This window comes from Phodopus roborovskii, unplaced genomic scaffold (genome assembly GCF_943737965.1).
Source record: "Phodopus roborovskii unplaced genomic scaffold, PHOROB, whole genome shotgun sequence".
In the NCBI taxonomy this organism is placed as follows: domain Eukaryota; kingdom Metazoa; phylum Chordata; class Mammalia; order Rodentia; family Cricetidae; genus Phodopus; species Phodopus roborovskii.
Window position 1 is genome coordinate 205,670 of NW_026126682.1, and position 72,089 is coordinate 277,758.

The following is a 72,089-nucleotide window of genomic DNA, read 5'->3' on the forward strand; positions in this document are numbered from 1 at the left end:
TATGCCTCTAATACAAAGCCACCCACATTCGTAAAAGAAACACTACTAAAACTCAAAGCTCATATAAAACCTCACACACTTATAGTGGGAGACTTCAATACACCACTCTCAACACTAGACAGGACCACAAATCAGAAACTCAACAAAGAAACAAAAGAATTAACAGAAGTTATGTCTCAACTGGGGCTAACAGACATCTATAGAACATTCCATCCAAAGACAAAAGAATATACCTTCTTCTCTGCTCCACATGGAACCTTCTCTAAAATCGACCACATACTAGGAGACATAACAAACCTCAACAGATACAAGAGAATAGAAATAGTCCCCTGTATCTTATCGGACCACCATGCTTTAAAATTGGAATTCAACAACAATACAAATAGCAGAAAACCTGCAAACTCATGGAAACTTAACAATGTGCAATTGCACCACTCCTGGGTCAAAGAAGAAATAAAGAAAGAAATTAAAGACTTTCTAATATTCAACGAGAATGAGGATACAACATACCCGAACTTATGGGACACCTTGAAAGCAGTGCTACGAGGGAAGTTCATTGCACTAAGTGCCCATATGAAGAAAACAGAGGATAGTCACATAAATGAATTAACAGCGCAACTGAAAACCTTAGAACAGAGAGAAGCGAATTCACCCGCAGGAGCAGACGCCAGGAAATAATCAACTTGAGGGCTGAAATCAACAAAATAGAAACCAGGAAAACAATACAAAAAATCAATGCAACAAAGAGTTGGTTTTTTGAGAAAATCAACAAGATTGATAAACCTTTATCCAAATTAACGAAAAAGCAGAGACAGAACATGCAAATTAACAAAATCAGAAACGAAATGGGGAACATAACAACAGACACAGAGGAAATCCAGACAATTTTCAGGTCATACTTCGAAAATCTGTATTCCACAAAAATTGAAAATTCAAAGGAAATGGACAAGTTTCTGGATAACTATCACTTACCAAAATTAAATCAAGAACAGACAAACAACTTAAATAGACCTATAACCCGAAATGAAATAGAAGCAGTCATCGAAAGCCTTCCAACGAAAAAAAAGTCCAGGGCCAGATGGATTCAGTGCAGAATTCTACCAGACATTCAAGGAAGAACTAATACCACTACTCCTCAAACTGTTCCACAAGATAGAAACAGAAGGTTTATTGCCAATCTCTTTTTATGAGGCCACAATAACTTTGGTACCCAAACCTCACAAAGACACAACTAAGAAAGAAAACTACAGACCAATATCCCTGATGAACATCGATGCAAAAATACTCAATAAAATAATGGCAAACCGAATTCAAAAATACATCAGAGAAATCATCCACCATGATCAAGTAGGCTTCATACCTGGATTGCAGGGATGGTTTAACATACGAAAATCTATCAACGTGATCCACCATATAAACAAACGGAAAAAGAAAAACCATATGATTATTTCCCTAGATGCAGAAAAAGCCTTCGATAAAATTCAACACCCTTTCATGATAAAGGTATTAGAGAGGTCAGGGATAACAGGAACATACCTAAACATAATAAGAGCAATATACAGCAAACCAACTGCCAACATCAAACTGAATGGAGAGAAACTTAAGCCAATTCCTCTAAAATCAGGAACAAGACAAGGCTGTCCTCTCTCTCCATATCTCTTCAATATCGTACTAGAAGTTCTAGCTAATGCTATAAGACAACAAAAGGAGATCAAGGGCATCCAAATTGGAAAGGAAGAAGTCAAACTGTCTCTATTTGCAGATGATATGATAGTTTACATAAGCGACCCAATAAACTCTACCAGGGAACTCCTACAGCTGATAAACACCTTCAGCAAACTAGCAGGATACAAGATAAACTCAAAAAAATCTGTAGCCCTATTTTTTTCAGACGACAAAGAGGCAGAGAAAGAAATCAGAGAAACATCACCCTTTACAATAGCCACAAGCAACATAAAGTATCTTGGTGTAACGCTTACCAAACAAGTAAAAGATCTATATAATAAGAACTTTGTGACTCTAAAGAAAGAAATTAAAGAAGATACCAGAAAATGGAAAGACCTCCCATGCTCTTGGATAGGTAGGATAAACATAGTAAAAATGGCAATCTTACCAAAAGCAATCTACAGATTCAATGCAATCCCCATTAAAATCCCACCACAATTCTTCACCGACCTTGAAAGGATAATAATCAACTTTATATGGAAAAACAAAAGACCCAGGATAGCCAAAACAACCCTATACTATGAAAGAACATCAGGAGGCATCACCATTCCTGACTTTAAGCTCTACTACAGAGCTATAGTTCTGAAAACAGCCTGGTATTGGCATAAAAATAGACAGGTAGACCAATGGAATCGAATTGAAAATCCTGATATTAATCCACGCACCTATGAACACCTGATTTTCGACAAAACAGCTAAAATTATACAATGGGGCAAAGACAGCATCTTCAACAAATGGTGCTGGCACAATTGGATGAGGGTGTGTAGAAGACTGCAGATAGACCCATGTCTGTCGCCATGCACAAAACTCAAGTCCAAATGGATCAAAGACCTCAACATCAATCCAGCCACATTGAACCTCTTAGAAGAGAAAGTAGGAGGTACCCTTGAACAAATTGGTATAGGAGACCGCTTCTTGAACATAACTCCAGGGGCACAGACACTGAAAGAAACAATTAATAAATGGGACCTCTTCAAACTTAGAAGCTTCTGTAAGGCAAAGGACACAGTTGACAAGACCAAACGGCAGCCCACTGACTGGGAAAAGATTTTCACTAATCCTATATCCGACAAAGGGCTGATCTCCAAAATATACAAAGAACTCAAGAAACTAGTCAACAAAACACCAAATAACCCTATTAAAAAATGGGGTACAGAACTGAAGAAAGAATTCTCAATGGAGGAAATCAAAAAGGCTGAAAGACACTTAAGAAAATGCTCCACATCCTTAGCTATCAGGGAAATGCAAATCAAAACAACTTTGAGATACCATCTTACCCCTGCCAGAATGGCTAAAATTAGAAACACCAGTGATGACTTATGTTGGAGAGGATGTGGAGAAAGTGGAACACTCCTCCACTGCTGGTGGGAGTGCAAACTCATACAGCCACTTTGGAGATCAGTATGGCGGTTCCTCAGGAAAATGGGAATTAGTTTACCACAGGACCCGGCAATCCCCCTCTTAGGCATATACCCAAAGGATTCACATCAATGCAACAAAGCCATCTGTTCAACTATGTTCATAGCAGCACTATTTGTAATAGCAAGAACCTGGAAGCAACCTAGATGCCCTTCAATTGAAGAATGGTTAATGAAGATGTGGCACATCTACACAATGGAATACTACTCTGCAGAAAAAAATAATGGTATCTTGAAATTCGCAGGCAAGTGGACGGCACTTGAAGAAACCATCCTGAATGAGGTAACCCAGTCACAAAAAGAGGAACACAGTATGTACTCACTCATATATGGATTTTAGACCTAGATCAAATGATCACCAGCCTATAATTCACATCACCAGAGGAACTAGGATACGAGTTGTATTCTAAGAGATTCATATAAAGTCCCTCACAGAACTGGGAAGGGACAAGTCCCCAAGACCTCAGGTATAGTGGGGGAGGACAGCTAATGGAGAGAGAAGTAGGAGAAAATGAGAGGGAGGAGAGGAAGGCATGTGCGACCAGGAGGATTGAGCCTGGTTAGGAATGGAAAATAGGAAAGAGAGAGAGAGACAGAGAGAGAGAACATAAAAGAGGGAGCCAATATTGGTTTGAAGATAAAGTTGAACACAAAGAAATGTCGAGGGAACTACAAGACTGCTCCCAACTAACAATCTCAGCTGCCGTGGAAAGGCTATCATAAATGCCCTTCCCGGAGAGTGAGATCAACAACTAACTTCTCCATGGAGTCCTCAACTAATGCCTGTTGAAAACAGGAGCAAACACCCATACATAAACACTGAGTCAAACTAGAACCCAGAAGCAGATGGAGAGGACAAGACCATGCGGTAGAAGTACATAGAGACAGCTTACCTGAACAAGGAGGAGCTAAGGGCCACTAGACTGATAGCTGGGAAGCCAACAGGGGTCTGACTCGGACCCCCCTGAATATGGGTCTCAGCCAGAAGGTCTGAGCAGCCTAAGAGACCTCAGACAGTGGAGCCAGGATGTATCCCTGGTGCACAAAAGGACTTTGCAAACATATCCCCCATGGAGGGATAACTGCCTTATTCTAGAGATAGGAGAGAAGCCCTAGTCCCTACTTCACAGGACCTGTCAGATCTACATGACCCCAACTGGATGGCATTCCCCTACATATTGTATTGTGGTGGGGGGTTGGGAGGGGAGGGTGTTTAGAGTGCATGGGAGAGGGTAGAGAGGACAAAAGGGAGGGAAAGAGGGAGGGCGGGGGGGGGGGGGGGGGGGGGGGGGGGGGGGGGGGGGGGGGGGGGGGGGGGGGGGGGGGGGGGGGGGACAAAAAAAAAAAAAAAAAAAACGCTTTGACTCCAAAATTTAAGTTGAAGAACAAGTTACTGGGGAAAAGTATTTCTATTTTTGTTTCCACAGAAAATGAAAAGATGTGGATTCCTTCCAGACTAATGTGGTTTGATCACACCAGACCGCCTGAAACAGAGTACAAGCTGATCCTACATTCCAAACAGCTGGACAAAACAGCCCTACAGACTACAGCTAGGATATCTGAATCTTCTTCGAATCCCCCAAGACAGCGCCCCTTACCAGCAGGAAGTAGTTTGGAAAGAACGACGCCCAAATTCCCAAATATTGTGTATAAATGTTTGTTTTCATTTAATTGGACTTTGTTATATAAAATTAAATAAAAAATACTCTATATGCATAAAAAAAAAAAAAAAAAAAAAAAAGATTTTAGGACCAGATTCCGCTACAATTGGGTTTGAAGCTTTCCTGGTATACTTAAGACCTCTTCTCAGAAAACAAACAAAAATTATAAATCACAAACCCCATTACCATTGATGTATAATAAAAGTAGGATTTTTTAAAATTGGCTTTAGAAATAGACGACACCCCACCAATATCTATGAACTAATTTGGAAATCTATTGTATTTTTTTCTAGTCAATATACCACCTTTTTACCTTTTTCCAAAATATCATGAATCAAAATACAATTCATATAGTTAAAAAAAATTCACAGTGTTTCATCTTAAGTGTGAGCTTTTCAGAAATGTCACACAGTCTTACTTATTCCCATACAGAAAAAGATTTGGTGTTAAGGTTAAAGAGCTGGAGTAGACAGAAAAAAGAAATTTCTGAACTTCATGAACTTCATATTATGAGTTATTTGATTACAAAGCATAACTGAGAACACAAGTGCTGCACAACATGACAGTAAGTCCCCAAGTGTTTCATGTGTGTCCTGGGAGCTCTCCCAACTCACGTGTCAGGAACATGAAGTAAATGTGTGTACTGAGCCTCCAGTCCACAGGACCAATTTCACAAAGCAACTTCTGATTATCATTACAGAACACGTAGAAATTCCCTAAACTTAGGTATTATGGAAGAGCTTCCAACTCAGCAAAGTACATCAATTTGTTATGATGTCCCAAACCCTGAGCAGAGATGAGTTAAGGGTTATTTCTGGGCCCAATTCCTTCATAGCAATGGAGTTTCCATTATAGAAAGGGGAGTATAGAGTACGGAGGGTAGGGAGGTAACCCCTGGCTCTGTGTCAGTCAATGAATACACCCAAAACAGTAGGGGGGCTGTGAGTGAGATAAAGAAACTGATACACATATCACTCAGTCTAAATGTTAGAATAGAGATTTCTTTTGATGTAGTTGTATTGATTTTTTAAAAATGTGCTTACAATGATTTCTACTATAACTAATACAAAAAGAATGTCCTTAAATATATTTACATTTCATGGGAAGTTAGATCATAGCAAGCATATTCATATTATAGGCTATGATAAAGCAGATGTTTTAGGAAGCAAAAAAAATGATTATGTAAAAAGTGTAATCCCAAGATAGACACACTGAGTTCTGTGTAAAACCCAAAACCAAATGCTTATTATCTGCAGTGACCTCAGAAGTAGTAGATAATTCTGTCTGACCTGAGTGACAACGCCATGATTACTTTTTTCTAATGAAAATGTTATGTACATCAGGTGGTACATCTGATAACAACACATAGAATATCAACTCCACATGTAATATCATCAATTAATTTATAAAGTTTCATTAAAAATAAGAGCCATATTATGAGAACTTAGAAAATTTGGTTAAAAGTAAAATACAACAGGTAAAACTACTGCTTATTTTCCAGAAAGTTCATAGTTAACCTTCTAAAGTTGCAGCATACAAGATGAAGTCAGGGACAAAGTATTACATCACTTCCATTCTTAAATAACACAGAGCCACAAGGCTACTAACAACATACAAGAAAACACCAAAAATGCAAGTCCTTTAAGAACTGCAAACACATTTACAAAAGGAACTGCAGATATTCCCATAAGAGGTTGTTATGTATTATATAAAGAATGGGCACTGTCACCCAAAGTAACACAATGAAAGTCACACAATGACCCGCTTCTTCAGGTCAAACACAGCACTGGGGGGGGGGGCACTGTTCACAGGAACACGGTTATTCCAAGGTGGTGCAGGTGAAGTCATAGTTCTCAGAAGGACAAGTTTGCCTCAGACAAGTATTTGGAATATGAAGAAAAAATACAGTGATCTAACAAATCTCTCTCTGTAGAACCTAAACAAATCTCTGCCAACAGTTGGACCAAGGAACCTCCTGGCACATGTAAGCACACAGATGATTCCAGAGACTGCTCTTTCTTCAAACAGGTGTCTTCACTTCTCAGCTGACACAGTCAGTTGATATGGGGTCAATACATAGAGCAATGAGGGAGGAAGCAGGAGTCACCCAGTGATAGTCTCTTCAAAGACAGAACCCTTTGACTTTCCCTTTTGCTGAAGTAGTCCTTCCCTCCAAAGGCATCTCAAAAAGACAACCTGTTGTTTTAGCTACTAATTTTCAGAGACGATTTAAACAGGAAGCTCTCTACATCCTATTCCATATCCATCAAAATGCAGTCTGAAGCCTGAATGGCAGGTCCCATATGAACACTAAAATAGGTGGGTGCTAGCAGTAAATTAAAGGTACTTATGTGATCTTTCTAAAGCTACTACCTTAGATGCAGATTTAACTTCTCACCACTCCCGCCATCTAGTGGCTATGGAAGTTATAAGCTTGGTTGTAAGGAAGAAACCTAATTATTGATTGTAGGGAGAGGTACATGAAGACCAAAATCCTCTGGCCACTCCAGTTTTCTTGTCTCTCCTCACACTCACCCTTCACATGGACACATTTTTCCATTGACCATTTTAGATATTCTCAGGGATGTGCAACGAGCATGAAGAAACTCACAGTCACGGAGACACATGCCCCTGTACTCTGACATCAAAAAAAAAAGGGGGGGGGGCTAAACTCTCCACTCATTTGCAAAAGGCAGAAGAAAGCAGTTGTTGCAAGAACTAGCCAAGAAGACTTGTCAAACCTTTTCAGGAAGTTTTCAGGTAATGAGTGTATTGACCTAAGTAACGTTAACATTTGTTTTGAGCAAAAATAAATTTTAAAAAAATTAGAAAGAGAAGAATCTATTCAAAATTCTGCCTTGGAGCTTTGCAGGTTTTGCCACCCACTGGCCCCTGGAAAGCAGCAGATACCTTTGCTTTCTCTCTGTTCTGCTCACTCTCTTTCCTAGTTTTTCTGGAATGCTTTTGCCCCTTTTCCCTTGGTCCTGGCCCAGAAAGCAGCACTGAGCCACCAGTCCTCTTCTGCCTTCCTGCTGTCAAGAGCCTTGAAGCTTCTCTGTTCATCTGTGGCTTGCTCATCCCTGGTGCAGAACCACCTGGATGTTCTCCCTTGGTGAAATCTGGTGCCTGGGTTGATGGGAATGTGGCATGGATCGAAATGAGCCCAGGGAGCTGGAGTGGAGAAAGATCAGGGCTTCGCCTCACCTGCATGCGGTGCATGGTCTGGTATGCATGCCACTCCTGCTCTCTTTCCAGTAGCTTCATACCTTGCACAGGCAGAGAATTTGCAGATCTCAAGGGAGATGCAGTACCACCCACTGGCTGGGAGCATGGAGCAGTTCTCTCCACTCCCTCAGACCCCCACTGCCTCCTCAGGAATCACCAGCCTACTGGCAACACATCCCAGGCCAAACAGCACTGCCTGTACTGCAGCAACACCCAGCAGCCTGGCTTCCTGAGCCAGGAACCCCACAGCATTGAATCCCTGAGCCTTGCAAAGTCTGTACCCCAGGGAAGATTGATGCACAGTAAGTTGGCCAGAGTGAGGGTGGCTCTCCTCCCCTGCATCTTTTTGAACTTGTTGCTCTTGGCTCTCTCCCCCCCCCAGAGCCTGAAAAGGAGAAGGGAGGCAAGGAGGGTTGGGGAAGAGAGCAGAGAGCTCATCAGAGCTCTATCTTTGCTCCCAGGGTGCCTGAGATCAGGCTGGAGCCACTGGCTCTCTCTTACCTTTACTGGGTACAAAATCTCTATGCATCTAGCCCTGAATTGCAGGGTAGGCTCATTCTGCAAGGAGGAGATGCTGCTGCTGTGGCAGCTGCTCAAAGCTCTGGGACTCCACACCTGTCACACTGCACCTGAGGTGCAATGAAAGGCACGTGCTGTATATTTGTTTGTATTAGCTGAACATGGATGCTTGTAAAGTGAAAACTAGCAAATAGAAAAGGGGATTGGCTGGCAATTGTTATATTAAATAAAAAAGAACCTAAGTAAAAAGATGTCATCATGGCAAGATGAAGACATGACATTTAAGTAAGAGACATGGTATTAAACACCTATGATGACTTGCAACCCTGTAAAGATGAGACAAGCAAGTGAAACAGACATTTTACCATTCCCCTCCCAAAAACATATACAAACTTACAGGTAGCATTTACCTACCTGAGAAGCCTTAGATAATATAACTGTTTACATTTTAGGTGGGCTTTGTGACCTGTCCTCCTTAAGAGTTTCTCACAGTGCAGAAAGAACTTATTTAAACATCTAGATTCAAATTCCTGCCCAGGAAGTGACTCACCTGCTCTATTTAATTGAAAAAAAAGTACTTAGGTCTATGAATAAAAATGGTAGATAATGAAATAAAGCATTTTAGGCAGGTTGTAAATATTAAAGGTAATCCTTCCAAATTCTGATGTGTTCAAGGTATTTCTAAGAACATTAGAACTAGCTCTTTTATTACTTTAATGCTCCTGTAATTCATTTTATTCATCCTGTGCTCAGAATTCTCACAAAGACACCATACTGACTACTGTCCAGCAAATGCCTGATAATTATCTTTCATTCATTCATCTATGGTATTGATTATGTGGTAGGCAAAATACAAACTCAACCAAATAATACTATATCCATCACCATAGTCTTCTAATCATATCAGCTTCTGTTTTCCTCTCCTGATAATGAGAACCAGAAAAGAACCCTGATATGTACTTAAACCTTTATCACCTCTCCAAGCAGACACACATGGACCCAGTAATTTTAAATATTCATACTCAGTACCAATTCCTCCTTACCTGGCATTTCGAGAGCTTTTTAAACACTCTTTTTAGAGTGTGAGGAATAGTATATATATAATCCTCAGAGTATTACCTACATCTCCTGGAGCATTATGTCCTAGAAAATCACAGCCACACCATGTAACAAATAGAGTTTTATGAAAGCACATGTTTATTTCTCACAGTTCTGGAAGCTGAAAATCCATGGTCAAGTAGACAGAAGTAAATTTGTATTTGGTGAGGAACTGATTAAGAGATGATACCTTTTAACTGTGTCTCACATAGTAGAAAAAGAAGACTGGACTAACACACACACACACACACACCAACAACAACAATAATAGGACATCAATTGTTCAAATACAGGAACATGTAGAAGACAGTTTTCATTGCAATCACTACAGTGAAAAAAACTTTTCTAGGAATTGAAAGTACATGCCTCCCATCCTTTCAATCTTGTTAAATAGTAACCGCATTCCATTCACTCTTTTGCTCAATAATATTCATTGTGTATTTATACAACATTTTCTTAAGCCATTCATCTACAGGTTGAGAACAACTACTGCCATAAGCATGGGAATGTAAGGTTTTCATCAACAGACTGATTTCACTTCCTCTAGTTACAAACATAGGATGGCTGGTCTGATTCATTATTATTACTAATGTCTGTATGATGGTTCATAGTGGTGTCTCCTAATAATGGAGCCTCTGGAAATTCCTCTGAGGAACTTTCTTATTAGGCTGTTTGATGTGGAAAATCCTACCCGAAATGCAGTGATGGCACCATTTCAAAGACTTGGTCCTGAACTAAATTCAGAGGAGAATGTTTGTGAGCATTAGCAATGATCACTCTCTGCTTACTGAACCCCAATGCAAAGTGACTAGCCAGCCTCTTGCTCCCAACACCGTGCCCCATTGCCCTGGTCTGAAGCCATGATCCTCTCAAACTGTTACCCAGAATGGACCCTTCTTTACTCAATCACTTCTTCATACTTATTTTACTACAGCAAGAGGAAAAGTGGCTGTTCTATCCCATAGTATTTACTCCAATCACTGTATTATTTAACATCCTATCAAGTGTGTGAGTTTGCCTCTCACTGCACAACCTAGCCTGTTTTGTTCTGTGCTGTTGAAAATATCCTGAAGGAAGTAAAATTCTATCCAGGTGTAGTTTCAGTGTACATATTTCCCGATACATGCTTTCTTTCCATGTGTAAATCTTCCTTTGAGAAGCATTTTTTCATTTAATGCTTATTTTGAATAGGATTGTCCTTTCTGTCATTTGAATTCTGCATATATTCTGGACCCCAATCCTTCTTTTAATAAAAAGTTCTCAGATTTTTTTTCTTTGCACTACTGTACACACTGTTGATTGAAGACTAGGCACTGCAAATTTCTACAAAGTTTAGTAAAGCAACACTGTGGTTTGTGTTTAATCTTGTTGGGTAAAGCACTTGCCACACAAGTGTACAGACATGTATTCAGATGGCCAGAACCCAAGTAAATCCAAGGCAGCACACATCTGCCATCCCATCACTCCTACAATGTGAAAGAGGCAGAGAGTGACATCTAAAACCACACTTTGCATCTACCCTTCTGTATTCCACTGCGAAGAACAGGAAATGAAGTCTCACACAGGCTGGAAAGTGAGGAACAACACAGCTGTTTGTCCCGACCTTCATTCAGTCTTTCAAATCCTGGGATCTCTCCCATGACAGCGCCCCTTACCAGCAGGAAGTAGTTTGGAAAGAACGACGCCCAAATTCCCAAATATTGTGTATAAATGTTTGTTTTCATTTAATTGGACTTTGTTATATAAGATTAAATAAAATAAATCAAATCCTGGGATCACATTCTTGAGTCACCACACCCAGCTCTGGTTCTGCACTTCTATTACAAATGAGGTCCTACCTGGAGACTTCAAAGCTATGCTGTCTTAAAACTAAGTGAAACACAATTACTAAAGATGTAGCAAGAGCCCTCACCTGATATGATGAACACTCCTCTCTAATAGGCTCAATTCAAGCAGGTCCTAATGAAAAGTGGGAACATACCCCTTAAGTACACACAGAAGTCAAATCCAGCTAGCCTACAGTGATGTGAAAAGGGAAGCCCTCTACTTGGGCACAGCACACCCAGCTGACTTGCAGCTTCTCTGACAATACTAGCGCTTGGCATCAGGTTAGACAAGAGGACCAGAGACTCAAGGACATCTTTGGTTGCACAAACCTTGAGGCCAAACTGGGAGACATGGCATGCTCTCAAATGAAACAAAGCATGGGGCATCATTTAACAAATTAAAGATACACATCCCATGACCTAGTGATTCACTTCCTAGGAGGCTGGGAAGATGTCCCTGTTTATTAGAAATCTCAAAGGAGTGTTAGTAACATCTCTGACTCCAACAGCTAAACCATAAGAACCAAAGGATTAGACACAGAAAATGCACATACAGTTAAAAAGATATGTCTCCATAACAACAGAAGATAGCTTACAGATAGCTGTGGAAACTTGGAGGAACCTCATAAAAATGAGACACACATTATTCATAGATTGATAAATACAAACCCAAGAAAACTTTAGAAACGTATACATTTTAAGATTATACAAAGTGGTAGGTAAATAAAAGTTAAAAAAAAATCAGGAAAAGGACTACCTTAGTTTCTAAGGAAGAGAATATGACAAGAGTTTGGGATAAGGGCAAGTTCAATTGACAGGAAAATAATGTCCCCACATACTCATTATATAATCTGTTATAATATGCTTCTGAAATTTGTAATATTCTGTATGACACTACACATTACCATATGTAAGATAAAAATTTTTAAATAACAGCTACTTTTTTATTGTGAAATCCTCTTAATTTACATAGATATTTTGGGAGGATAAATGACTTTTCTCAAAACAAAAAAAAAAAACTTTACAATAAAGAAAACCCAAGGAGCTGATCCATGTTAACATAATGTCTTTTTATTTAAAATAAAATATAACTATTTACAAACAATTTGACAACTATTAAGCATATTAATAATAATATCGATTATGTCCATGTGTCATGTTTTGGTGAGTAGAAACATTTTTAGGGGAGAACAAACTGAATATTCACAGCTGGTTGTTGAATCACAGCAGCGGGTTGGCACTAACTTTGACTTGAAGTGAGAGATTCTTGTTCTCCAGTCACAGTCACTTCCCTGACTTTGATTTGTGCATGTTAAGATTGATCTTCAGCTAAGAAAAGCCTTCTGTCTGTTTTCTGGAGACATCCCATACCTGTTTCATTTTAAATGCCCTGTTACAAAGACAAATGAAAAATACAGTGATGAGGAGGATAGCGATAATGGAACTAACAACCAGGAAGTCTGAATGAGAAAGAATAGAATTCATATGGTAATTTTGATCATTTGTTGGAGGGGGTTTTGAGATAGGGGTTCTCTGTGCAGACTTAACTGTCCTGGAACTAGTTTTTGTAGACCAGGCTGGCCTTAAATTCTCACACATGCACCTACCTCAGCATCTTGATTGCTGGGATTACAGGCTTGTGCCATTTCAGCCCGGTGGTGCGTTTTTGTCCTTAAAACTTCTCAAAATGCTTTTGTCCACAACAAAAAAATCTTTGATGTTGAGGGTCTGTTGCAGACAGATGGGCATGAATTTCTAAATGTGCTGTGATATTCTTGTTTTTATTGGCTATTTACTTACTTGTTAAGTGTGTCTTCTGATCCACAGAGCATTAGGTAGACAGAGGACAAACTGTGGGGATGGGTTTTCGCTTGACACCAATGTGGGTTTGAGGGGTCAGACTGAGCTTGTCAGGCTTGGCAGCCAACATTGTACATAGCCACAATACTCTTGGCAAGATTGAGGAACATTACTATGCAATGTAACATAGAAAAGTTACACATATCTTCACCTATTGTCCTTTCCAGGAAAATGAAAATTGGTACTAGTGTTTGGCAACCTTGAAACATCTGTAGAGTATAGAAAGAAAAGAAAAGAAAACCAACAAAACCCTCTTAAAACAAACAATTTTGTAATATTGTAGTCATTTTGGCCAATGGTCTTGAATCTCCTCAGCTAGCTTAGTCACATGGTTAGGAAAAATCCAACTAAAAGCAAGCTACAAGAGGCATTTCAGAACAATCATTTCTACAGCATTGTACTGTACTATCTATGAAACTTATATAAAGAAAAGAATGTTTCCAAGGATAATTTTCACTCTGCCATTCTTTCTTTGAAGAGGACATTTCTATGCAACTTCAAACTGACTGCCCTATTCAGTGTGGGGATGACACTGGCTACACTAATTAAGAGGTTTTCTCCCCAGTCCCTTGACTACCACTGGGACTGTACCAGTTAAACTGACAGGGCTTTAAGGTTCAGACAGATGAGCCCTCCATCTCTACTCACCTACCAATGCTAGTGCTGCTGCCAACTTTTGTCCTCTTACTCTCCAGGCTGTCTAAGTTGGGCTCAGTTGCCCCAGTGGTTCTGGGACACAGTGAACAGTGTTTCCATAATGCTGATCTCACATATGAGCTACTTTGTCACTCAATCCAGGACAGCCATATGATCCATCTATGATTCAGCAGCCAATAGTCTCTCAGTTCTGAAAGTATTCAGTGAGGACACGCAAGCCAAGGTGCTTGTCAGCATTTGCAGTGGCCACAGCTCCCAGCATGTCAGTCTACAGCATCTTTTTGTCTTCCCCATCTTCTCCTTCTAGAGTCCATGGCTCCTCAGCAATTGACAGGACAGATCAACACTGACCTTTCCTCCCCAAGCCTTAGGCACCTCACATTTCCTTTTAGTTTTAGACTTCAATCACGGGGACATTTTAGATCCTTTACTATGATAGAGCTTCTAGAACACTTCCACGTAGGTGTGGCTATTAATAGGTTCTGGATCCCACACAGGTGTGCTCTAGCTTCATTGGAACTGTCAGTTCTCCTTCACCTCTGGGTGCTGGCTAGGACCCTGGTCATTTCTTCAGAGATGGTACCCGAGAGGCACTTGCAGTTGTTAGGACGTTCTCCTCTTTCCAGTATCACCTCAATTCTTCCTCTTGGCCTGCTCTCAGTCTTTCTTGCAAGACATAGTCCTGATAGGCCTGGAGGCTGCCTCATACACACCTTAAAATAGGAATGTCATCCAAACATAGGATTTACATGCGTGCAGGAGCAAACAGGGTGTTGCTACATCTCTACTAGATGCACAGAGTAAAGAGGGCAATGAGCTGATCTTTTCTGAATGTGGATGAAGATCACAGTTCTGCTGCTAGACAAGTGAAGAGTGGAGTTCCAGGATGATTCCCTGTGTGGCAGGCATTGTTCCAAGTGCCTTCATAGAAGATATGACCCCTGCTACATGAAGGACCATCCATCAGCTCTAGTACCTGGGATCTTGGTGATTCCTGAACACTGTGTAAAAGCTGTCCTTTTCTTTTTCCCCACAATAAGAAGATCAGGGCACTGAAACTAAGTAAATGGGGTGTGTGTGTGTTTCTGTGTGTTTGAGTCTGTCTTTCTGTGTGTCTCTGTGTGTTTTTCTTTAGTTGTGTCAATTTTTCTGTATCTGTGTTTATATGTGTGTGTAATAATAATAATAATAATAATAATAAAAAGAGACCTGAAATTAGAAGTAAAAAGGTAACATGCAGGAGACTTGAGATTGAAAAAGGAACATGGGAGGTAAATTAACTATATATTAATCAAAATGAAATAAATTAGGACAACATTTAAATAGGTAACATATAGGATAAGAAAAAATTTAAAGAGCTCATCTTATTTCTTTTGATAAGAAAAAAATTAAAAGTTTTTAAATAGCTAAGGTTTTTCTCCCTAGTAAATAGTTACCAAAACACAACCATAGAAATTATGATTAAAAATTTCAGGGAATTTTAATGTATAATAAAAAAAGAGAAGAAATGTGATACCTCTGTATTGAAGGTGATGTGTTCATGTACACAGTTTCCATCATAATCTGTTCCTTCTGCGTCACATTCCTTTAGTACATGTGGATCAACACTAAGTATAAACAAAAGATGGTGGTTGATATTACTATGGTTTTTGACTCATTTTACAAATTTTATAGCATATATCCATATAGTGGGAAAGGGGAAAACAAGAAATTATAGACAAAGGCATACAGATATTGTAACATAAGTCACATTTTTTATTACCTTTTATATTAAAAAGTTATGTGATAGAGTATCTTCTATAGATCCACAGATAAACTTGACACCTTTTTATGAAGTACTTAAGATATGCATACCGGCATTAGTTTCATAAAGTTATTAAAGATACATTATATAATGAAAAGACCCCATTATCTCAATTTTTTTGACAGTTATCACTGGAGCCTAGGACACTTTATTAGAAATCAAGTACATCACAGGCAAATAAAAATAGTTCTTAACCCATTGATACAACATAGGGTATTTTACATTCAGCCTAGATACAGGAAGTAGCAGATTCCCTTGTCTACAGATCTCTGGCTTTCAAGTATCTCCCACCATATGATTACTCTATATAATACATAGCCCTGGTTTAGTAGAGGGATCCAAATATTCTTTTCAGTCTTGCAATGAAGGTCCAATACATTCACTCTCTTTCCTTCATAAGTCTAATAGTAAAAACTACTTTTTCCATGCCTCAATGCCATTCTTCAGTTGAAAAGTCAGGCAAAACAGAGATGGCAGTAAAGGGATGAACAGAATATTATTGGCACATGTCCGGCTAGTGAGTGACAAACAAAAGCATTACACCATGACTTGAAAATAAGTCACGTTAAAAGAGAATGAAAACAAGAACATCAACCTAAGCTAAAAAGTGTGAAGTACAAAAAAGGACACTGAGTGTTAAAAGCAGTGGAGAGCAAGCACTTAAATACAATTTATGGTAACACAACAAAAAACTACTGCAGAGAACTGTTAAAAATCCACACCAAGGTGTCTGCACATTAATTCCAGTGTTTCACAGTTCAAAAAATACATAGCTACATATTCTCCTGAGATAAAAATACCTTTCCATCTGATTTACATTGGGGTTATCATAGTAACACAAAGCCACTGACCCACCATTTGTTCAAGTGTGCAGAAAATATCTCAGTACTTCTTTCATAGACCTATACATATAAAAACTGTAAAAGAGCTGGGTGATTGGGGATAAATAAGATCAAAACAATAGTGTGTTCATTCAGTAAAAGAAACCCTGATGAAAGATTGTTTTCCAAGAAGCTTAGACTATTAAGATTTTTATTGCATTTTTAGGTAACCTGGGAGTTCTGATCCTGAAGGGGAAGTTTTAAAACTACCTGAACAGATGCTAAAGTGCTTTATCAATTGCTTCACATAGATTTCATGGAATAACAAAAAATGTTATTTTTTGTTTGTAAAGGGATACCAACAATTTCACAAGATGGTACATCCCAAAATCATCAATGACAACAGTCATAAGAGATAATGATATACTTGTCCTTATTAGGTGGACAATTACATATCAAGAACTGACCATCACAAGAGAACAGTCTGTTTCTTTCCATACTTTAAATAATCTGCTTATGATTACAGTTCACAAACACAAGAGTTATGATTTTTCAGCCTTTAAAGTTGCAGTTAAAAACTAAATACTTTATAAAAGTTAAGGTTAAGAGTTACAGAGAGAGAATGGTTGCTGTTGAAAAGTATACATTTACTTGGTGTTACTTATGACAGAGTGTAAAGTGGATAGAGCACATTCTACTCAACTGGTTATCAAATCAACACACCAGTGTTACAAGTATTAAATGTTTTTCTATTACTATAGAGAATAGAAATTAAACCATTAATGTGGCTGTTTTTTAGGCACAATTTAGCGAGATTTTTAAAAAAAATATTGAATTTCAATTGAAATTTTAGATGTACTAACTAAAGGGTCAAAACTCTTAGGAAAACAAGGAAAAAGAAAGAAAAAGTAGCTTTCAGGTAACAATGTAAGTTGTTTAAAATTTCTAACACTTAACCTATCTGGGTTTTAAGATTACTTTATTAAAAAGTACAAGAAATCTGAAAAGGATCAGTACAATTATCTTAATGTACAAAGTCATAAGCTGTAGCAGCTTTTAACTAAAATTTAAAAACACAACAAAGAGGGCAGCCCTTTAGATCAATTTATTTAATACCCTTTGAAAACATCAAATCACCCAGTAAGGACAGTGAAGTTACAGCTGGAACAAGGGTACATGACTCAGGCATCACAGTCCATCCTGCCCAGTGGACAACTTTGCTGCTTAAATTTCTTCAATCCTACCAACCAAAAACAGAAGGCTGGCTGATACAATTGTCAATTGGCTTTTTAAAAGAGGAAATGCTTCCTGTTTTCCCGGAACAGCAAATAAGCAAGAGCTACATGCATCAATGTGAGTATTAAGACATTTCTCACTAATGTGGTTTGATCAAGCCAGACCACCTGAAACAGAGTACCAGGTAATCCTACATTCAAAACAGCTGGACAAAGCAGCCTTACAGACTACAGCCAGGATTTCTGAATCTTCTTCGAATCCCCCATGACAGTGCCCCTTACCAGCAGGAAGTAGTTTGGAAAGAACGACGCCAAAATTCCCAAATATTGTCTATAAATGTTTGTTTTCATTTAAATGGACTTGGTTATATAAAATAAATAAATAACTAAATAAATAATAAATAATAAATAAATAAAAGACATTTCTCAAGTCTTCTCAAACCAGGTGGGGGATGGGATGAGTAACAAAATTGATAGAAAAACATTGCTATGGACACCATAACAAACAATAAATTTAGGTAATTTAAAATTTAAAAAAAAAAGGCAAGAGGCAAGAGGCAGTATTTCACCAGCAAAGTGCTCAAAAAAAAAAAAAAAAAAAGGAAAGAAAGAAAGAAAGAAAGAAAGAAAGAAAGAAAGAAGAAGGAATATTGTAGAGGGTACAAGAAAGGTTGGGTAAAAGAAGGCAAAAAGTAGGCCAGTGGGATGGCAATGGCCTCAAAGGAAACATGGTGTCGTGGTTCTGGGAGTAATAACACGCTCTGGAATAACTTTGAAGACCATAATGGAAGCAATGTTTCCGCATCGATAGCAGTAGTTAGGAGCAGAGCACACTGTGACCAGCTTCTCATCAAACAGAAACTTACAGCCTTCGTGCACAAGTTGATGTGCTCTGCAGATGAGTTTTAAGTTGTTGATATGAACAAACTCATTTGTGACTTTTGCTCCAAAAAGACAACCTTCTCCTCTGGGACTGATTGCCCAAGTGTCTACATCTTCAGGATCTGACCAAACCAGGTCACAAAATGCACCTTTGTGAGGAATTTCCTGATTTCGTTCAATGGTTCAAATTTGATCCAGTGTTTTTATATCAGAAGATAAGCCACCATGAACATACAAAATTTGCTCATCTATTAAAGCTGCTACTATGAGCACGTCAAAAACTTTGGTACAAAATCTCCAGGCATTAGCATTTCCATATTTGGTTTGGCACTCATCATAAAACCCATACACCTGTGTTATCTGTCTACTCTCATGATTTCCTCTTAAAAGTGTAATACCATCAGGCCATTTAGCCTTTAGTGTAAGAAGATAAGTGAAGGTCTCCAAACTATAGTAACCTTTGTCTACAAAATCACCCATAAATATGTAGTTTGTGTCAGGAACCTGACCTCCAGTTCTGAACAATTCACAAAGATCATAGAAGTGTCCATGTATGTCTCCACACACTGTTACTGCTGCTGACACTGGCTGAACATTTGACTCTTCCAAGAGTAGATCACAAACATAGTCACACAGCCTCTTCAGGTCGTTCTCAGGAAGGTAGTTGCGCTGCCGCACTATCTCCACTTGTCCAGATCTAGCAGCGCCATTTTAGGAAGAAAAAGCCCTGGCAGCAGCAACGGCAGCAGATACAGCAGACATAATACCAAAGGCAGCAGCAAGGCCAAAGCCAGAACCTATCTCAATTTTATTAAAAAATTTAACACACACAACAACAACAACAAAAGTCAGAACGATCACCATCATTTGGAATGAGGTACAGGGGTAGGAAGATATGGTTTCCTGTTATATAGTAACTTTTGGACTTGCTGTTCTCAATCTATTCTTCCTTTGGTATTTAGCATGTCTCTTTTACATTGTTCTACAAGCAGTCATTAATTTATGTTTTGCTAAAATGTTTCTGTGTAGAATAAAAAAAGCAACATGAACATTTAAAAACACTGGAGAAGAAAATGGAAGAAAACAATAATTTTCATCTCTAGGAAATATAATTAACCTCTCCCCATTCATGTGTATCCACACTGCCTTCTTTTTCCACTCTGTGTTTTTCTCTTCCAATTTCTTTATTTTTTCTGTTCTGTTCTTCATTTTTTCTCCTATTCTCTCTCACATTTTGTCCTTTCTAAAACTGAACATATAGAAAAGGTGTCATTGTCTAGTTTTACCACATAGCTTCTGGTGGCACCTAGCCATTCTCAAATAATCTGTAATACAAACAATGTACAACATCAAATATCACAATGATATCTTTGATGCATTCTTAAATCTATATGATGAAAGATTTATTGCTGTTAAGTGCAATACCCTAGATCCTGATACTTCATGGGCAATGAGTTCATTATTAAGCTTTATTTGCATTTATCCCAAATTGAAAAAGGCTAGTTTGGATAACACTGAATTCACTGCAACATTTAGACATGATGTGCCCACTGGTCCCTTTCTATCTGTATTCACCCTTTACACAAATGAAGTCAAGTTTCATATTCTCAACCAAAAAACAAGGGATCATAAGATATTCTCTCTACTACCAATAAGATGTCTACCACATGTATCTGTAATTATGCTCTATTCTATTTTCCTGGTGTTCTAGTGTGCAACATTACAGCTATTTGCAATGAAATTGTTACACAGACATTGGCTTAAATTCCAGAACTTTCCTTATGTCACTAGTTTATAGATGCAAACAATATTATCTTCGAATAATTACTTGTGAATGATGCTTACTTCATAATTACATTGAAATGCACAAGAAAAGCCACTTTACACACATCTAAAGCACACTTCCAAAGTGAATTACAAAACATTCATCAAGGGTAATCTGAGCTCCTACTACTTGCAAGGGATTATGAATCCTTAGAATAAAACAACTTCCTAATAACCCAAGATACCCCCTTCTTCCTACAGGTTTATGTTTCTCCAACAGAGTCAATACTAATTCATTTAAGGTGACCCAAAACCCTCAAGACAATGTTTATAAGTGAGGATTCAAAGGGTAACAGTGTTGGACATGTCAGAGAGTGCTGAATCCATGCCAATTGGAAGGAAGTATCAGGCAAACTCTTAAGCAGAAGCAGACTGATATATTTAAGGACTGCAAGGAGGATGCTTAATCCTGAGAACAGTGACATTGAGTATGTGAGAATATTCAAGACTGTCACAGGGTCCTATTGTGAAGTACAAAACAACACTGCAGTAAGGTGGCCTGTCTGAAGTTTAAAGGAGCAAAATGCTGGCATTGAGTTGACTGTATGAGGAACAGACCCTATGAAAGAACTAGATTAATTAGTCCATATGAAAAAGCAGGGACCAGTGGGTGGTGAGGAGTAGTGTGGTTCCCATGACCTTTGAAGGCTGAGAGAACAGGATTTTGTCAAAGATTATAAGTATGAGGAAAAGAGGAATCAAGGTAGCTGGAGAGAGCCAAGAAAGGCACACTTTGAAAAGATACAGGTTTACTATAGACATTGCTGAATGTCAGGATTCCATCACACTGTGAAAGAAATCCAGTGAAATGATCTACCTTACACTGCTAAGGTACTGACCATATCAAGGTAGTGAAGAATAGGCAAAGAGTACACAACAAACATGCATCAAATGTCTGCTTTAATCATTAGAATAACTTCCTTCTGAAAATGTAAGCACAATTCCTATGGTAAATGTCTTTGAGTCACATTTATTTCACATATCTAAAGTCACAGAATGATCTCCTGTTTACTTCTTCTTATGCCTCTGATCAAGTTATATTTTAGTCTTAAAATAACCTCTCTGGATAAACTGATGCATGACACACAGCACACAGTTGGATACCTTGGATGTGCTGACAGTCCATGGAAGGTCTGAATGCTTCCCTGAAGACAGGAACTCTCCATTCCATTATGAACTTCCCGTTCCTTCAGCTGATGCTGCAAGGTTTTCCCGGGGCTCTCTAACCCCTGAAATGGATTTTCATGTTCTTTACTTTCTTCACTCTCTAGCAGAGAAGACACCTCGCTCTCATGTCTGATGTCTGTGTCACAGGAACAGAATCAAAGGCACAATTGGGTACAAGTTTCTTGGTGACAAAGCAGAATTACATGAGTGTACAGAAAATACTTGTTATCTTTACATACATGCTATATTGATGACTTTTATTCTCATTAAAAAAAAAAAACACAGTATGACCCAAGATCCCTTTTTCTATCCTTGTGGTTGTAGAATCACTAAATATATCAATTTTACATCATTAAGTTTAAAACAAATAAGAAACATAAAATGTGAGAAACAATGAAGACAAAAGAGATGAGGGGTCTGGACTGTCACTTTAAGGAGGAGAAAACTGAACAAGAAGATGACCATGAAATTCCCAACATCAAGTGCACAGAGTTTTAAGAAAAGCACATATGTAAATATTGGGTATATAATACTGTAATGTGTTCCACACTTAAAATTTACCATTGTTCTGTAAAGCAGCCTGAGAGCAAAAGGACAAAATCCTTGCTTCCTTTCCTGATACATTTTTTTCTGCAAACTCAATTTTCACAGCATCTTCTTGCTGTCTGTGGTCCTATTGAAAACAGAAGATGACATAAATATTCAATCTGGTATTTTGAAATTTATGTTAAAACAATTAAAGAACTTTGCATTAAGTTTGTTTCTTAAACCCCAACAATAGTGCTGTTCTGAATCAACCACTGTTTTCTTTTGACAAGTGACTCACTGTCATACTCATGGGAATGACATTATATTAGCAATGCTCCCTAGATCCAGAGAATCGCTCACATTCCAGAAACAAATGTTTCACAAAAATTTCATCTTAAAGCCCTTTGAGGTTTTAGTATAAGCAACTAACTTTTATCATCAATTCTTGACAACATAATTTTTGTTTACCTCTAGAAGATTGTTTTAAGCAGATAACTGACAGGTAGTATACTGCTCTGTTCAATAAACACACTGTCTAAACATTGAAGAATCTGCACACACACACACACACACACACACACACACAAAGAAAGAGAAATTGTGTGTTTGTGTGAGTGAGCCTTGGTGTGTATGCATCTATGTCCTCAGAGCCTGTTCATTAGATACCTGAGGAAATGAGACTATTCCAGAAGCAACGCCTGTGAAGTTTGAATACAATCACAGTGACTCAGAAGTGCACCTGAGCAACTGGGGAGAACCCAGATTTGACCTGGGTGGTGGTTAAGAGGTAACAGCAGTGACTTTCTGGAAAGGCTCTGTGACAACACCTAGGATCTAAAAAGTAAAAGCCATGACCTTTTAACAGAGGATTATATTGGATGAAAAGGGAAAATAAAGCTAGTTAAGTAAAGCACACCTAAATTACAAGGGGAAAGAGTTTTGACTAGCTGGACAAGACAAATATAGATGCTCTATAAAGCAGTCAGCAACAGGATCAAAACAATATTCTAAGAGGCTATTTTAATTGGTCACTACTCACTTTATCATGTGTCTGCTACCACACGCCTACATCCCCGATGTTTATTTCCTTGCTTGTGTGTGTACACACATGTTTGAGTATATAAACTTTATATGGGGGTGCAAGGGCAAGGAAGTCAGAGCTCAATAGAAGATGTTTTCATCTCAGTTTCTCAGCACATTTGTAACTTTTCAATTAGTCTAGACTATTTGGTCAGCAAGTCCCAGGGATCCTCCTGTCTCTACTTCACTCAAACTGGGATTACAGGACAGTTTGGAGGATTAATTTCAGGTCCTCTTCTTGCATAGCAAACACTTGACTGAGCCATTCTCTAGCGCCTTGAAGACACTTAAACAGGGAACACTTACCTGTTACTTCCTAGTGAAGATAACAAAAACATCAGATAATATCAGAATTTATTGCCTGATATTTTTATATATTTAATTCAATTCAATCATCAATAACTACTGAGCCTTTACCATGTGCAATCTAAGTGCTGTGCTACCAGGAAGGAATAGACAGACTTTTCTCATTTGCAAATTTGAAGTCTTGTGGAAGAGGTAGATCATTAATAACAAATTAAATCATGAGAAGCAAATATATGCTTACCAGAGAGCTTGGAAACATGAAAGAAAGAAGGCTAATAGGGCTTCTGGGCTAAGAGAAACTCAGAGGGACAGAGGGAAAAGGTATGAGCCTATTAGGTCAAGAGAAGATGACACAAGAAAGTAACATTTAAACCAACAGGAACAAGTAAGAAGACTGGAGGAGGATAGGTACCACTAGGAAAACGGAATGTCATTAACAAAGACCAGGAGTGAGAGTTTCAGTTCATCTGGCTGAGATGCTGATGCATTGCTGTCCTGACCTGATAGTCCAGGACTCAGCATGGTCTGCAGACACGGTTGTGGTAGAATATTTCAAGTTGTGTTGCTTTTGTTTGTGCTGCATTTGTTTAACTCTGAGATGATATGTCTGTCTAAAACACCTGGTGGTCCTAATAAAGAGCTGAATCTCCAATAGGGAAGCAGAACAAGGAAAGAAGGGCATAGCAGGCAGAGTAAAAACAGAAGGAGACCTGAGGAAGTGGAACAGTAAGAGGATGAGTAGAGGAGGACATCAGGGTCCACCTGCCCCGTGGCCCAGTCACCCAGCTGCCCAGGAGCCCAGTTACCTGGGACTAGAATCTCCCAGGTATCTCTAGGTCAAGGAAATATCCTTCCATGGAAAATGTGCATCCCAAATGCTTTCAGGCAACAGGGATACAACCTGGGTCCACTGTCGTACGTCCCATAGACTGCCCAGGACTTCTAACTGAGACCTGCATTCAAGGGGTCACTGTTTGTCCCATATTGGTTTACCACCTATCAGTCTTGGGGGTCCTTGGATTCCCCCTTGTTCAAGTCAGTTATCTCTGTGGGTGTCTGTACCCTGGTATTGAACACTTTGCTCATCACTCCTCCATCTCAGTAATTTCATTCCAAGTGTTCGCCTCAAGGAGTATCATTTTACCTCTGTAATACAGCAGCACTCCTCAAATCCTGCTCTTTGAAGTCTTCTAATGAGCTCCTGGAAAGGTTCTTTGTTGTTACCTAGCAGAAGATATAGCACATGTGAGCCATTCACTGTACATGTGTAAGTAATACTGTAGAGTTAAATGTTTCAAATAGAAGTATCTCTAAAACAAGAGACATTTTAATTTCTTCCAAATTGAGTGTCCATTGTGCAAATTAACTGTCTCAGATCAATTTCAAAGACTGGCTATTTCTATTCTATAAAAGGGTATATATCAGTTAGCTATACTCCAACACAGGAATACACCCATATAGTTATGCAGTAAATATATCATTGCAAAACTCAAATAAAACTTCCAAAATAAGTCAACTTTTTTCACACATGAACATAGTTCAGTGGTAGGGTACCTTGGCTATTATGGGTTTCAGCCCTAGTGCCAAAAAATTAAATCAATTAAAACAAAATTTTATATATGTCTTCCGTTCTCTCCTACTCGTTTTAGTGATCATTACTCACTAAACCACTTTATTACTTACTGATAGAATAATCCACTGTCACTAGAAAACAATGGACAGGATATCTGAAGATCATATCAACACAAACAATGCATGGCATTAAAATACAAGTAAAATCGAATCAAATTAAAAAACCAAAGAGGTGAAATGAAAACTTAGGTTCCTTCTTAAGTGAGTCTTCAAATCTGACATTTTCAGCAGAGCAAGTCTATTGGAGATTTAAAACTTACCCATTCCTGTTTGTAAATACCTAAACATTAAAAAGGAAATACACAGTAACCCAACAGCCACCATCAAACTAAATGGGGAAAAACAATTCCATTGAAATCAGGAACAAGACAGGGCTGTCCACTCTCTCCATGCCTATTCAACACAGTACTCAGAGTCCTAGCTCTAACAAGAAGACAACAAAAGAGATCAAAGGGATACAATTTTGCAAAGAAGTCAAATTCTCCCTATTTGCTGAAAACATGATAGTACACATAAGTGACCCCAAATATTCTAACAGAGAGCTTCAAAAATGATAAACAAATTAATTAATGTAGCAGGATACAAGGTTAACTAAAAAAAAAAAAAAAAAAAAAAAAAGATCAGTAGCCATTCTATATACAGATGGCAAGATGGCAAACAGGCTGAGAAGGAAATCAGAGAATCATCACCCTTCAAAAAAGCCACAAAAGTCATAAAATGTCTGGGGGTAACTGTAACCTAAGAAGTGAAAGAAATGTACAACAAGAAATTGAAATCTTTAAAGAAAGAAATAATAGAAGATATGAGAAAATGGAAAGATCTCCCATGCACAATGCGGAAATGGCAATCCTACCAATAGTAATCTACAGATTCAAAATCTTAGCACAATCTTCACAGAAACTGATCAAAAAAATACTCAACTACAAATGGAAAAACAAAAAAACAGCATAGTTAAAACAATTCTGTAACATAAAGGATTTTCAGGGGGAATCACCATCCCTGACTTCCAGCTCTACCATAGAGCTAGAGTGATGAAAACAACTTGGTAATGGCATAAAAAACAGAAAGGCAAACCAATAAAATTGAATCCAACAGTCTGATACCAACCCACAAGCCTGCAAACACCTAACTTTTGACAAAAAAGCTGAAAATATGACATGGAAAAAGAAAACTTTCAACAAATGGTTCTGGTATAACTGGCAGTCAACATGTGGAAGGATGAAAATAGATCCATATCTATCACCATGGACTAAACTCAAGTTCAAATGGATCAAAGACCTCAATATAAATCTGTCCAGACCAAAAAGTTGAAATATATTTGGAAGCATAGGCACAGGATAACACTTCTTAAATATACAACTGGTCGCATAAACTATGAGAGCAAAAATGATTAAGTGGGACCTCCTGAAACTGAGAAGCTTCTAAAAAGCAAAGAAGAAAGTCAACATGGCAAAATGCACCCTACAAAATGAAAATGTCTTCACCAACACCACATCTGACAGAAGGCTGACCTCCAAAATATACAAAGAACTTAAGAAACTAGAAATAAAACTACCAAATAATCCAATTTAAAAAATTGAATAGAGATCTAAACAGAGAATTCTCCACAAAACAATCTCAAATGGCAGTAAGACACTTAAGGAAATGCTCAGCATCCTTACTCATCACAGAAATGCAAATCAAAACCAACCTGAGATTCCATTCTTACACTGATCAGAATAGCTAAGTTCAAAAACAGCAACTATTGCTGCACTTTTTCTAGCTCAGTTTAAAGTGGTAACTCCTGAATTTCCTGTTCAAGTGCACACTTAAAAGGAAAACAGTTTTTTTTTTAAGCTCATTAATCTGAAGAGTCATTTGTTCTGATTTCAAATCAATATATGAGTGCTGTAAATCTCTTAGCTCAGAAATTTCTAAAGTTAGTTGATTCTGCTTACTTATCAGCTTGCGGTATTCACACTGCATCCTTTCCATCTTTTTAACGATTTCAGTTTCTAACTCATCTATCTGTTGCTGGTGGTGAAGGGCCAAATTATCTTTAAGTTTTGCAATATTCATTTGAAATTCAACTTCTAGATCTTCATTAAACTTGAAGAGTTCTTCATGGCTGGACAAGAGTTGACTTTGAAGCTGCTCCAGTTTGATTTCTTGGGATTTTGACATTGTGTTTCATATCTCATTCTTTTCGTTTTCTAGCATTTCAAGTTTTGATTGGTAATTTCTAATTTCTGATTCATGTTTAAACTCAAGCTTCTTCTGGTTTTTGTACAGAGCAGCGATCTTGGCTTTCAATTCTCCCACTGTCTGGTGGCATTTACGTGCATCATTTAGTTTCCTTTCCTGGTCTACAATTTTTTCTCGATCTCTATCAATCTGCTCTCGTAAAATGTTGACTTCTTCTAAAAGGTCATTAAACTGACATTGAAGTGCACACTTTTCTCTCTGAACTATGCAGAGCTCTTTGCTGAGGTTCTCCTTTTGACAAAGAGTATCTTGCAATTTTATGTTCTGTCCATTTAGCATTACATTCCACAACTCTAATTGCTTTTTATACTCTTCATACATATTGCACATATCAAAAGTAGTATGAGCATACGATGTTAAAATAGACTCCCTTTCACCTTTATGGTGGGATTTGAGATCCTCTATCTCAGATTTTTGCTGTTTTACTAATATTTCTTTCAAGCTCATTATTTCTCTACTGTACATTTCTTCAAGCTCCACGTGGAAGTTGTCTAATTTCCTCTCTGTTGTTCTTTCGGTGCTCTGCTCTATGCTGGTGTCAGTTTGGTGAACTTGGTAACATCTCTTCTGAAGGCCTTCAACTGTCTCCTTCAAGTGTTTCATTTCTAAACTAGAGGATTTCTCTCTATCTTTAGAACTGGCTAGCTCCCGTTTTACGCTTTGGGTCTCTTGGGCCTGTCTTTTAAGCTGTTCTTTTAAGTCTAATATTAATTTTGCAGCAGTCTCTAACTGTCTCTGTAGAGCATCACTCCTCTTCTCTTCTATAGCCTTTCTTTCCTGCAACACCTCAATGACTGCCTGCTGTTCGTGTATCTTATTAGCATTTTCTACTTTTTCATCTTCTTCCTTCAGGAGGAAAAAAAAAAGGAATTATAACAAATTCTGGTAACTTTGTTGCTTAACTTTAACAAAAGACAGATGAAAGTCATGTTTTTACATCACTCTATGAAAAGTAGCTGTCCTGCCCACCCCTCAATCATCTCCATGATGAGACAGGAGCAAATAAGAGTTCTACAGCAGTTCAGGCCTTTCTAGGAAGAAATATTGAATTAAATTTGCTGTGATTAAAATTTTAATTAAGGTGGGTAGGGACAATTTAAAAGAACAGGAAAGAAAACGATAATAATATATTGTATGAAAAATTGTAAAATAACAAAAATATGAAACACATGTTAAAATTAGAAACATTCACCTTGATTTGCATAGCACTTGTGAGAATCTGGGTTCTATTACCAGCACTGCAATAAAAAGAATTAGGAAAAAATGAAGGAAAATTAAGAACTGCTAGGCTGATTAGATGACCTGAGTTCACTCTCCAGACAAATAAATAATTGTAAGAAAGAACTCAAAAATCTTTGCTGAACTGTTACATGTTTCCTTTTAAAATTAACTGCTTGATATTGCATTGTATGTACTCTTTTGATAGGTAATTATAATATTAATCACTCCCAGACTACTCAGACAAAAAGATTTCAAAGTAAGTTCAGATTACTCCCATAAACTCTAGTGATCTGAACATGTTCCTATGACAAGAAACATTTCCTTGGGTCTTTCCTCATTTCACTGTGTGACACTTAAGGGACATCAACAAAAACTGAGTATATATAGCATATGGAACTGAACTACAATTTCAGCACAAGCAAAAGCTTGGAAAATGAGAGAATGTGCTGTTCACCTTTGATGTCAATTACACAACTATAATGGCTCAGCCCAGAGGAACACTCCAAGCATGGGTATTTCACAGTCTCTTCAATGCACCAGGTGGAGCAGAGTCCTAGGCAAAGGTTTCGATTTGTTCTTTAGTTTTCTCTGTGGGCAAATGCTTCAGACCCAAATACTAAGCATGAAATAACTACAGAACTGGCCACAGCAAGTGAATTATATTACAAAGGCCCTTGGCAAGCAGAATTCAAAGGAATTCTGAATGGATGTATACTAATACACAGAAAAAAAAATGTCACAGCTCAGACAGAAGGAAGCCATCTGAAGGAATTGCTGAGTGAACCCTTCTAAGTTCAGTTCATGGAAAAACACAAAAGGGTATTCAGGTTTTGACAGTTATAGTTGTAGTGAGATAGTCCTTCTGTGGCACTGACCACCCCAAGTTAGGGTAAGACAGCCATTCTACCACCCTACTGTTGTGGTCTTTCAAGTTCTCTTGGCCTTAGCCAAAACTAGGTGTACTAATGTTGCTGTGAGAACTAGGGTGACTGTCCTGGTAGCTTGCTGTTTCTGTCCATGCTGCATCTTTTAGAAGTTGCCCATCCGCACTTCCTGTCTACTCTAGTATCATTATTTTCCTTCTCAGGTCTTGATGAGGTTGAAGATTAAACTATCACAACTATTATTCTCTCTTCCTAGTTAGATATATTAGGTACTAGACTTACGTTTTCCAGCTTAGGACAACTCTATTATAAACTCCCTTATGCCTTCACCCTAGGACTAGATATGTAGGTCATTTTGTTCTCGATTTTCCTTTTCTTAGAGCACACTTGTTATTCACTCTTTTGTATATAGTTTTGTATTAAGCCTAAATCTTTTCTTTAGACTAAAAGGGGAACTGTAGTGAGATAGATCTTCTGTGGCACTGACCACGTCCATTGGGGGGGGGGTAGAGCCATGGGCGGAAGTGACCTGTGGAGGAAGAGCCAGGAAATGCTCTCTTGCTGGCGGGACTCGGACAGGAGAGCATCCGGTGGAACTTGCTGGTGTTCATCTGTCTAGATTGTAAGTTATTTCTCCCCGAATAAACATCTATCTGGCGTATTTGTTTATTCTGATCATTATTTAACAGCAATATATAGTCCTTCTAGAACATCATACCCTGAGCCAGGCACACCTATAACACAGTCACAGCATTCAAGAGGCAGCAGGATCATCCAACCATACACAATATAGATACTCAATTGAAGAAAAAACATGTTGGAAATAGGGATAAACTGGACTGAGGAATTCCAGCCCACAGGCATAAACTGCATTAGAATAAGATGCATCAATCAGTTCATCTCAGCCTAATGCCACAACATCTGACTGCTAACACCCTCCCATCTGCTCACTAAAGAACATCCTAACTAATATTTGTCTTTTTAAGTTCTTTTGTCCGTGGAAAGAAAACAAAATCCAAATGTCCCGAAATATGCACTTCCTCGTGATGTTTAATGGTTGCAAACTAATAATCTTACATTTTACTGCTGATCTAGCTCAGGACTCACATCATACCTAAAATAAAATTTCTGAGCCTACAACTCAAACTCAGATTGTGCCCTTGATCTCCTCTAGATTACAATGCATTCTTTCACATATAAAAAGGCAGTGTAGTACAAAGCTCTGCCCTGCCCCAACCAATCTGTATTCCAACTCTAGTATGGGACTAAAGCAGCCAGAAACAAATCACTTTTGAATTTTCTTTTCTCATTGGAAAATCAGTGAAAGCAAAACTTTCAGGATGAGTTGACTTATAATTTAAGATTTTCATCTGTGTGATACATAATGCCATCTCCTGCCCCAAAGAACCTTAATATCTAAATGTTTCCAATAAATAGAATATAATTTGCATGAAATAATCCACTGCATTTCTTTTTTTGCAATAAATCTACAAAATTTTACATTGTGACAAAGGTATTTTCACAATTTCAGTATCATAGCTAAACTAGATGGTTAGACTTCAGATGTGACAAGATAGATATTTGAGTTATAGCTTTGTGTTCTACTGAAACTTGAGGTAACACATGGAAAACACTTTAAGGAACACAGTAACTATCTCAGCAACTATATCGGTGTGACACATACAGTTAGTATGAGATTCTCAATGGCTTTAGAAATAAATTCTTTTCCATCTTCACAATTTGACTTAATTATAAAAGTTTCTAATTCACATTCATAAGCAAATGAGTAAGAAAATAACAAAGTTGTGACAAGCTAGCTGACATCTACGTTTACCATTTCATATACTCTAATTTTCTCTTGTAGAAAGGTGATCAGAGATTTTAATTCCTCCTCCTTTTTCTGATAATCCTTTAGCAGATGGTTTTGTTTTTCCAGCTGCTGTTGCTGGGCAAGGACCTGCTGTTTGATGAAAACCAGCCCCTCGGAAGAGCTACTGTGGGCGATGCTCAGGCATGTCCAGCTGGCCTGTAAGTTGAAAACAGAATTAACCTTCAACATACTGAGCCCTGAAGTGATTGTTTGTGAATAGAATTCTAGAGGATTGTTCTGCAGACACTGGCTCTCTGTGACCTTTCTTTATTCAGTGGTTTGAGATCTGTTGTAGCTATGACTGGACTGACTGAGCCATAAATTATTTTCCAAATGATAGTTTAGAGAAAGCAAGTCTAGTGAGGGAAATAGGACTGAGGCCACCCACAATACCATGAGAACTGGGACAGGAACATACTGCTGCATGCTGGTGACTTTTCAGACTCTATTTATCTCTTTCAAAGTCTTGATTATATTTCTGCCCCTAAATTGTGTAGGACACATGTATACTTACACTGAACTCTCTGGCTTCAGATATTTTAAGCTGATTTCTGAGATTTGCTATCAAACGTTGATCAATGACATCAGATACTGTGATAGTCAGGGTTTCTATTGCTGAAGGATAAAACACCATGGCCAAAAGCAAGTTGTGGAGGAGAGAGTTTATTTGCCTTATGTTTCCATGTCATTGTTCGATCTCCAAAGGAAGTCAAGCCAGGAACTCAAACAGGGTTGGAACCTTCAAGCAAGAGCTGATACAGACGATGACATGGAGGATTGTGCATGGTGGCTTTCTCCTCATGGCTTGTTCTGCCTGCCTTCTTAAAGAACACAGGACCCCTCCCCAGAACGACACCACTCCCAATGTGCTGAGACCTCTGCCATCAATCACTAATTAAGAAAATGCCATTATAGGTATGAAAAGAAAATTGACTCTAGAGAAATATCCAGAGACTTACAAGACTGATCCCAACTAACAACTTGAGTAACATGGAAAGGCTAAGTTAAATGATCTTCCCTGATAATGAGATTGATAAATAACTTATCCACCATCATAGAGCCCTCATCTAGCAGCCGATGGAAACAAAAGCAGACACCCACAACTAAACACTGAGCCAAACTGGATACCAGATGCAGAGATGGAGGACATGATATAGAAACCCACACAGCCAGATGACCTGAGCAAAGGGGAGCTACTGGAACTTCAGACTGACAGCTGGGAAACCAGCATAGGACTGACTCATACTCCCTGAACATAGGTCTCAGCTAGAAGGCTTGGGCAATCTAAGGGACCTCTGACAGTGGAACCAGAATGTATCTATCCCTGGTGCACAAAAGGAGTTGGGAGCACATTCCCCATGGAGGGATACTCCCTTAACCTGGAGACAGGCAGGAGGGCCTAGTCCCTACCACAAATGACTAGGGAGATTTTGTTGATAACTCCTGAACTGGATCACACACTCTGAGGAGTGGGGGGGGGGGAGGATGGCAGGGTGGTGGAGGGCATGGGAGAGAGGGAGAAAGGGAGGGAAGCAGTGATGGAGGGAGGGGGAACTGGGATCGATATGTAAAATAAGAAAAATAAATAAATATAAAAACATGTCCCACAGGCCAATCTTATGGAGGCATTTTTTCAATTGAGGTTCCCTTCTTTCAGATAACTCTAATTTGACATTAACTTAACCAGGCAAATTTTACCAAGGCAAATTTTAAGTTAATGAAAAGTGTAGATCCAGTTACCATTTATAACCTAAATAAAACATGCCATATCTACAAAGGTCCAATGCAACTACAGAGTGAAGCATGAAAAAATCTATTCAGTCTACCCTGGTAAGATTTTGGAGACTTTCAAAATAGAAACAGGGGGTATAAATAATAACAGGAAACCACTCATGAAATAGGAATCACATGTAAACTGTGCAGTGGTGGCAGCATATGGCTTTCTTCCCAGAACTCAGGAGGCAGAGGCAGGAGCATCTCTATGAGGAGGCCAGCCTAGTCTACATAGTGAGTTTCCGGAAAAGGCTCAGAAGCTATGGAGAGAAACTCTGTCTCAAAAAAAAAAACATTTTTTTGGTTACTAATATCAACTCAAATGTACCAGTGTTTTCAGTATGATAAAATAGTACACTAAAATACTTCTTTAATACACTAAAAGCAGGAAATGGCTTCATAGTAAGTTTTGATTTGATATCTACCCAAGTAACACAACAAGGTTGGGTTTGGCATCACCTGTATTCTTGAAAAGCAGATGCACTCTTGCAAGCGTGGGTCTGAAAGTAGTGCACTGGTGTCTTTCCATCTCCCTTCCTCAGCTCTGCACTGTGAGTGCTCAATAAATAGCTGCTGAATGAAGCCCACAAGGATCCCTCAGAGGTTATTAAATATTTTATGGCTAGCTACTGCCTTACTGCTGAAATTTGCAAGAAGGGACAAAAGTCATCATTAAAACTGCACAGGGTGCTGATGGCCACTCTCATTACATTGACATTCAATTCAGAACTATGCTGAAAAACTGAAAGCACTCACTGCAACTAGTACCTGATTAGGTATCCCATCGGTCTTGAACTCATGAGTTCTTTCATTATTATTCAACCAGTGTTGGCGTCGTTCGCAGTTTGAAAATTTTTTAATCTTGTTCTTAGACTGCTGGTCACCTTGGGCCTTTCTTGCTCTATATTGAGCAAGCTGGGGGGGGGGAGACAAAGCAGAATTATCATCTAAGATTTTCTTTCTACCATTATTAAAGCTCTGGCTCATTTTACTTAACTCAAACTATCACTAAAATGGAGTGACAAAACAAAGGACAGTTTTGCTGTCCTTAATGGAGAATAACTATTGTGCTGCAAAGAAACTGCATTTTTCTAAATCAGGACTAAAAAGTGAAAGTATCTGAAAGAAAGAACATTAGCTCGACATCAGAAGATGGAGAGTAAGGCAGGCACTCAGTATTTAAGACATTTCACATGTCTCAGGCAGGACACACAACAGAGATCAAGAATATCATCCTTCATGTGTTTCTTAGGACTTTATCTTAACGCTAAGGATAATTAGCTTGTGCTGTGGTTTATGTAGCCTTATCTAAAGGAAAATCATAGAAATAATCTAAATTTGAGAGATTAATGCTTTCTAACCTTCAATCATTTGCATATCATTCATACAATTCACTTAGACTCCACAGTAATGTACCTCTCTTATCTAAGTTTAATTTGAAAATGTTTAATCCTGGACACCTCTTTCTCTTGCGATTTCTTTTTTAAAATGTAGCCAATAAAAATTAAAACAAGGGCACAGCTATATCTAAATCATGGGACACTAATGAAATTTATAAAGGAAATGAATGAGGATTAAACCATTTAGGGATAGAAGAGCAGCAAACACTTTCAGCTGCCATGGTAGAAAGAAAAGTATAAAAGGCAATAGACTTTTTTAATAATATACAATATTCCTACCATTGGACTAGGACACATAAAATACCACATCTCCTTAGAATTATCTTGTCATATATATCTCAATGGTGGGTAAACTATAGTAAATCCTTATTTAAAAATATTGACTCAAACAACTAATGACAATACTTAAGATGGAGTACAGGCTGAAAATATTATCCCAGCATAATTATTATGAAAATAAAATTATCGCACCTCTTCTTAATAGAGACACAGCAGGGTTCACCTCAGACGTCATCCATCTAGAATTTTATCTAGCTTGGATTTCAGTAACACTAAACTCACAGCCATAATTAAATCTTGTAAAAAGGTATAAAAACTTTTGTGTGTTTCTGAAATGAATTTACAAGTGTTTCCTCTAGATTTAATTTCTCTGAGTATGGTGGTGAGTAGTGCATGTGTGTGCAGGTGTCCATGCCATAGTGTGTGCATGGGAGGCCAGACGTTGACTGCAGGTACCATCCTGTATCATCACCACTGAAGAAGTAGCTCATAGTGTTGGCTAGGTAGGCTAGCCAGGAAATTCCAGGCATCTTCAAGTCTCCATCTATCTTATCATGTGATGCAATATAGGACTCACACCACCAGCCCTGGGTTATTATATGGATGTTGGAGACCTGAACTTTGCTTGCAAAAGAAACACTTTGCATTCTGAACTATCTCTCCAGCCTGAACTTACTTTTTTATAAAATTAATTTTCTATGAAATAATTGAAGATCCCTCCTATTTGATGACTGTGGCTTGTGTCATGATGATACAAAGCCATCCAGTACACTATGGAAAAACCCTTAAAAATATCTTAATTGTCTCCACGTATGACAACATATTATCTCAAAGGTAACTTCATTTTAGGGAGCAAGGAGGGCAAAATAAGATCAAAGAGGTAATTTCAGAAAGAACCCATTACATTCATTTCCTGTGTGAAGTTATTCATTAAGCCCACTGACAGATACATATGTTAATTCCCGATTATTAACAGGCCTTGCCATACAAGCATGTCCATGCAAAATTAAACTCCAAATTCATAATATAATTATATTATCAGCAATTCTACCGGTGCTGTTTAATTTATACAAACTTCGATCTCAGAATTCCACACACCTCCAAAAGATATTGTACACAAATATACAAGAGAGGGAGGAGAAGGACCCAAGGAGGAGTAGGAGGAGGAGTAGGAGGAGGAGTAGGAGGAGGAGAAGCAGGAGGAGAAGCAGAAGCAGAAGCAGAAGCAGAAGCAGAAGCAGAAGAAGAAGAAGAAGAAGGAGAAGGAGAAGGAGAAGGAGAAGGAGAAGGAGAAGGAGAAGGAGAAGGAGAAGGAGAAGAAGAAGAAATGATATTTCTAAAACCAAAAGAAACCACTAAACACACTCAGAAAGCTCAAAGCACGAATCAGTCACAAAACTCCCTTTAGAAAGTTTAAGGGGAAAAAGGATTGTGTCAGTGCAGGAATCAGGTCTCCCTCTACAGCCAGAGTGGGCAACTCTCCCCAGCCACAGGCCTTGCCCCCCGGCCCACCCCCCTCACACCACCCCTACCCAGAGATAACCTCTTCCCATGGCAGCCAGGCCACCATGGTCCTACCTTCGCCCTGCCATATTCTATCATCCTCCTTCTCTCCTCGTCCTCCATCGTTTCTGCGGGCCAAGCAGGGACAGGGTGGAGAGGAAAGATCTTTTAGGACTCAAGGTGAAAAAGCTCCAAGGCCACTTGGGGCAAGCCCTGTGCTCACTGGACACAACTGCCTTCCTCAACATCCTGTCATCACTAATGCCATCTTTATCCCCAGGGAAACACACTGGGAGGGTGAATGGTCCCACCAGCTTGGAGCCTGGCTATGCAGCTGCTCCCAGATCTGTGATGGGGGCTTCTACCACACCACAGTGCCTTTCCAAACTCAAAAGCAGAGGCTACCTGAAGAGGACAAGCTGCAGTGGGGTATGAGGTGGCTAGGGAGGCACCCCCTGGCTATGGTCTATCAGCCCAGGATGAGGGGGAACCCTGAGAACACACTACTCCTTCCTTACCCCACCCCAAGTCCTTCCTCCTTGTGCCAGCTGGTTCCTGCCCACCCAGGTTCTCCTACAAGAGAACAACTCCTGCTGCCCCAGGCTTCTCCCAGCTGTTTGTTCCCTGAAGCTATGCAGAAACTCTCCTTCCCCAGGGGGCTTCTCCTTGGGAACCTTGCTCCTGAAGGAGCTCAAATTAGGAATATAAATTGGGAACAAAACTGATCTACACTCACTTCCCAACGTTAAAGGATTCAATAACATGAGGTGGTGAGCACTGAGTATGAATGGGGTCGGGAACACAAAGTTCAGTGTGAGTGGTGTCCTAAAGGCAGATCCAGACACAAAGGTGGCTAATTAAGAGTGGGAGATTATACATAAAATCACAGTAGTCACAGAAGGCCAGACTAATTTATGGAGGCTCTTGTAAGATTAGTACCCATTTCTCTGAATGAGAACAGAAGCCTCTGGGAAAGTCTCATGGGCTATGCTATTACTAGGTATAAAAGCTGCAGCGAAGGGAGGGTTAGGATTTTGTTTTGTTGAGAATCTCCTTTACATTGGGTCACCTGATTACCTGGACCTGGGGTGAATACCTAGAAATTAGTCACACCTATGGAACCTTCTAGTGACCTAAGTACTCCTTCCCCTTCAAGGTCAAAGGCACAAAGACTAAATAAGACAGCCTACCTTTATAAAATACTCATTTCAATGTTCCTCGAAAGGCTAGCTGTCACCAGAAGCTTAAAATTAGTCTGCATCCAGTACAGCTGAATTGGGACCTGGCTCAGGGTATTTATCCCTCACACTGAGGTGATGTCATAAAGGAGGAGAAGCATCATCTCTTGGAAACCTGCAACTTCCAAAGGTAACAAGAATGAATTTAGGTCATGTTGCTAGGCAACAGGTCTCACCAATGGATGCCTCTAAGCTTGGGAACAAAGGCATGTGGGCTTCTATTCAATCTTAATGTGCCTGGGAGGCAAGCTCTGGTCCTCACACTTGTGTGGCAGTTACATTTCCACTGAGCCACCTCTGCATCCCCTACAGTGGAGTTTTAAAGGACTACATTTGTATTTAAAAATGTCTTCAATAACATAGGGTAGCATTTATTTTTATTTTAAAAATGAAAGTCATTTAAATATAAAGACATAAAACTGACCTATCATCAGTTAAAATGGCATGGGATCTAAATGAAATCATAGTAGGTGGTCCTACTGTGAAAAGGATGAAATTGTAGACCAGTTGTCCAAGACAGTCCTGTTAATTACTGACTAATGGAATAAATGATCACAAAATTCAATATCCAAGGATTTCATACCACTAAGTAGTCACAGCACATGAACTCAGCTTCCAAATTGTTGTGACCACATGGTCTTTATCTTCAGAATAAAATACATTTAGCCTAAATGAAAGTATTTTGTGTTGCTTTTGCTAGGAATAGTTTTGGATGGATCTATGGCTCCTAGTGGTTTGAGAGAAATGAATCTTGCTGGTCTACAAGTGTTCAGACAAGTGTAAAGTCTACATACTCAAAGAAGATGCATCACTCCTGAGTTAGAACAGCACAAAAATCAAACCATTTTAGATCCTATTTGAAAAGGGATGTATAAACCCAATCACAACCTCTCCTTGGAAATCAACATATTTATGAATTATGAGAGTTCCAGTTATTAAATTTTAGGCTGATTCCGTTTCCCATGGGACCTGCCTCTTATTTACTTCCTTGAGTTACCGTGAGCAACTTGATAGCTCAAAAGATAACATCTTTGTATAGCTTACATCACACCAAAACCTTACACAAATCCTGCATTGCCAAAGGCGATCAAGGTGTGTTTTTTCACACCTTGCATGTTTAAAAACATGCAAAATAATACATACTTTCACCTAAGAAACTCTAAATATAACTTACCATTGTGAAGGTCTATAAACATTTTGTTTAAAAAGGCAAAATTATGAAAATGAAAAACAACCTCTTTTTAAAAGGAAACAAATGAGCTCTTGGTGGTGGTGAAGCCTCTAATCAAACACTTGGGAGGCAGAGGCAGACTGATCTCTGTGAGTGTGAGGCCATGCTGGTCTACTGAGACAATTCCAGGACAGCCTCCAAAGCTACACAGAAACCAGAAATAAGAAACAAATGAATCCAACTCTATACTAATATAATGGCATAAAGACTGGGGAAAAGTAAAGATAAAATGTTAGAACTTCTAAAGAATTAGCTGATAGAACCCAAAGAAACAATAGATAGGGATAACATCAGTTACATAACTGATGAAGAAGTTTAAGAATCTGTTGCATCCAGCTAGATCCGCCTATCGGTGCAGTAACATCCTGAGTATCAGCCCATGCCTTGGCTAAAGGTGAGTCTGGGACCAACTCGGGTGGAATCTCCACTATAAACTTACCCCCTTACCTGGGAATTCCCTGGGTTGGCCCCGGATCCCCCTGCCCCCGGGTCCTGTCCCCATCGAGAGCACCCTTGGAGCTCTGATACAACCCCAACCACCCCCACTAAGAGCCTGCCCTCCCCCTACCCTGTGCCCTACACTGCCTACTGTCCCACCACTCTAGTTGAGCACTGGGACAGCGGGTGGAGCCAAGAAGCCAGACACCTTCTGGGAACTTCCCTGAGCAGATCTGAACACACAAGACCTGCCTATCCATGCAGAACACCTGCATTTCCACATGCCTGGTCTCTGACCCCCAAAGCTGGTACTCTACTGGTGTTCTGGGCCGCTCCAGAGATCTGCTATCTCTCCAGGACCACACTGAGTTCCTGCTGGTAGGATCCTTGAACCCCATCCAAGCGACTCTGCTAAAGAGGTCTCAGATGGAAAGTGCCAGGCACAGGCTAGATCTGCCTATAGGAACAAGGGACATCCTGAGTCCTAGCCTTCTGGATCTTTGAACCCCATCACCAGTCTTCTGCTGGAGCCTGAACACTGGCCCCCATCACCTGCCCCGCCTGTGGAGATACCTCCTTGAGAGCTTCGACCACCCAGAGCATCAGACATCGAAGCTCTGACCCATGAAAGCCCACCAGGGAAGTACCAGAGAGAGAGGGAGAGATCCCACCAACAATGACTGGAAGAAGCTATGGGAAGATGACAAAACAAGAAAACACCTCACAACAGAAAGTCAAGCATGACACCACCAGAATCTAGGGAATCAACACCAACTAGACTGAAACACAACAAAGCAGACGAAGCAGAAGGGAACAACTTAAAAATTATCATCATAAAAATGATAGAGGCCTTCAAAGAAGATGTGAGAAAATCCCTGAAAGAAGTGAAAAAAAAAAAACAAACAAACAAAAAATTGGAAGAAATGAACACATTTCTTAAGGAAAGAAAAGAAAGTACAGAAAGCCAAGAATAAACAATTAAGTAGGTGAAGGAAATGGTTCAAGACTTGAAAACTGAAATAGAGAAAATAAACATAACACAAACCTAAGGAATGCTGGAAATAGAAAAACTGGGCAAATGATCGGGAACTACAGATGCAAGCATAACCAACAGAATTCAGGGGATGGAAGAGAGAACCTCAGGCGCAGAAAATAAACAAGAAGAAATAGATACATCGACCAAAGAAAATCATAAATCCTTAAAACAAAACATCCAGGAAATGTGCGACACCGTGAAAAGGCCAAACCTAAGAATAATAGGCATAGAGGAAGGTGAGGAAGCCAGCTCAAATGTGCCGAAAACATACTCAACACAGTCAAGGAAAACGTTCCCAATCTGAAGAAGGACATGCCCATGAAAGTACAAGAAGCAAACCGAACACAAAATAGGCTAAACCAAAGAAAAAGGACCCCTCGACATAAAATAATCAAAACACCTAAAATACAGAATAAAGAAAGAATATTAAGAGCAGTGAAGGAAAAAGGACAGGTAACATATAAAGGCAGCCCTATCAAATTTACACCTGATTCTCTATGGAAACCCTCAAGGCCAGAAGGTCCTGTACAGATGATCTAGAAGTATTAAAAGACCACGGATGCCAGCCAGGCTACTGTATCCAGCAAAACTCTCAATCATTATAGATGGAGAAAAGAAGATATTTAATGTCAAAGCCAAATTTTCCCAATACATATTTACAAATACAGTCCTACAGAAAGTTTTGGAAGGAAAACTCCAACCTAAGGAAGTTAACTATACGCACAAAGACTTAGACAAGAGATAATATCACTATACCAGAAACCAAAGGTAATGCAAGAGAAATATATTCACAATACCACTGCCAACAGCAAATCTAAAACAAACAAGCATTAACAATAAATAATCCTTATTCTCACTCATCAATAATGGTCTTAACTCACCTACAAAAACACTCAGGCTAACAGAATTAATACAAAAACAGAATCCATCATTCTGCTGCATACAAGAAACACATCTAAGCTTCAAAGATAGACCTCAGAGTAAAGGGCTGGGGAAACATCTTCCAATTAAGTGAACCCAAGAAGCAAGCAGGTGTGGCTATCCTAAAATCTACCAAGTTAGACTTCAAAACAAAATTAATTAAAAGAGATGAAGAGGGTAATTTCCTATTCATTGCAGGAGAAACCCGTCAACACAAAGTCTCAATTCTGAACATCTATGCCCCAAATACAAAGGCACCCACATTCCTAAAAGAAACGCTACTAAAACTCAAAGCTCATATAAAACCTCACACACTTATAGTGGGAGACTTCAACACACCACTCCCACCACTAGACAGGACCACCAGTCAGAAACTCAACAAAGAAACAAAAGAACTAACAAAAGTTATGTCTCAACTGGGTTTAACAGACATCCATAGAACATTCCATCCAAACACAAAAGAATATACCTTCTTCTCTGCTCCACATGGAACCTTCTCTAAAATCGACCACATACTAGGTGGCATATCAAACCTCAACAGATACAAGAGAATTTGAATAGTCCCCTGTATCTTATCAGACCACCATGCTTTAAAATTGGAATTTAACAACAACACCAATTGCAGAAAACCTACAAACTCATGGAAACTGAACAATGTGCAATTGCACCACTCCTGGGTCAAAGAAAAAATAAAGAAACAAATTAAGGACTTTCTAAAATTCAACAAGTGTGAGGACAAAACATACCAGAACTATGGGACACCTTGAAAGCAGTGCTATGAAGGAAGTTCATTGCACTAAGTGCCCATATGAAGAAAAGTGAGGATAGTCACATAAGATAATGAACAGCAAAACTGAAAGCCTTAGAACAAAAAGAAGCAAACTCACACCGGAGGAGTACATGCCAGGTATAATCAATTTGAGGGCTGAAATCAACAAAATAGAAATGAGGAAAACAATACAAACATTCAATGCAACAAAGAGTTAGGTTTTTTTTTGAGAAAATCAACAAGATAGACAAAACTTTATCCAAACTAACGAAAAAAGCAGATTAGCAAAATCAGAAATGAATAGCGGAACATAACAACGGTCACAGAGGAAATCCAAACAATTTTCAGGTCATACTAGAATCCAGATACAGACAGAGAGGACAAGAGCAGGTTGCAGAAACACATAGAGACAGCTGACTTGAACAAGGAGAATCTAACGGGCCCTCCCAGACTGATAGCTGGGAATCCAGCATGGAACTGACTCAGGCCCCCCTGAATATGGGTCTCAGCTAAAAGGACGGTGCAGTCTACGGGACTTCTGACAGTGGAACCAGGATGTATTCCTGGAGCACAAAATTTCCTTGCAGACACTTCCCCCATGGTGGGATACTGCCTTAACCTAGAGACAGGAGAGAAGTCCTAGTCCCTACATCAAATGACTTGACAGATCTACATGACTCCACGTGGAGGCATTGCCCTACATGTGGAATTGGGGTGGGCATATGGGAGGGGGGTGGTCAGGGTGCATGTGAGGGGGCAGAAAGTGTAAGAGAGAGAGATGGAGGTAGAGAGGGAGGGATGGAGAGGGATCTGGGATCGACATGACAAATGAAAAAAAAAAAGTCTGTTGCATATGAGCCTCTGGTCAGACTCACCATCAGCCAGGAGTACACAAGCATCATATGCCTCAGTAATGACAGAACACAAACTGCAAACTATAGCAGCACCATGTATGTTGTTTCTACATCTTAAAAAAGGACCTGGTCTGTTCAGGGTGGTATATCCTGGAATCCCAGACACTAAGAGGCATGACTTGTTTTAGATGTTGTATGCCAAAGGTTGCTTCTGTCAGCTTGGCTGAGATAGTAGAAGACAGCCTAGAACTTAACACTTGTTTACTTTTTTTTTTTTTTATCTCTAGAGAACAACTCAAATGACTTCTCTGATGTCTTTGTCTTCCCTTCTTTAAATATACAGAATTTATGGTAAATATTTAGAGCTGAATGTTCCCTAAAAGCTCTTGTATTTCAGAGGAAATACCTGCTGCTGCTCCTGGGGAGATTCCAGGAGTGTGAAGATGCTACCCTGGGGCTGATTGCCTGCATGGAAGGATGGATACCCAGGCTTTAGAGACCCTGAGATGGTTCCTGGCTGTACCAAAAAACTCACTAGGTTTCTAACCACTATTGGAGTGTCTATCACAATTATCAGGTAAAATTGTGAAGAATGTTTATTTCAGTCATACATCTTCCAAGAGGACACATGTGAAGAAGGCACTGTAGACACCTGCTTATATCTGCCTAGGTTTTCACCCCTACATCAGAATCTTTCCCTAGAAAGTTTTCTCTTTAGGTATTAGTAGGTGATGACAGTCCATGTTGTTAAAAAGTAATATCCAAATAAACCTAGCTCACACACATAGCTCATAAAAGGGGAAGGAAGCTTTTGAAAAATGACTTAGGATGGTACATGCATTCATTTTCTTCCTTGTTAAAATAAGTCACTATACAGTGCTGACCTAAGGAAGGCCAGGCTAGGAACTTGGCATCGGCCCTGCATGTGGCTGCAGTAGAGTGAAGACCACAACTGTTTTCTACTCCTGGCCTACTGAAGTCTTCATCTGGGCTTTGCCCTGGGTGCCTTCCCTTTTGTCTCTCTACAGCCGAAGTCTCTAGAAGTTTTCCTTTTTAAAAAATTCTGAATCAGCTGACAACACAGACCACTTCAGAGGGCATGGCTGGTTTTCCTTTCAGTTTGTTATTTTTTTTCAAATTTTTATGTGTATTCATGTTGTACCCATGTGTATGCCTGTGTGCCACATGTGTGCCTGGAGACTGTGGATTTCAGAAGAGACTGTCAGTTCCCCTGGGACTAGGATTAGAGTCCATTGTGAGCCACCATACATATGCTGGGAATCAGATGGGCTCCTCTGTAAGTAGAGCCAGTGTTTTCAAGCACTAAGCCACCTCTCCAGCCCTTACATAATTTTATTTTATTTTATTTTATTTTATTTTATTTTGGAAAATAAGGCACAAGTTTTTAACTGATAGCTATTCAGGGATTATGGTGAAGAAATTTAGGTCACATATGAAGCAGAAAGAGGTGAAAAAGCTCAGAGAGCCTCAGCCTCTGTCTGCTCCAGCATTTCTACACAGGAGCTAGGCTTTATCTTACTGCTGCTGGCTTCTGACCTGCCTGCCTCTTCCAGTACTCACTGTAGCTTTCTGGCCTCTCATCCCCTCTACTACCTTGTATAGGATAAGCTAAGGGGTAAGCACAGTGGAAACATTAATAAAGACAGCACCGCCTAATGGCAGCTCCATGTCTACTGCGTGAGAGCCGAATACATGGAACTTATAAACTTCCTGGTCTTCTGCGGTGACAGGAGTTAGCCTGTAATGCTGGGTTATGGATAGGGTTTGTGCTTTTTTATTGTGAAAGTTCAATGGCCCCAATACAAATACAGCTTATGATTGTATACAAATCCTTGAAAGAACACAAAGACAAACTGAAGATTATGTATATAAACATGTGTGTTCATGCACAAAAATCATTAACTTACATGTATATTTGTGGAATGCTAATTTAAATGATTAATTTATAAACTATGAGATGGATGAAAAGATTTAACTTTTTCAAGTGATGCTACTAGATGTATAGCTTGCAGTGTCCTTCTCTTTTCATACAATGCTACATGTTTCTGTCTCATATATTTGGCGATGAAGACAGTACACAGCATTTGTAGAGACCTATTTTTGTATAATGCCAATTTACTGGGGTATTTTGTCAAGTCCTGAAATAAAAATGATGTCATCATTTCACCATACTGTATTGGAACCTTCTTATTTCTTACCTGTGCCATCTCATGTACACATCAAGAGCCAGTAGTGGGTTTCTTTCTCCCTCCTTTTCAGAACATTTGCACTGTGCTTTTGTAAGAACTATCCATAAATGTTTTTAACTCTAGAGTTGGTTAGTCCATATTTTCTCACATTTAGTGTTCTTGCATCCTAAGAAGCCTCCTCACAGATCTAAATACAGAAATCAGCCCCCAAAATATTAAATTTTAACAGTAAGACCCCTATAAAAGAGCCTTGACTAAAATGCTGCGCTATTGTTTACATCTAGAAGATATTGTTTCATTATCAATGGTCTTTGATTTATAGGTAACAGAATCAGAAACTGTACATTGCTGAGAATTTATAATAAATATTATTTCCCATATTAGTAACTAAGCTTTCTAGCAAATAGCAAAGCTATTCTAGAACAACTTCTTTAAGGGGAAAATTGTGCAAAAAGCTAATACACTAGCCAAATTAAGGCAATATGTAGGTAAAAGGCAGTTGGACAAGTTCTTGCCAACTGAATTCACCCCACCACTGGATGGACTATCAACCCTCCTATGGCCATAGGCCTCTGCTCTGTGATCTGCACAGGCCTCTCAGTCTGGTCTGTGACCAAAACCTAAATCTGTTGAACTCTAGTGCTTGGGCCCTTTATTTAATTGTCAGCGCTAAAAATATGTCAAAATTCTAAAACTAGTCAGTAAACAGACCAGCCTCACTCAAGGGTCACAATGCTGCCACAAATTAAAGTCTAGAACTCATCTCAGAAAAATAAAGACAAAATATCTAGGTTTGCAAAGATCAATTATATAGAAACAGTCCTTAACTTTAACAAAAATGGTGATCTAACACATACAAATATGTTGTCTATGATCTACAAGTGGTCTCTTGACAAACATAGCAAAGGAGAGAAAAACGTACTTTGAGAGGTCAGCATGTGTGAAAACACCTGATTTCTCAAGGGGAGCTGGTAATGCTCTGACTTGCCTAAATTCACAGCTGAAGGCAATACCAACAGGACTCTAATTCATACAATAGAATGCAAGTTTCCAAACTCTCAGATCCTTTGACCTTGACATACTGAAGCATTCATATCACATTCATGAATAGTACAGCAAAGTTTTTCTCATTGAGAAGATTAATATGAAACCTTCAACAGCAGAGATTTCAGCCTTCAACCTTCTTAAAACTGTAACATACTTTGGGGTAAAAAGTGTTATTTGGGGCAGGGTGTTGTTGGTTTCTTATTTGTTTTCTGTTTATTTGTTTGGACACAGTCTTACTATGTAGCCTACGTTGGCATCAAACTCAAAATCCTACTGCCTCAGCCTTGAGTGCTAGAATTGAAGCAACACAAGTCAACAGAGTCATCCGGTGATGGGCATGTCACACAGATGGCCTATGGGTAGGTTTAGGCTTCTAAACACAGCCCCAATGGAACACAGCCACTGGTGCCATGTCTCATTCTAAGTTAACTCAAAAATAACTGGTCTGGGGAATTTCCTGGGTCTACTTGGCATGTTGTAGACCACCCACCAAGGCAAGCTAAACCATCCAGAGTCTGCAGTCTTAGCCTGCATTCACCCACTGGGAAAGGAGAGGAGAGGGAGAGATGCTACCTGTACCCACTGGAAGAAGGGATGGGAAAATGACAGAATAAAAACACATTCAACAACAGAAAAAACAGTATGATGCCATCAGAGTCTAAGGACTCTACACTAGCAAGACCTGAACATTCCAATGCAGATGAAGCAGAAAAGAATGTCCTTAAAAATAACTTTATGAAGATGATAGAAACCCTCAAACAGGATTTTTGTCAGCTATTTGTCCACCACAAGGCTGGTCCTTGAGGATGGAAGATGGAATGCTTTTGAGAATGGGAATGCGTAGCTATCCAAGAACAAGGAGGAAAGGCCTTAGCCCACACTTGGGAGAGTTTAGCCTGAGATGGCGTGATGCTAAACTACTATTTACCTACATCAATGCCAATAGAAGATACCACATTAATTTACCTGTCCGGTAACATTTTAAAGCCGGACAAGCACTACTATGCTGAGGATGTACTGGTGAATAAGGCATAGTCAGTCACAGGCTCTTTCCAGATACTGAGAAAGAAGACAAGAGTCCCATTTAGTATAACAGTGACTAGTTAGAGTAGCCTACATCAGGTGTTGCCTACTCTCCAGTGTGTCTGCAGATGGCATTTCTCTGTCAGAGTCAGCTCAAAAAGAGGAGACCTACATCAGAGAGAAACAGAAGCCTCTCCACTGCATTTCAGCCTGCTGAGCTTTTAAGGGCCCTGATTTTTTAGCACCTGCCTATGAATCCATAGGGTTACTCCCACCCCACCTCTACTCACTCACTCACCTCTCTTCTCATATCCAGAAATGTTTCAGATAAAGTTTTACAGTAATCAAACAGTCATCCTGAAGAAAACACTTCCCCATTGTGCTCCGAGATCTGCCATGGCAAAAGGGCAGGTTTGAATGTCCCTCTTATGTCCAGGCTACCACAGGCAAGGCCTTTACTAGAAGAACATGAACTCTGCTGCTAACACAGCCACTGTGTCTGCTCTGGGGCTTTTTCCAAACACTGCTGAGCTGGAGCTCCTTTCCTTGCTCATATTCCTCCACTCCTAGTCCCAAGTAGGTCATCTCATTTCTGCATTCCTTAGATGATCCTAATCTGCTTGGTCATCCTGGAAGAGAGGTGACAGAGCTGCCCCTACCCCTGGCAGTAAATTGTGCTGGGGCAATGATCCCTGAACGCACAGAGAGCAGTAGGTACACAGAGCCCTGTGTAGATGACTAGCCCTATAGGTGTCCAGAAAGGACTTTCTTTGTTTGGGGGAGATCAAGTCCAACTAGTACAGCACAGGATCCCGGAAGGACAAAAGCCATGTGCAGGTGCTGGAGAGAAGTCTCCTAGGTAAGAGTATTTGCTGCTCCCTGAGAGGAGCCACATCTGTAACCCTACTAACAGAGCATCTGATGCCCTCTTCTAGCCTCTGAGGGAACTATATACATGTGGGGCATAGACATACAGCAGGGAAAAACACCAGTACACATAAAATGAAGATGAATCAATCTCAAAATAAATGAAGCACATCAAATGAATGGTTGAGGCCAATGGTATACATAAAGCTATTTTCCTTCATGTTGTGAAAAGTCATTATCTCCGTTGTGAGGTTATAGATATAGCTGTACTGCAGGGTAAATGGAAGAAGAGTGCTTTGAATTTCTAGGTTTCTTTTATGGTCCCTTAATGAATGCTTTTATGTCCTTATAGTCTAAAGTGCAGAGCAGGTGCTTCTCCACAATTTGGTTCACATAGTAACTTCATGAAAGTGTGTACACACACATAAACACACATGTATGTATGTACATATAGTACCATATTTTAGGGATATCTGAACACAGGACAGCATTACTACAGTGTGCATTAGGACAACATCTAAAAGTGTGTATCCATGGAGTGGGCCACATCCAGGAAACCATTCCTCTGTGTAGCCCCAGCTGGCTAAGGGCTAACTATGGAGCATGGCTGTCTGGAGCATGCAGAGCTCCATCTATGCTTGTGAGTTCTGGGTTACAGAGGTGTGATTCTACCCTTGACTAAAGAAGCTGGTATTGAGAAAGAAGAATTGAAGATATTTTTATTCATAAATATATAGTCATTTTTTTCCAAAAAGACTTTCAAACTGTGGTCAAAAAATAAAATGAATACTCTTAGAAAAATGTGTAAAACAATAACAAAGAGGAAATAAATAATTAGCAAAACTAAAATCAAAACAACCAAAAGTGAAAACCCAAATGAAAAACAACAACAAAACAAGTAAGCTAAGAAGTATTCTCTCCTGCAGATTTAGTGGGAGTGAAACTAGAGAATCTCTAGTCTTTGTCCCTGTGGAAGCACAAATGACCAATAGGAGGCACCAGGCACTGTTGGCATCACGTTAGCCGGTTATCTTCAGCTACACTTGCAGGCATCATGGAGATAACTTCAGCACTGCACTATTTGGAGAATCCCATGTTTTGGATGTGGTCTGTCTGAATAACAGCATGACATCAATACAGTGGATTTCCCACCGCATATGGAGGCCTGAGGACTTAGTGAGCCTGCCAGAATCTGGACAATAAACTGACACAGAAACTCTTGCTCACCAACGTACCCTTCCTCCGTGTTGCTGGCCTCCAATTGTGCCAGGATGCAATTATTGGGTGTCAAGGTTTTTTGTAATCCTTGTCTTGACTTTTCTCTATCTCAAGCTAATTTCTACACTCCCTTTTCTCATAGGAGAGACTCCTAGTGAGTCAACAGAACATGTATCAGACTGGGATTGGATTGCCTGCAGGAGAGTTTGTATTTGCTGCACTGGGGAATTCACAGCTACAGGGATGTGTCTTTTTCTGAGGGAGACTTGATCCTGGAGTATAGAACGTCATGCACATAATCTGCATTTCAACATATGAGACCCAGCATCAGGAAAGGTTTATGAAATACCCAAGGTATTTGAATGTACCTCCAGTGTGAGCACATAGGTCTAGAGCAATGATTACCTAGTGGGGCTCACAAACACCAGCACTGACATCACCTGGAAACTGTCAGACAAGTAAATCCTCAGGCCCTGTCAAAGACACTTGACTCCAGAGTCTAGACATACACACACACACACACACACACACACACACACACACACACACACACTGAGAGAGGCAGAGAGAGAGAGACAGACAGAGAGAGAGAAAGAGAGATGGGAAGAGACAGAGGACAAACAGATCCTGGAGAAATTCAAAGAGTTATATTATCTCAGAAGGACCAAGAAGAGCAATGATGAGTCCCAGGATTTGCAGCCATAAACTATAATGTTCCAAGTGGGATCAGGGCAAACCACATGCTTCCAGAATATTTCAGCACACAGTCACTTGCCAGTAAACTACATAGACTCACCACCAATTCATAGAAGCTAGCATTTCAAATGTCCAAATAGATGCTGGGAATTAATATTACTCTCTCAATCCCTGTGTAGTGTGACTCTGGCCACAGGTTCATGATTTCCAATGGAGAAAGCAGAATAGTATGAGTCCCCATCTCATTCCTGCCCAGGAATCAGGTTTTGCCTCTGGGATGTATTGAGAGCTATAAGGATACCCTGTAGGTGCACCTTCTAGAATTCAAGATCTTGGTGGGATGAAGCTGACTGTGGCATTATGGACCAAACACAGTCACCATTGAGATGCAACAATAAATATCTATTGTCCACAGTTTTTCCTTTAGTGATGTAGACAGGGTGATCTCATAACTCATTTCTCTCACTCAAAATCATTTGCAGCAGAGGGCTTAGCTTCTCCAACTTCTAAGTCTGCTTCTTGCTGAGGCTGCTTGGGCTGGATGGTGGCTCCCCAGATGTCCCTGTAGGAAAATGAACACAGTGTAACTTGCATAGTACAAGACATGGAGCAAGGACAAAGCACCCTTAGTCCTAAACAGATGTTTGAGAAACCATGCATGTCTGTGACCTGGTGACATCCCAAAGGATTTTATCCCATCTTGAGATGATTCCTGGATCTATGGTTCTCAGCTCTCCCCTCTCCCTGTAGGAAGGTATGTGTCCCAGCCAGCTGGGTTCCTCTGTCTCCCTGAGCACATGCTTCGGGTAACCAAGGAGACAGCTGCCTCAGGCTTATTCACAGCTGCACAGGATTCAACTTGGCTGCTAAGCCCACAAGCCTGTGGTTCTAGAAGCCAAAAGAAATTTGACATAGTCCACAAGTACTCAGGTGATATGGAGATGCCCAGATCTCCTGCCAGGTCACACTAAGTACATATTATTAGATGGAGAAATCATGAAGAAGCAGAATATAGTCATCATGAAATCAACCTTATTGACACTCCAGGCACTTGTAGACAGCAAAAATGAGTCTGTCTCTGTCCTGGTCCACTTCCTTTAACTGAGTTTTGGATGTAATAGAGAACAGCTTACCGTCTGCACCTGTTGATGCAGAATATTCAGGGGCATTGTCAGGGAGTGGTGGCCAGAGTAATAATACTTGTGTACACACAGCCTGTGGACATGAGGCCTTGGACAGGAGCACTTTGATCTCCCTGTTACTCTTGGCAGAAACTCAGTATGTCTATAGAACTCAGTCCAGTGTGAACAATGTGAAGTTAGCCTGTGACTCGGCTTGGTTTGTTCCCCCTTCAAACATGCACCCTGCAGTAGTAGTGAAAGCCAAAAGCTCCAAGCACAATGGCTTTGGCCTTACCAGCTCCTTCTCTCAGGAACAGACAAACTAATGTCCTGGAACCCATGATATTCAGGAACCAGGATAATCAGGTAAGTCCAGAATTTTCCCAGAAACTCCAGCTACTGATCCCCACAAGTGGGAGAACTAAATCAAGCCCACCTCTGCTAGGAAGGTTTCATGCCCTGCCAGGCACTCACTACATCCCAGGACCATTGACTTCTCACTGTTTTACACTGAGACTAAAGGTCAGCTTCCTTTTGTTTCACTCTTGTCTCTTTAAGGTCTCAATTTTCACTCCTGAGGAGCCTGATGAGTCATTTCAACATGTGGATGTTGTAAAGGCAATGCAGAAATTCTCCAAGAGCAGCTGATGTTGCCACAACACCAGTTCATTCACAGAGGATGCCAGGCTCTCCAGGATACAATACACTGTCTAGGGAAGGGGCTGCTGATGTCACAGAGATCTACCATTGTCTCTCTGCTAACTAGCTTTCATCACAGTTCACCAGAAGGCATGCTGCCTTTCTCAAGAGTCACTGCTAGTATACAAAGAAAGCCTTTAACACCTCATCCTTCCGAAGCCAGAGACAAATTTCTGCTTGATTGAATATCCTTCAGTACTTCCATGTGTGTGAGTGTTTAATTTCCAAACACTGCTCAGGAATGTCTCATTCCTTCTCCAGAATCTCCCTATTCTTCATGATGAGAAATCAATTACTGAGAAGTTGCATCATATGAATTGGGAAGAGGAAAGATCACTTGTCTCAAGTATAAGCACTTCAAAGCACACCCAGGAAGAGCCTGCAGGGCTGGTTACACTTTGGGATTTGGGTTAGGGGTATACTCAGAGAAAATGTTCCTAGCTTTTGAAAACTCCCCCACAAAAGACCCCAGCTCTGAGCCAGGCGTGGTGGCTCACTCCTTTAATCCCAGCACTCAGGAGGAAGAGTCAGTTGTGTCTCTGTGAGTTTGAGGCTAGCCTGGTCTACAAAGTGAGTTCCATGATACCCAGGGGCTGTTTCACAGAGCAACCCTATCTTGAAATAAAAAAAAAAAAAAAAAAAAAAAAAGACAACAGCTCTGAACATGTCTCTCAGGTCTCAGTTGACAAAGTAATAACTGTGGTGACCCCACTTATAATTGCAGTTTGTGTGAAATAGAAGCAAATGGTGGTAAACCTGAGTTCAAATTTAGCTACAAAGATAGTGTGAGGATAGCTTAAAATATGGGATGCTCACTTTGTTGGGTTATGAAAAGTTTTTAATTTTCATTTCCTTTTAAACCATTGCAACATAAAAGAACACAATACCTCCTTGCATAATTAAATAACTGTTCTACAGCATAAGCAAATCTAACACATCTTAAAACAATCACTGTTTAGGCCCAATCTATGAAAGGTAGCACATGCCTAACACTGCTTGTATGTTCAAGAACCTGAAGCTCTACAATCCAGAGGTCTAGGACAGAACCAAACAAGACTGGCAAAAGAGTCCATGTAATCAATCATCGCTATTTACATTCTACTATACTCTAGAATAGTGCCTAGTCCAATTGTCTTCAGGCAGGTTCAATACATAACTGATGGGAACAGATGCAGAGACCCATAGGTAAACATTAGCAGGAACTCAGGAGTCACTGTTGGTAAGGGGGAGGAATAAATTCAGGAGCCAGAGACATTGAGGACTCTAGGAGACCACAGCCAACAGACTCAACAAAGCAATGGTCATAGGTGTCCACAGAGGCTAAAAGGGATAATCATACATCCTGTGGGGGTCTGTGCTAAGTCCTTTTCACATGTTATGATTGTGTAGCATGTTGTCTTTGTGTGTGGGACTCCTGAGAGTCAGTGTGTGTGTGTCTTTGAGTCATTGCCTGCTGTCCAGGTCAATTCCTCATACTGGGTGCCTTGTCCAACCTTGATATTGTGGTTTGTGCCTAGTATTATTGTAACTTGCCATGCCATTTATAAGAAATATTATTTTGTGCCTACTTGACACAAGCTATAGATAACAGAGGAAAGGGACACTTGTTGAGGAAATGCCTCCATCAGATACAGAAGTAACACATTCTTTCAATTATTATCAACTGGACACTGAAAGTGATGCCATTGGTGGTTGGGCTGGTGGTCCTGGGTTCCATAAGAAGGTAGCCTACACAAACCAGGGGAATCAAGCCAGTAAGCAGCCATCACTCATGACATTTTCATGGAGACAGGCTCCAGTTTCCAGGATTCTGTTGGAGTACTCTGTCCATATTCCCTTTAATAAAAACTACAATATTGTAGTGTAAGCCAAATAAGCCTTTTCTCTTCTCATCTTGCTTTCTCATGGTGTTCCAGCACAAGAATAGAAACCCTAAGATACTATGATTGTAGATGTCCCTGACACTGCTCTTTTCTAAAGAGAAATGCAAAATGAGGGGATTTGGGGGAAGGGAGGACTGAGAGGATTGGAAAGATGAGACACTACAGTTGGGATGAGAGAAGAAAAATAAAAAAATGAATGAAAAGAATGTGGGAAGTGAGGGAAGATTAGATCAAGGTAAGGCTGAAACTCATCAACAGAGCAAACACTAAATCCTGTAGTTTTGTCTTGGTCACACATGGTGTCATTTTCAAAAGGCTTAAAGAGCTCTACACCTGCAAATTGTCATCTTTCTGTCTCTCTTTGACACTAATTCCACTCCTGATATGCAGCTCTGCATGGTAGATGTCTCATAGCTTGGTATCCCCACATCATATGGTCCCACATACCACCCAGCTTCATCTACATAGCTTCATACCATGAACTCTCTTTCACTTAGGACCTTACTAGGCTCCCAATGAAGATTGGACAAGGGCCTTCTCTTTATTGGTGCTTAACACCTTAAAACTTTCTGCCTCCTTTTCACTGTTGGACTGCCATCTGAAACTACATGGTGCTGTTTTTCTCTATAAAACACAGACTTTTCGTTTCTTTATACCTGACATGTTTCTTTTTCTCTGTAGACCTGGATGAGTCATCCATAATAACATTGCAACAGAAGCAATATTTGTGTAAGAAATCATTCCATTGCTTTTAAATTATGCCTTAGTCAATTTCTCAGGCCATTGGAGAGAATAAGAAAGATATGTCACAAAAATGACCTCTAGCTAAATTTCTCTTGGAGTCTTATATGCACCTTCACTTACCACACCAAGGTCACCTGATATGCTCTGTGGAGTGAAACCAGGCTTGGGCTGGAGGGGCAAATCAGGACGAGGCTGTGACTGATCATTGACAGCAATCAGAATTTTTATACCTTTATCAGAAACAGAAGATAATGTCAATTTCCAGGATCAACACAGTTGTGATTGCCAGGACACAGTGAAGTTTGCAAGCTGTACATGGTACACAAGATTAATGTCTAAGACTAACTGTTCTGTTAATCTTCCCTGCTTCCTTGACTACTAAGGGATCATCCAGAGAAACACAAAGAAGCCTGAGTGCTTCACTCCCTTCCTACGATAATAATCCCCTTCTTATTCCATCTAACCCCGCCCCATCTTGAGTTTTGTCTGGACATTTTGCAACTCATGTAGCCCTGAGGCACCTGCCTTATATCAAGATTTTATCTGACTTCCTGGTAAAGGGACCAGACCCTCACCCAGCCCCCTGCTTTAGCAGCCATGACAGGCTGCAGAAAAAAAAACCCAACAAGACAAAAGCCCCTAGCTCAGCAAGTGTGCTTGCCTGACCTCCTAGTCACTAGGAAGTCAGATACCCTCCATGTGGCAAGGAACCAATCAGAAGTTAGCTGGTGGGCTCTGGACCTGTGTTACAGTAAAAGTGGCTTTTGACATGCAGAGCTTAGCAACCATCCTGGGAGTGCCCACAGGCCGTAGCAACCGGTCAACCAATCAACACAGCACAAGTTGCCCAAGCCTGGAAGTACACCAATCCTGAGACTGTTTCATACCCCCAGCACACCCCAATAAACTCCCAATCTCATGGTTTCTCTGGGTCTTTCTCACTCCATCCGCCGAGATGAACAGATGAAGGGCCCCAGTAAAGACAGTTAACTCATTAAACAATAAGGCTCTTTTCTTTTGCATCTGAATGGGTCTCTTGGTGATTTGGGGGTTCAGAATTCGGGTACAACACTGTTTCTCGAAGATGCACACCCCATACCTCTACTATTGTCAGAGTTGTTAATTGTATTGTATTGGATATATAATCACAAGCCTTGTGGAATAAAAAGAGACATGTACTTTTTTGAAGAATAAAGAGCCATGAGAGAAATGTATGAATTGATTCCTCCATCTCTGATGTTTTGATTTGTTCACTCTCAGATCATTTTCAGTCAGCTTGATCAGACACCTAACCTGGACCCTGATAGAGCATTGAGGCTAGAACTTGAATGCTGTCATTACAGCAGCCCTTCACTCACCATTTCCTGGGTGCTCAGCTCCCCATGCTCCAACCGAGCTCCCTGCAGTGGTTCTCAGAGGAAACACACAAAACCACTGGCGTCTGCTAAGCTACTAAACCAAGCATGCAGTCTGGTGCCCAAAAAGCCCTGTGTATTACTAACCATGCTTAGTTAACAGATCCACTTTCCATTTTGTTCTCAATGTAAAAGTCACTGTTTGCTATAAGCCTCAAGATCACACAGTAATTATACGACTATTACATTATGTGATAATTCAAATAATTAAGGATTCTACTGGTGGATGAAACCAGTATTAAAGTTGCACTTGGTGTTATAATCTTGGTGTTTTGATGTAGATTCTTCGTGTAGTTTATTCCTTTCTGTAACAAACTTGGAATTTACTTCCAACCATCAGCACCATTTACTGGGAACAAATTTCTCCCATGCATTTGGAGTTTTATTCACTACACTCCCTAGCTATTGGTAAATGCTTGTTCTCCATTAGCAGGTCCTAGTTTACTGATTATATTCCTTAGGTATATGCGAGACCTTGTTCCCCTCTCCATTGTAATTGCTGAGATCTGTCTTCCTGCAATTATCTTTATTGACAGGCATTTGGTCAGTGTTTAGGGCTCAGGCAACAGAATCCCAACTTAGACATTCTCGTATACCCAAGGACATAGAATTACTACACCATCAACATTCAAAGCTGCTATAGCTGCCTAGATGGATAGAAAAAAATAAGCATGCCCTGGTTTTACCTCACTGGCAGATAGAGAAATAATAACCTAATGTAACCCTGCACTAAAAGATTCCCAAACATTTTGTTGTATTAACTCAAGATTTCAGCTCAGAGATTTACTGCTCCTTCCTGTTTCCATTGAGAAGATAACAACAAAGGTAATAAGCCCAGTTGCTCATCCTCGGGGAAAAGTAAACTTTCCTGAAGGCCTATGCCACTACTGAAGCCAGGTTTTGTTTCTTGTGCAAATTAAACTTAGACCCTCTCTTTGACCTACAGTCCTAAGTAACTGATGCTAAATTTTTCAAGCAGTGTTTAGTATATTGCTTTGTGTGTAAATCTTATCTGCCTTGCTGATCCTGAGAAACTCAAGCCTCACATTGTATTGTAAAAATAATTACTGTTACACACACACACACACACACACACACACACACACACACACACACACACCTACCTGTATATCCAAGAACTAGGGAGAGATAGAGAGAGAAAGAAATAGAGAGACAGAAACGACACCAAGAGGAAAGAGCAAAAGAAGAATAAAGGGACATGCAGAGGAGGAATTGTGCATGAGCCAATTTCTTTTTCCCTCAGATTTTAGTTCCTTTGATTATTTGTAGTTCCTTTTTAAACCCTGAAAGAACTTTTAGAAGATGAACTTCTAGAGTTTTCCATAGCTAATTAGTTGCATCCTTACTTTGAAGTCATGCGGAAATACATATACATTATAAAAATGATACAATAATATGACTCTAGCATGTTGATCTTGTAAACTAAGGTCTTAACTGAAAATAAAGTAAATGACATGAAAGTAGATTGCTTTTGGATTCTATGAAAACTGTCAATCATGATGTATGACCTAAAACATAGCTGCATCAATGCTGAAATTTTCAAAAGAGCAGAGAACACAAATTCAGAAAACATCAAGGAAAAGTCACTGGTCAGCTCTGTGATTGCTGTTCATAGTTGGATGACTCTAGAGAGATATTGTAACTTCAGGACAAGGCAGCTTTTGCCTCTGAACAGGCTGGCAAAGAAGGCCACAGGTGTTTCCATGCAAGACCAGAAGAATTCATTTCAACTAGCCTGGCTGATGTCTGTTTCAAATCTGTGACCTAATTGTAGCAGATTTTGTTTTTCTTTTTATTTTTTTAACTGTTGTGGAATATTAGACAAAGATGTGTTATATTCATGTTTGCTCTGGAATATTTGTTTAATGATGCAAAGATGTGTTACATTGCTCTATATTATATAGGTTTAACTTTGTGAAGCTGTGTTACTTTCCCTCTCTGTGATAACTGACTGGCCTATAAAGAGCTATACATATAATAGCTAGGCAGGAGAGGGATAGGTGGGGCTCCCAAGCAAAGAGAATAAACAGAAATGGAGAAGAACAGAGAATAACATGGGCTAGGCACCCAATAATGCAACCATCCAAAGAAAGGAATACATAATAGGGAAAAGGCAAAGCCCCGAAACATAAGGTAAATTGGTAATTTAAGATAAAAAAAAAAAAAAAAAAAAAAAAAGCTGGTTAGAAATAAGCCAAGCCAAGGCTGGACATTAATAAGTAAGGAGAAGTCTGTGGTGATATGTTATTTTTGATTTACCAAAGCTTGACTGAGTTTTCAGAAAATAAAGCCAGCCTGAAGTCATAGACATCAGGCAGTAGATGTACACATATTTAATCCTTGGACTCAAGATTATGACATAGACAGATTTCTGTCAGTTCAAGGCCATACTAAGCTACAGGAAATATATCCAGTCCTAAAGAGAATCAGCTCACACAAAGATGATCTCAGCACTTGGCGTCACACATCTTTAATCCCAGAATTCATAACAGGTATTTAAGACAGGAACAGGGTCTCAGAGTTAGCATTAATTCTCCAGCCACATTGAAGACAAGAAGACATTGAAGCTTCAGGATACTCCACGAATGCTGAGAAGAACATAGCAGTCTGAGATAGCAGGCTGAGCTTTGGTGGTTTAAGGTAGAGTGAGAGCTAGTGGCCTGCTGCGTTGTTTTTCTGATCTTCAGCATGAAGCTAGAACCTCAATATCAGTCTCTGGGTCCTTTATTTTATTTTTTTTCAGCACATAAAAATTGACAAAGTTAATTAAGAAACATTAGTAGTGGGTAGTTTTTAAAAGAATATAAAAGATGACACAAAACATATGCAAAGATAAACAAGATATTAAATAAAGACCAAAATTCAAATTGATAATTATCATCCATCTTCTCATGAAGCTAACAAGACTCACTTCAAACTCAATCATTTAATTTCCTGCAGCCAATGCTGAGAACATGGTGCTAAGCATGCTCTGTACCAGAGAGCACAAGATGCTGTCTGGACAATCTTTTCTCCAGGTGTATCTCAGCCATCTTTACAGTATGGGCTGTTTCCTAAACAAGTTTGTAAAAGACACATCTAGGATAGTTATCCAACACTGCCATAAACGGTTATATAACTAACCCAAAGAAGCTGGCAGTCCTCCACTGACTGGCTTAGTCCAACTTTTACTGTGCTACCAGCCAAACATGTATTCCATCACTCTGGACTTTCATCTTTTTTTGTTGTTTATCAGAAATAACCTGGCAATCACTAGTGGAGGCCTTGTATGCTGCAGTAAGAGGCCTCATGGTAGAAACCTTAGGAATGCTTCCAGGCTGTGTTAGAGTGCCTAAGGCTAGAGATAAAGATGCAAGGCTCCTCTGTCACTGTTTCCCATGACACTTTTATCTATACATGGCTTGATGCCAATCATATTGGACTCTCCAAATATTCTCCCATCTTTGCTTGCAGCTTTCTGGACTTGCAATTTCAACTGGTAACAAATATGCATCCAGTTGCCTGTGCTAGACATCACATGCTTTAAGACATTCCCATATTGTACAAACTGTGATAATACTTAAGAAGCAGATGCTTGTGGAAACCCAAATATGGTCGGTCATCCAAGTAACATTGAGGTGATCTTCTGAAGTCAGAGAATCTTCTTGAGTATAAAAAGGACTCAATTGGACAGGAGATAATGTCTTTTGTGGCTAACCAGTATTTGCTGGACTAAATATGCTTTATCCAGTCACTGGACTTGTAACTACAAGAGGACTCTGCATCATCACTGAAATATTTGTCTGTCTTCTTGATGAAAGGTGTTGATTGAAGTCCTGGACTGGAAATGTCATCATATATACTTCTAACAGGTGGAGCTGCACTTTTATCTTTATAAGCAGGAAAAGCTGGCTGTGGTGGTGACTCCCCTGCAAGCAAAGGTGATCTCATTTCCATTATTTCCACTGAAGGGCCACAAAGTGATCGAGGTTGTGGAGTCATGGGCGCTGGTAAATCCCCCATTAAAAATCCAGGTAAGAATTGGGCATTAACACTTGTCTTTGGATATGTCAGTGAACCCAGCATCATTGGCTCAGATCCCAGCATAGGTGCCTGAGAATCCACAGCAAATGCTGCCATCACAAACAGTTAACACTACTCCAGCAAGAATGTTCCCTGGGCCTTTGATTTTTTTGTGCTATAGATTTATTTATTTGGGAGCCTGTGGCAGGCCTCCAAAGAGTAAACAAAAAAAAAAAAATAAACAACAACAACAAAAAAACCTTAGCACATTTAACTTGGGTTTTTTTTTTTTTTTTTAGGTTTTCTTTTCTTTCTTTCTTTCTTTTCTTTCATTCTTTCTTTATTCTTTTGCACATAACCCACAGCTCTCTCTCTTTCTAATACCACCCCCCAACACACACACACACACACACACACACACACACACACACACACACCACTCCCATCATCTTCTTAGAAAGGGTAAGGCCTCTCTAGGGAAATCAACAAAGTCTGGCATAACAATTGTGAGGCAGAACCCAGCAGGTGTCTAGACCACCACCACCATCACCACCACCACCACCCCCAGCAACAAGTCTGAGCACAGTATCAGCCTTGTACTACAAAAAAGTCAGTTCGTGCATCAGGGATAAATCCTGGCCCCACTGGCAGAGGCCACAAAAACAGATCAAGCCACATAACTGTTACTCACATAACTTTCACCCACATGTAAAGGGCCTAGTTTGGGCCTATGCATGTCCTCAAGTGTCAGTATAGAGTCTGTGATCTCCCACTAACTTGGGTCAACTGTTTTCCCTGTTATGAAACTGACACCCCCCCACACACACACATACTCATAAAATCCTAACTCCCTCTCTTCAGCTGGACTACAGGAGGTCAGCCCACTGCTTAGCTGTGGATTTCTGTGTAAGGAGTAAGGTTTTTCCACTGGTCTGGTCCCTCTGGTCCCGCTGGTCCCACCGCCATGACAGCCCCAATTAACACACCGAGACTCTGTATTAGATATAATACTGTTGGCCAGTTACTTGTTTCTTATCAGCTAGCTCTGTCTTAATTATTAACCCATTTCTATTAATCTAAGTGTTTCCACGTGGTCTCATCTTACTGGAGAGTGGTCTGGTGTTCTTTTCTCTCCAGTCTCTCTATGTTGACTCCTCCCTGCCTCGAATATTCCTTGTCTCCTAGTCCTGCCTATCTTGCTTTCCTATTTGCCAACAGTGATTTATTCATTAACCAGTATGAAAAACATATTTACAGAATGACATCTCCCATCATTTCTGCATCTGTTTACACCAGTTACAGGATGAAATTTCTATCTATAATGACAATTGGGATAATCACCAACCTGATAAGAGGAAAAGGGCAGTTAAGGAACCCTCTCTTCTATGGCTAGGTATCATAGCTGGGGTCATCCTAGTGGATCCTTGGAAATTTCCTTATAGCACCAGATTTCTCTCCAGCTCCAAAATAGTTCACTCTATCAAGATATCTCATTCATTGTTCCCCGTCCCCATCCCTTCTTTCATGTTTCCATCCGCCATCCCCTCACAGTATTGTAACATGAATAATAAAGACCCAAAGACTGATACTGGGGTTTGCACTTCAAGCTGAAGATCTGTAAAGCAATGTAGGTGGCCACTAGCTCTTACCTATACTTTAGACAGAAAAAGGTCTCCTGTTTGAAGTATGGCTGGGAACTAATTCATGGTAATCTTTTAACGCGGTTAAATAAGGATCAGGATAAACAAATACGCCAGATAGATGTTTATTCAGGGAGAAATAACTTACAACCTAGACAGATGAACACCAGGAAATTCAACCCGATCCTCTCCTGTCCGAGTCACGCCAGAAAGAGAGCCTTTCCTGGTTCTCCCTCGGACCTCTTTCCACAGGTAACTCCGCCCATGGCTCCACCCCCAATGGGCGTGGTCAGTGCCACAGAACTATCTCACTACAATTCCCCTTTTAGTCTAAAGAAAAGATTTAGGCTTAATACAAAACTATATACAAAACAGTGAATAACAAGTGTGCTCTAAGAAAAGGAAAATCGATAACAAAATGACCTACATATCTAGTCCTAGGGTGAGGGCAAAATGGAGTTTACAATAGAGTTGTCCTAAGCTGGAAAACGTAAGTCTAGTACCTAATATATCTAACTAGGAAGAGAGAATAATAGTTGTGATAGTTTAATCTTCAACCTCATCAAGACCTGAGAAGGAAATTAACAATACTAGAGTAGACAGGAAATGCGGATAGACAACTTCCTAAAGGTGCAGCAAGGACAGAAACAGCAAGCCACCTGGACAGTCACCCTAGGTCTCACAGCAACGTTGGTACACCCAGATTTGTCTAAGGCCAAGAGAACTTGACAGACCACAACAACAGCAGGGAGGTAGAATGGCTGTCTTACCCTGACTTGGCAAGGTCAAGCAGTCTTCTATATTTGTCTCCTGCAAGCACATAGGACTGCATGTCCAAATCAGTGGTCAAGGTGGGGGCAATTCTTTGCCCAACAGGCCATTAGCTGAGGCGAGATTGAACTCCAGCAGGAGCAACAACAGTATCCAACATATGTTCGGGAAAGTGCATGGTGCTGTTAGGAGCAACAGTGTCTCATGTCAATGGAGTACTAATATTAAAACATTTAAATGCCATGTTATGCATATCTATGAAGTGATTGAAGATTAAGCATCTATATCTGACTAATCTCATAGGTACAGGAAATGTGAGTGAAGATAATCTGTAATACTCGGGAACTTAGCTAAAAAGACTGATTAAAACTTCCCTGAGTAAAGCAGGAACAAATACTTAAACAATATAACTATTTACATATACATACATGTAAATCCCTAAAATAGAGGTAGAGTATAAGTGTCAAGACAAGAGGTAGAACTATAAAGGGCAGCAAGATAAATATCCCAAATTGTATCAATATACAAAATGTCTTGAATACAAGAAAAGTATACATACATAGAATATGGTAAAGAATAATGTGCATAAAACATTGTAAGTAGAAAGATTTAACACAATATAACAAAATATAAACTTAATTTTATATAGCTTACCACATAAGAATACATAACAATGTAAGCTGTAAAATACTATCTCATTCTTACTCAAATTCTCAAGAAAATAGGCTAATCTACCTATATCCCATCTAAACCATAGCTTTCCCAACCATTCCCTATTCCTGTCTAAAAGATAAACCCGAGTGTAAGCATCACCCAATTCCAAATAACTAAAACCAACCCAAAGACGATAACTATTATCCCAAAATTCCAAGGGTAGGGAAAGGGGGCATCGTTATCTTAAGGTTACTTCCTGCTGAAATGGGACAATGATTGCTCCAATGGATCCTGTAGGAAAAAAAATTTTTGGCAACCAAATTTCTCAACAGAACTGGCTGTGACATATGTAGCTAGTCACTGTGTGGCAGAAAATTCTTGACTGTAGTTCTATTTGAAACTCTGGCCAGGGTGTAATAAAAAGGTGCACCATTACAGCTAGCTAGTCATGAGTTGTCTCGAGCAAAACAGTCTCAAACCGGTTTTAGGGTGATGTTTGTAGTTCAGATGCATCAGGTTGAGTGAAGTGGAAACAATGATGTGGGGCCCCATCTTCTTTCCGGAGAGTTCAAAGACTGCTGTTAGGAATCGTTATTATTCCTGTGGAAAAGTTACACATCAATATTAAAGTAAAATTTTCAAGTTTTAAGGTATGCATTAGGGAAAGACAACAATAAGCATTAAAAGTATGTGAGAAAATTAGGATTTCAGAGAGAAAATTGCATATAAGAAATGAGTCCCCAGATTTTGTTTTCTTCTGCCTTACACCAATTGGCTTCTTGATTTAAGGCAGAAACCATGAATTTAATCTTAACAATATGCTTGAATTTAGAGAAGGAAAGCCAAATCCAACTCCAAAGCCAGCATTGGTTTACATGAATTGGGACTTCAAGAATACTAGATAGTAGAGAGAAATAGATTTCTGTATAGAAATAGTTTCTTTCTTTTATATTTCTCAAATAACGGGATTAAAGGCATGGGATCCCAAGTGTTGAAAGCTCATTTGTGTGAACCTTTTCCCTTTTATACAGGATCAATTTTCAGTAGTTCAGTGTGGCCTTGAATTAACAGAGACCTATCTACCACTTAATCCTGACTACTGGGATTAAAGTTCTGTACCACCACTGTCTAGTTCTATGGCTAGCTATTGTGTTTCCTGGAATTAAAGGTGGGTAAACACCACTACCTGACTGCTATACTTATGTCTTACTTTCCAAACTGAACACTCAGGCAAGCTTTATTAAATAATAAGTGATATATCACCACAATGTAATCCATCCCAGTTTATCCAGGAGATCTTTTCTATTTACCCTTCCTAGGGTTATTTCTGAGTGTTCCCCTTAAGGTCCTTCTTGTTACCTACCTTCTCTGGGGTTGTGGATTGTAGGCTGGTTATCCTTTGCTTTATATCTAATATCCACTTAGGAGTGAGTATATACCATGATTGGCTTTATGGGTCTGGGTTACCTAACTCAGGGTGATTTTTTTTTTCTAGTTCCATCCATTGAATGCTAATTTTAAAATGTCATTATTTTTAACATGGAATAATACTCCATTGTGGAAATATACTACATTTTATTTATCCATTCTTTGCTTGAGGGACATCAAGTTGTTTCCAGGTTCTGGTTATCACAAATAATGCTATTATGAACATAGTTGAGCAAGTATCCTTGTGGTATGATTGAGCATCTTTTGGGTTTACCCAAGAGTGGTATTGCTGGGTCTTGAGGTAGAATGATTCCCAGTTTTCTAAGAAGTTGCCACTGATTCCAAGGTGGCTGTACATGTGTGCATTCCAACCAGCAGTAGAATGTTCTCCTCACTCCACATCCTCTCCAGCATAACCTGTCATCATTGTTTTTTATATTAGCCATTTTGACAAATGAAAGATGGTATCTCAGAGTCATTTTGATTTGCATTTCCCTGATGGCTACCAATACTAATCAATTCCATATGTCTTTCAGACATTTGAGATTTGTCTATTGAAAATTTAGATATGTTCTGACTTTTAACTGGATTATTTGGTATTTTGATGTCTGTTTTATTCAGTTATTTATGTAATTTGGAGATCTGCCTTCTGTCAGATGTGGTATTGGTGAAGATCTTTTCCCATTCTGTAAGCTGCCGTTTTGTCTTGTTAACTGTGTTTTTTGCCTTATGGAAGCTTTTCAGTTTCAGGAGCTTCCATTTATTAATTGTTGCTCTCAATATCTGTGCTACTGGTGTTATATTTAGGGAGTAGTCTCCTGTGCCAATGTGTTCAAGGGCACTTTCAACATTCTCTTCTATGAGGTTCAGTGTGGCTGGATTTATGTTGAGGTCTTTGATGCATTTGGACATAGATTGTATACATGGCAGTATATATGGATCTATTAGCATCCTTCTACATATTGACATCCATTTATACTAGCATCATTTGTTGAAGATTCTTTGTTCCATTATACAATTTTGATTTCTTTGTGAAAATTCAGGTGTTCATAGATGTGTGGATTAATGTCAGGATCTTTGATCCCATTCCATTGATCCACAAGTTTGTTTTCATGCAAATACCAAGCTGATTTTATTACTATAGCTCTATAGTAGAGATTGAAGTCAGAGATGGTGATGCCTCCAGAAGTAATGGGACAGGATTATTTTGTCTATCCTGGGTTTTTTGTTTGTTTGTTTGTTTTTCCATTTGAGGTATTACTCTTTCAAGTTCTGCAAAGAATTGTATGAAGATTTTGATGGGGACTGCACTGAATGTATAGATTGCATTTGGTACGATTGATAGTCTTAGTGTTTCTCCTGCCTGATCTGGGTTTAGATTGAAAGAGATAAATTAAACCATAAAACCAGTTGCCACCTGATTTGACAAGTCCTGCTCAATGGTTCATCACTGTGTAGATGCAGATAATTTCAGAACTACATTACTTTTAGAATGTTCATTATGTAAAATGAAATCATGTGAGCCAGGCATTGGTAGTGCATGCCTTTAATCCCAGCACTTGGGAGGCAGAGGCAGACATATCTCTGTGAGTTCAAAGCCAGCCTGGTCTACAGAGCAAATTTCAGGACAGACTCCAAAGCAACACAGAGAAACCCTGTCTTGAACCCTTCCCCCCAAAAATTGAAATGTGAAAACATGACAAAGCATAATAAGATGCTATGAGCAGGAACCAGGGATGAACAGAGAAAGCCCATAATGAATATGCAGGTTATTTTAACTTACTACTTTCCAACTTTGTAATATACCTAGTTTATGCTTTCAAATATTTACTTTTAAGTGTGTGAGAGAATGGGAGGGGGAGATTGGGAAGAGATGGCCTGCTGAGTCACTTTTTGTGTAAATTGTTTCAGGACTGACCACTCCACGCAGGACAACCAAGAGGGGTCTCATCCCTGGAAGAGGCAAGCAAATTTTACTTCTCCTAACAGTCATTAGTTGCCTGTAGTTTTTTCCTTGGAGAAGGACCCCAGGAACTTTTTTTCTTCCATGTTAACATGTTCATTGATATTGCCATTGCCTGGTCTTGTTTATTCATCCAATTCTAGGAGACTGTTTCCCACTAGATTTCCTAGTATTCTAGCTCTTACCAGCTCTCCCCCACCAATGTTCCTTGAACAATCAATGCAGGGACTGTATAAGTGAAAATAAAGTCCACTCAAAAAGTGGGAAATTATCAAGTTTCCTCAAACTGGTAAAGCAGCTACCACTCCCTCATCAAAGCCTCTTTACAGTGAGTAGAGACTATAAGAGAAAGCAGGACTGAACACAATAAAGGAATCTCATGTGGAGCTCAGCCCCAACACACACACAATGCAATTTTATTATTTTCTGAGACATGCTTTCATGTCTTTGACCTCTCTATGTATCACAGGATCATCTTGAATAGCTGATCCTCCTGTTTTGGTCTCCCCAGTGATGACATTACAGGAACAAGACACCACATCAAGCTGCAATCCATTTCTGACACCTTATATCATCCCTTACAACAACTTTTGGGTCAAATAGTGACACTTCATTTATACCACAATGACTGACAGAGTACAATCTCAACTTGATATGATCATCAAATACAGATGGGGTCATTGTTGAATATGGTCAGCCAACTTTACCTGTTGATGGTCAGAGACTAGTTCTATTGTGAAAGAATATCATTCAGTACATTCTTGTGATATATAACTTTTGCTCCTAATGTGTTTATGACTACATTGTGGCCTCAGTATATCTCTAGACATGTTATCAATATATTAAGATGTATTTCATCAATGACAAGCATAATAGAAAATAAGGTCCAGAACACCAAAAATATCTTGTAACATACTGACAGAAAATCCCAAATGTTAAGTGTAAATAATATTGGCCTTGGTGAAATAGAAAAATTTAGTAATGGTATTTTTGAGTAATAATATTCAGACACTCTTTATTTAAAATATTTATGTATTCTTTATTTACATTTATTTTTATATGAACACAGATTAATTAAGTAAGAAAAGAATTATTTTCAAACATAAAACTAGATTTTCTTTTGTATACACTAAAATTGATTGAAGACTTACACAATATAATCCTAAATATATCTATTTGTAGACCATCAGATTCACCTTAAATTCTATTAGCAAACATGCATTTCTAAGCAGCACTTCCAGCCCTTTGAGTTATAAAGAATCTGGACATGTTTTTTAAGACCAGGACTAGTTTTGTATCATTTTCTTACAAGACTGATTATTTGGAAGCTGGCCTTCTCAGAGTATTGTAGAGTTCTGCCTTTCCAAGGAGTAACCTTTGTACCTTTTGAGGATCTTACTCTGTTTGAAGTGCATCTTCACCAAGTCAGTTAGTTAATCCTTAAGGTTATGCTTTGTGACTGAGTATTCATTCAGATTGCTTGCTATATAACTGCATACTGTAAGATGAGGCATCCTCTCCTGGAGAGAAGAGGCAAGCTCTTTTGTCAGAAAGCTTCTGAAAGTTGCAACAGTCACAAGACATCTCTACAAGGTTAAATAAGTGTTAACATTGTGAAGAAAAGCTGGACTATCTGTCTCCAAATGGGGCAGGGAATTGCAAAGATGCCAGCTTCATGAACCATCCTGAATAGTATACAGCTGTTTCTGTAAGGGGCTCCTGTGAGGCAAAGCTTACCTATGTTAATGGAATAATGCTGATATAGAAACTAGTTCATAAATGATGCTTGGATAAGCATGTTTCTTGCTCTGTCATCAGTGTCTGAGCTTAGGTGACCAGATATATTTGTGTTTGTCTCCCAATGAACATATCACATAGAATGTCCCTTAGGATATTTTGCTAGTATCACACATACTAAATATTAGGATCTTTCATCCAGAGAAGGTATGTAAGATAGCCACAAGCATTATTATTCAGAATTTGTATCTATCTATACACACACACACACCTGACTTAGAATCAATTAATACTCATGTCATCTGTTCATGAATTTGTGTTACACATACACACACATACATATATGATATATATGGATGATAGGTAAACAAGGTACAAGAGACTATATATATACATAATATGTAATGTTTGGCCAACTTTAACATGTATAGTTGATCATATAATTTAACCAATGACTCGTATTATCTAAATTAATGCCAGCCTCTATGAAATGAATGATTATCTCAATACCAATGAAAGCAGAATGGCTATTAGTGCTTTCTTCAAATAAAAATATTTACTTGACCAGTTCACGAATTATAGAGAAACTGAGCCTGTAGTGTTGAAAGTACAGAAGTACTCATGCCTCTCAGTGAATGGTCTCCAAAGTAATGTTTTGAGCTACCATTACGCTGTTTTGTTTTATTTATTTTTTTCTAACAATGAACTTGTTGAACAGTGTTGACAGATTATTAAGACAACTGCATTATGTTAGGGTTTAGTCCTACTGTCATGCAGGCTTATGGTTGGGCAGTACAGGATGCTGTATCTATACCACTGCTGAATCACAAAGCAGTTTCACCTTCATGTTTCTCTCTGATCTTAGAGATCACACGAAGCTGAACAGTTCTGATTATTGTCCCCTTAGCTTTTCTCACCTTCTCTCAAAATGAAATTGTCCTGATGTGGGATGGCCTCATAATCTACAGGTATTGAAAGTTGTCACATTTTTGTCTACATTCAGGTATGATGACCTATTGCGGTAAATAAGGATCAGGATAAACAAATAAGCCGAGGACTACCTCACTACAATGACCTATGCTTGAAATCTCAACACTTGGGGGATTGAGGGAGAAGGTTCAGGATTTCCTAGTTGCCCTTAGTGATTTAACAATTTCAAGAGCAGCCTGGGACAAATAAGAATGTCTCTCTAAAAAGCAGATTTTTATAAAGATATCAAATGTTTTCTCATTTATTTTCTTCTTAAACAGTAATCCAAAACATTTGGTGTGAGCAGAATGTATTTCTACAGGCAGAACCTGACTAACAGGACTTTTTGTAATTCAGATAAAGTTCCTGGAAGAAGCATCCTTTGATGACTATCCCTTGTTACTGAGAACACTTTGTAACATTCTCAACTCACTCCTTTTTGACTCTTCTGCAGTATCACAGGAATTTGTCTCCATTTCCCTCAGTAAGAAAGGAGTTCTAGTAATACCTATGAAGTAATACCTAGAAGGGCAGCCCCAATATCTAGAGAAAACAGATGCTCAGCCTCCAGAAATTGCTCACTCCTGCTTTAATATAATTGTTCTTTGTCACTTATGGATCCTGTGATGCTGCTGCTGCTGCTCACCTAATCTCAGTGGTGATGTGTATTTGCTCATCTTACAACTGTCTGAGTGGTAGATTTTTCCTGTGACCTCATTTATCTGGTGAAATTCAGAGAGGAGAATGGACAAAACTGAATATTTTTGTTTTAATATGAAGTCTCTTTTTCTGTGTTATCTTGTGAGGACAACATTGAGTCCCCATGGACTTAAGTCCCAGATCTCTGTTCTCTGCCAAAACAATGTGCATATGTGTAACCCCTGTCTTGTCTCCTGAAGGTGATCATCCTTGGTGGAATAACCTTGCCTTTGCCATATAGTGGTCAGCAAGCTCCCACAATCATTCAGTTCAATGTTCACTTATTTGTGTGTGCCCATTTGTGCTATTGTCAATTAAGATGTTGTCATATAAGGAAACAGAAATCAAACACACTAGGAAAAAGTGAAAAATAAAGATAATCCTTCCGAAAAAGTAGAGGGAAAACCAAAGCATCACACTTGGGCCTCAGTTGTAGCTGGATCTCTATGAATTTGCTTTCTGGAAATGGGAATCACTTTGTCTACTCCTTCCAGTAATTGAAGACGTACAGGATGAAGTGTCACATGTATAGGGTACTTTGCTAAGCTTCCATTGTCGAGCAAGCAGTTTGTCTTTAGTGGAAATAAGTTTTAGAATCCCTGCCTCTGATTTAGTACTTGACTGCTGTCTGTTACTGTTTTTCTCTACAAACCCCAGACTTTGCATTTTCTTAACCCACTCATCGCTTTTCACTATAGGCCTGAATGATTCATCAGTATTAAGTATCCAATAGAATCAATACTGTCTAAGAAATCATCCCATCTCCATCTCACTCAATTTCATAGAATATGTGCAGTATTAAAAAAAAAAAAGATTTTGAGCCAAAATATCACACAAATGGCCTCTAGTTTATTTTTCTTGATGCTTCTTTATCAATGAAATCCTATGACACTGACCTCAACTATATTGATTACCACTGAACATCACATAATATAGGTCCTACAGAAATAGCCTATACACAACTGAGCTGTGTATAGATTTCTATGGATTTTCCAAAGTAACGAAATTCTGATATCTTCCATATTCTTTTAAAAGACAACATTCTCAAGTCCTTTGCAGAATAAAATCACTTTTGAGGTACCATCTACTAAATGTTAACTTGATTCTCTGTGGCTGTGATTAAACTTTCTAACCAAAAGCAACTCAGGTAATGAACAGGTTTATGTGGTTGACAGCTCAAGGGCAGAGTTCATCATTGTGCAAGCTTAGGATACAAGATCAAGAAACAACCAAAGGTAAAGCCCCATGGAAACATACTTTCCTGGCTTTATCTCTGATTTTGTCACTGTCTGCTGCTCAGCTAGCTCTCACATACAGCAGAGTCCAACTCTGCCATCCTCAATGGAAGAGCCTTCCCACATCAATCAATCAACCCAACCTCTCCCAGTCAGGGCAACCAACCAGTGTGATTTGGCCAAGCCATCAATCAAGGCTCTCTTAGATGATTTTAGCCTATGTCATGTTGACAGTTTAAACAAACTAGGAGGAAGGCAATATATGAGAATATTTTAAAAATCAAAAATCGATGTGTTATTCACATAAACAACTTCAGTAGCAAAATCCCAAACAATGATAGCAAAAACTGGAAAGGACAGATTCCAAGAACTGAGGAGAGCAAAGACTCTAATACCAAGTGGAGAAAATTAAAACTTTTCCTCCACAGGAAGTCCCCAATTCACCAAACTTCAAGAAACTTATAACACAAATCAGTACTTTCCAGGACAAAAAGCAGGTGAAGGTTTGTCACTTTCAGAGGAAAAAAAAAAATATAGAATTAGATTATAATTGAAACTACACAAAAAAAATGATGGCACCAATGATAAAAGAGACACCAGACAAATCTATAAATATAACACTGTCCTTTCAACAAGTGTTACAGGATTACTATCAAAATCAAAGTCAAAGAAATCACTGGCCAGCACTCACCCTGTGTACTCCAGTTCTCTCCACTGCCAGAGGAGAAAATGGGATGGGGGTGTGAACGGCAGTTTCACCAAAATGGGAGTGCTTTGGTTAAAGCATCCTGGTGTTTCAACACTGTAGAAAATAGTTTTAACTTCTAAATATACTTCATGCCTCCATGATAAAGAAAATGATGTCTATTACCATCATTTAGAAGTCATTTTGTTTTCTAAGATTGATGATTGAATGTGAGTCTGCATCACAGTGAGAACTTTTAAAAACAAATGCAAGATAACAGGTATTTAAGGAAGCAGTCTATGGTTTGTATTCTATACCATGTCAGGGAACTTGTTTTGTTCTAATTGCTTTCTAAGTCACAAGAACTTTTGAAAATGAGTTTATCCCCAGGGTTATGGATCTATTTGGGTGTGTGAGAAAATGTCACCTGTGA

General features: G+C 39.3%; 2 pseudogenes; both read right to left on the reverse strand.

Annotated features, from left to right (window-relative positions):
• Nucleotides 1-18,566: 18,566 nt before the first annotated feature.
• Nucleotides 18,567-19,441, reverse strand: LOC127214198 (serine/threonine-protein phosphatase 6 catalytic subunit-like; annotated as a pseudogene).
• A 39,599-nt stretch (nt 19,442-59,040) lies between these two features.
• LOC127214199 (nucleoporin NUP35-like) lies at nt 59,041-59,992 on the reverse strand (annotated as a pseudogene).
• Between the last annotated feature and the right edge of the window lie 12,097 nt (nt 59,993-72,089).